This window comes from Schistocerca nitens, chromosome 5, assembly GCF_023898315.1.
Source record: "Schistocerca nitens isolate TAMUIC-IGC-003100 chromosome 5, iqSchNite1.1, whole genome shotgun sequence".
Taxonomy (NCBI): domain Eukaryota; kingdom Metazoa; phylum Arthropoda; class Insecta; order Orthoptera; family Acrididae; genus Schistocerca; species Schistocerca nitens.
The window spans coordinates 717,488,047-717,560,135 of record NC_064618.1 but is presented as its reverse complement, the minus strand read 5'-3'; the positions used below and the strand labels follow the sequence as shown (position 1 = coordinate 717,560,135).

General features: G+C 43.1%; 1 protein-coding gene across 1 annotated transcript; it reads right to left on the bottom strand.

Annotated features, from left to right (window-relative positions):
- Positions 1–18,651: 18,651 nt before the first annotated feature.
- Positions 18,652–41,051, bottom strand: LOC126260680 (uncharacterized). The gene is made up of 5 exons (XM_049958014.1): positions 40,811–41,051; positions 30,771–30,973; positions 24,008–24,152; positions 21,226–21,361; positions 18,652–19,024 (listed from the first exon to the last, which is right to left on the bottom strand). Exons 1-5 carry the CDS (start codon positions 41,049–41,051, stop codon positions 18,922–18,924), a joined length of 828 nt encoding a protein of 275 aa, XP_049813971.1. The 3' UTR covers positions 18,652–18,921.
- Positions 41,052–72,089: the final 31,038 nt, after the last annotated feature.

Here is a 72,089-nt window from a genome sequence, read left to right as displayed (position 1 = left end):
TGATGTTGGGTATCGGAATCCGTTTGAAGAACTTGGCAGATGAAGGGTGCAATAAGAAGTAGTCGTTGTGGCAGCCAATGATCGGACATGATGCTCGGTAATGTGGCTAACACACACAAAAGCTACCAGACGATATTAAGACTAACAAGGGACCCGCGCCTACTTGTCAACACGGATTTCGTCCAAATTTATGATGTATGCAGATCTCACTCAGAAAATAAAGTGATGGAAATCGGAGCTCCTGATGACCGAACGTTTACAAAAAAATAGTGCTTTGGCACGAGTCTGGACATACATGACTCATTTATGTTAGCGCCGATTCCAGGTTGTCGTTGTCACAGCGGAAGTACAGATTAGTAATCCGAATATCGTGGGGTCGAGTCTGTATGTGGAAACTTTAAGTTTCAAGTTTTACGTTACTTTTCCTCCAAATAAGCCGAATCAATGCTCAATATACTCTGTTAACATTTTCACTTAAAAATGTAAGGGAAATGCGAATGAAAAACTGAGGTTTGCAAAAAAACTTGCAAGAAGTGATTGTAAGGCTTAGAGAATTAGATGTTTTTAGTACTTTACAGTTGATGATTAACAAGTGATGGTTTACTAACGTGTCATTACTCTTAAAGGCAGGGTGACGCGCAGCAGCTGGAGGCTGTTCGAAGATCGGAATGATACTAACGGAAGTCCTGTACGCTTTAATAACTCTCTTCTCGGGAAGCTATTTCCAGAATCTTTATAGACCCTGTAACAATAATTCTTTCTTGGAAATTATTAGCAATCGCGTATTTTATTTTGCCTTTCCATATCATGCCTTTTATGAACATAATGATGTGTCGGCAGCTGGGCCAACACCTTGTAGATAGAGGTGGCTTAAAAGGCACGCTAGACTAACGCAGACGGGCGTGAAGTACTGGAACAGGATACGTAATTAATGCTATGAAGAAAAGTACGTAGCTGGTATAATACTTATCTTTAATCAATCATTGTGGTACATCGCACAAAGGAGACTTTAATTACAATCACTGTAAGGCTAATGGCGCCTTGCTAATTCGTAGCTATTAACTTAGCTGAAGGCTATTCTGTCTCTCGGCTAATGAGAGAGAAAGGCTTCGTACGTCTAGTCGCTAGCTCTGTCGTCCGTACAACTGGTCTGAGTTCGAGTCAGTCTCTCGAGACCTGCCTTGTGGTGGCGCTAGGTTTGCGATCACACAGTGGCGACACGCGGGTCCGACATGTACAATAGGACCGCGGCCGATTTAAGCTACCACCTAGCACGTGTGGTGTCTGGCTGTGACACCACATTCCTCCCCCGCAAATCGGCGAACGGTCGTGAGATAAGGCTTCCGCCCGCCGTGGGGAGGACCCCATGTTGACGTATGCGATGAGGAGCGGAGCCTAACAACAGGCGAGGCTGTGCCACCCACACCCGGCCATTCGGTCCGAGGGGAGCTAGGAAACGCCTGAAAACCTAGTCCAGGGTGCACATCAACATGCGGTGTATGCGCCCGTAAAGCGACAGGAGGGGCCGAAGGGTCGACCTCCATGTGGTCGGAGAATCCGACGCGCGATGACGACATCTGGTCCGGAGCGGGCAAGAGTTCCATGGCGGAGGACAGCTGGTCACGGGAAGCGATCGGCGGCGCGTGACCCAGGGAGGCGCGTGGCGGCTGCAGCGAAGCGTCCACTGCGGGCGGCGCCGGAGGCGGCTGCGGCGGCTGCGGCGGCGGCGCGACGCCATGAGGCAAAATGGAAGGCAGCGTCGGTAACACCTGGGGATGAGGCGAGCCAGTAGATGGGTCCCCAGGGTGCTGACCTGACGGCTCCGTCGCTGAAAGCAGACGGGGAGCGGCAGAACCCAGGCGACGACAGAGGCGCAGCTGATTGAGATGCCGACGCACCTCACCAGAGGCCCCCAAAACCAAATACATCGTGCGGCCGAGGCAGCGAAGAATGCGCCCTGCGAGCCAACGCCGTGAACCGCTATAGGTGTGATAGAAGACAACGTCGCCAGGAGCAAAAGCAGGAGTCTGCCGCTGCACAGGAACCTGATGCGGCGGATGCAGCAAAGACATCAAGGTTCGATGAGAACGACCATGGAGCAACTCAGCCAGCGAGCGACCATCGCGGGGCTGAGAGTGATACGAGGACAAAAAGAGCAATAATGCGTCCTCCCGAGAATGCGACTCTTTCAATTTCAACATCTGTGACTTGAAAGTCCGGACCAATCGTTCCACGGCACTGTTTGACTGAGGTGAAAACGGCGCGGACGTCAGATGTTGAATACCATTGGCCTTGCAGAAGGACTGATATTCTGTGGACATGAATTGTGGGCCATTGTCGGAAACAATAGTCTGCGGAAGACCTTCAATGCAAAAGATAGCAGACAAGGCTTGGATTGTGGCAGAAGACGTCGTGGAAGACATCCGGACAACAAAAGGAAAATTACTGAAAGCATTGACCACAACCAACCAACGAGCATTCCAGAATGGACCAGCAAAATCGATGTGCAAGCGTTGCCAAGGGGAAGTGGCTTTCGGCCATGCAAAGAATTTCCGCGGCGGTGCGGATTGTTGTTCGGCACACGCCACGCAAGAGGAGCACATATTCGTAATCGCAGCATCGATTCCGAACCATGTACAGTGCTGACGAGCAAGTTGTTTCGTACGCACTATACCCCAATGTCCGTGGTGAAGAAGCCGTAAGACAGAGGACTGTAACGGACATGGGACCACGACTCGGGACTGATCATTATCAGAACGCAACAACAAAACACCACGTCATACAAAAAGTCTCTCCTTGTGAGCAAAAAATCGGCGAACCAGCGGATCCTCGATCCGTGACTTGGACAAGGGCCATTGCGTAGCAACAAAACGCAAAACGGGAGCAAGGACAGGGTCAGCAGCCGTGGCTGCAGCGACACGACGAAAATCAATCGGAAACGATGCGACCACGTCATCGGTTTCCGCATCAATGAACATGCAAGCAAGTTCGGAAGAATCGAATGCTTTAACCTCAGGAACAGGCAAACGGGACAATGCATCAGCGTTTCCGTGCTGAGCAGTGGACCGATACAAGATATCGTAGCGGTACTGCGAGAGGAAAAGAGACCAGCGAATGAATTTCTGCGCCGTACGCGGAGGTACCGGCTTGTTCGGATGAAAAAGGGATGTCAAAGGATTGTGGTCCGTGATGATGGTAAAGTGACGACCATACAAGAAATCGTGAAACTTAGTAACACCAAACACGAGAGCTAAAGCCTCTTTCTCTATCTGTGAAGAATTTCTTTGCGCAGATGAGAGCAATTTGGACGCAAAGGCAATTGGGGGATCATGCGATCCATCTTTGTGCGCAAGCACAGCACCGATCCCGAAATCCGATGCATCTACCATCAACAAAAGGGGTTTCTGGGGATCGAACGGCGTAAGGCAAGTATGTGAAAGCAACGCCGATTTCAACTGGCGAAAAGCGCGTTCGCATTCCGTCGTCCAGACGAACGGAACACCTTAACGGCGTAAGCGAAGAAGCGGAGCTGAAATGGAAGAGGCATGGGGAACATATTTATGGTAGTAATTAATTTTCCCCACCACACTTTGCAGCTGTTTCAAGTTCTGCGGTGACGGCAAATCCTGAATGGCACGGAGGTGCTCTGGACTCGGATGTATTCCTTGGGCATTGAGGACATGGCCCAGGTAGGGTAAATCCCGAGCAAAAACCACACATTTGTCCTTCCGCAAGCGAAGACCATTTTGTCGCAAGACCTGAAATAATGTTCGGAGATTTTGCAAATGTTCGGCTGCTGTCATTCCGGAGATCACAATATCGTCCAGATAGTTCACAGCAGTAGGGACCGACGCACAAACAGTTTGTAAATATTGCTGAAACAATGCAGGGGCGGATGCACACCCGAAAGGCAGTCTTTTGAAGCGATACAAGCCAAGATGCGTGTTTACCACCAAGACGCGCTGGGATTCTTCGTCCACAGGTATTTGCAAGTACGCATCTGCTAGGTCCAACTTTGAAAAATATTTTCCCGGGCACAGTTTGTCAAAAAGATCTTCCAGGCGGGGCAAAGGTAAAGTAGCAGTTACTAGTTGTGGATTCACAGTTGCCTTGAAGTCCACACAAAGTCTCAATTTTCCGGAAGGTTTTGGCAAAATTACTAAGGGTGAGGCCCAGAGAGAAGCCTGCACACGTTCAATTACACCTTGAGATTCTAAATCGTGTAATGTTCTTGCGACCTCATCACGCAATGCGTGGGGAACATTGCGCGCTCTGAAAAACTTCGGTTGCGCGTTTGCTTTCAGTTCCAAATGTGCTTCATAGTTCTTAGCGCAACCAAGGCCCGGTGCAAAAATGTCCACAAATTCCTCACATAGACTAGAAACACTGGCGGAAGGCACAGTCTGAATCACTGAGAGGACCTGATTTACTATAGACAAATTAAACAACTGAAATAAATCTAAACCAAACAAGTTCACTGCAGTAGAAGAACGAAGAACGTAAAATGACACAAGTTTTGTTTGTCCCTTGTATGTTGCAAGAAGGCTGCACTGTCCTAACACTGGTATTTTCTGGCCTGAGTAAATATTGAGCTGAACATTTGCGGCACGCAACGGAGGTTTGCCCAGTTGGTTGTACGTGTCGTGATTGCGCAATGAAACTGCAGCTCCGGTATCGAGCTGGAATGGTATCACTTTGCCTGCAAAGTCTAAGTCAACAAAAAGTTTATTGTCCTGCTGACGACAAAAGCGACTGTGTTGTGCAACTGGAACAGACACTGGGACAGAATCATGTGCGACGTGACGGGACGTCCGTCGACGTCGACGCACACTTTTCGTGGAATGAACACTGTCACCGGATGGGGTGGAATGAACTACATGAATATCCATGGGCGAAGGTTCACGAGCCTGAGTTTCCTTGGTTCGATTCCGGCGCGAAGCAAAGGGCCTGGAATTGGTGTGAGTGTCTGGTCTGAGCCTTTTCTGGCAAACACTTTGGACATGTCCTTTCTTATGACAGTAAAAGCAAATAGCTTGGCGTGACGGGCAATTTTCACGCGAATGTCGAGTTGCACACCGCGGGCATGATTTCACTGCATTAGCTTGCTTACGCGGCGCACGTGTTTGCGAGCTAGGCTGCCGCTGCGCTGACGGGCGCGAGGGCCGCTGAGCGTCCCGTGCAGCGGGCCCGGCGGGCCGGTTAATGTGACACACTGCCGGCGAAGTCGCAAATGAGTCCTGAGCAAAGTCAAGTGTGTCTTGCCTATCCAATATGTCTATCACTTGTTAAAGGGAGGGATTAACTAGTTTCAAAATCTGTTCCCGTATGCGAACATCAGAAACGTTCTGTGCTATTGCATCACGCACCATAGTATCTGAATAAGGAAGTCCACATTCGCATTCAAACGCACACTCCCTAGTGAGTCCTTGCAATGTCGCAACCCACTCCCTATTAGTCTGACCGGCCGTACGTTTTGTATGAAAGAACGTATACCTTTTTGCAACGACATTTACTGTTTCCTTGAAATAGGCATCTAAAGCAGACAAAAGTTCTTCGTAGGACAGAGTTGCTACGTCGCGCCGGGGAAACAACTTCACTATCACTCGGTAGGTGGACACACCGACACAAGAAAGCAAAAACGGCTGCCGCTCATTACCTTGAATTCTGTAGGCGGCGAGGTGGAAGGCGAATTGACGGGACCACTCTTGCCAGGACTCGTGGGTTGCATCAAAGGGTCTGAATTGAGGTGCAACAGCATGTTGTGGCTGCGGTAGCGATGAAGCGGCGGCGGCCGCATAGGTGTGCAGCGCACGTTGACCCTGGACGAGCTGTCCAAGAGCATCCAATAACGCCTGCGTCTGCTGATTCTGCAAGCGAGAAAATTTGGACAGTACATCTGGAGATTGTGGCGAAGCCATGACACAAAGAAATTAGGGCAAAGTAAAACACAAGATCCTTTGTAGACTCGTCGCCATGTGATGTGTCGGCAGCTGGGCCAACACCTTGTAGATAGAGGTGGCTTAAAAGGCACGCTAGACTAATGCAGACGGGCGTGAAGTACTGGAACAGGATACGTAATTAATGCTATGAAGAAAAGTACGTAGCTGGTATAATACTTATCTTTAATCAATCATTGTGGTACATCGCACAAAGGAGACTTTAATTACAATCACTGTAAGGCTAATGGCGCCTTGCTAGTTCGTAGCCATTAACTTAGCTGAAGGCTATTCTGTCTCTCGGCTAATGAGAGAGAAAGGCTTCGTTCGTCTAGTCGCTAGCTCTGTCGTCCGTACAACTGGTCTGAGTTCGAGTCAGTCTCTCGAGACCTGCCTTGTGGTGGCGCTAGGTTTGCGATCACACAGTGGTGACACGCGGGTCCGACATGTACTACAGGACCGCGGCCGATTTAAGCTACCACCTAGCACGTGTGGTGTCTGGCTGTGACACCACACATAATAATAAATACGATGTATTGAGTATTATTTCGGTCAGTTTTCAGAGTACGTAACGTAAAAACTGAAAATAAAAAGAATTTCTGTACAGGGACTCGACCGCACGACCATTGAATTACCGTTTTGAACTCTTGCCGCTGCCCGAGCGCTGCTCGGAAACTGCACTGACATAAATGGCTCATCCGTTCCGCACAAATATTCCATTTTTTTCTAAATACTTTGCCATCTGGGGCTCTCACTACTGTCCCTTCCATTCCTGGGCAAGCCCTCCGTATATCACAAATTAGGACCAAATCGGTTATGGCGGGTAGGCACGCTCCTCTTGTAAGTAAATTGTGTAGCAGTTCATTAATGTAAGACACTGAGATCTCACGTGAGAAGTATATCATGCAGATCAGACAATAAGCCCAGTAAGCTCTTCTCTGCGTTCTTAGTTTTAACACAGTTCGTCACATTTCTCTAGTTGTACCTGTAGCAATAGCCGTTTCCACCGTTAAGGATCTTGGCCATTCCTCTTTTGCCCAAATGATACTTATTTAGACCTGAGCTTAGCTTAACCTTCTGGACCTGTTCAGTTTCACATTCTCTCTTTTTCTGATACCATCGAAGGTCAGTCACTGCTGTCTGTCACGTGATAACCTTACAAATTACAGTACCTTGCCGCAAGTCACTGCCAAGTGGATAAAGGACAGTCCACCTTTCTGCTGTGTATGATAAACTTGAACTCAATTTGCGGCCTTCAGAGAAGCTGAATTTAATTGCACAATTGCGGCAGTGACTGGGACAGATACGTAGTAGTAGTCACATAATATAAGCGAATGTTAAAGTGAGCGATCTCTGAAGTGTAATTTGTTGGTTTCTGAACGACACGATTCTCCCTCGAACTTTGTAGTATCCTAACAGCGGTATTTGTGAATCAGTACGCAAGAAAATTTACTCCAGCAGCTGCGGTGCTGTCACAACTGTTTTGTTTGCGAAGCTCTTTTCTGAGACTATCCTCTAGTCATGCTTTAGAGATTAGATATCCAGTTGTTACTTCGAAGACGGTAGTTATTTCTTATTGTTTTTCTCCTCTTCTGACGCATTTAATTACTGATGGAACTCGTTATGCTGTACAACTGTCCAATAGTATTATGTGGAGACCTTAAGGATGCACGTGTAATGTAGTACTGCTAACTGGATAATGCTCTCAAACATCAGCACGTTTGCCACCGAGATTTAACACCCTCATCTGACAGGGATACCACAGTTAAATGTCAACTACCGCCGCCTCATGAGATATTCAGAACACGATTTATCCCCAGATATTGGCACACAATACGATGATCACGAGCGGTACGCCAACAAATTCCGTCTTACTGCCAATCAAACTCTGGCTAGGAAAATTTCCAGAATCAGCTGGATTCAACCTGGCCTTCTCCTAATCCAGTTCCACTTCGGTAGCGTACTTTAATAATCTCTGCCGCGAGCGCAGAGGTGTTAATACCGGCTTTTCTGTCAATTTATATTCTTATTTTCATTATAAAAAGCCAACGTTTTAGATAGAAAAAAATTCTATCCGTTCCAAGTCAGCCATACACTACAACTGTTTTGGTTCTCGTCTACCAATAAAACAGTTCGATCTACACACACAAAAACAGATCTTCCTTCTCGTCTGCAAGTGGAATTATTATGTTTTCTTTTATTCTTTTGTGAGTATGAACGCTCCACGTAGACTCCAGTTTTAACAAATGCTAAAAGCGCCTCACGCAATCCTATATTAACATGGTGGTGAGTCACGCGCTGTGGAATAATGAGAGTTCAGAGAATTATTTTGCGAAAGTATAGATTCAGGTCCCACATGTTATCATGCTTTTTTTCCTTGTGTCCGCTTCGCCAAATAAGTGCTGTATTCACGCTCTTGCGGGCGTAAATATCAGTAAAGTTAAGTGGTAAAATCTTGCACTCTTTTCGTCACATTCTTAGAGTACACCGTAAGTATATTTAAGACGGTGTACGGAAGTGAGCGGTAGTGGCACATTGTGACTCCACAAATTAAATAAAATTACATTCTCGTGTTCTAAGAAATCACATATTACATTTGTCCTTCAGATTAGCAATTGCCTTTACACCAAAAGACAAAGTAAGTTCTTGAAATAGTGACCTTTATTTTAACTCTGTGAAGTAACAAATGTAAATTATTCTGTAACATTCGAATATGACATGGACAAATGGTACACATCTACTTTTACTCATGTCTTACCCGGTTGGAACATGTGTTCGGTCGATATTGCTGATACTGAGGTACGACATATCACATTTAATGGCTTATCTGTTTTGGTTTGTTTTAGGGCGCAAAAGCAACTGGGGTCATACGCGGCCAAGTCAGAAATGTAGAAAGCGAAGACAGAGCCGGACGCGGTGGCCGAGCGTTTCTAGGCGCTTCAGTCCAGAACCGCGCGACTGCTATGGTCGCAGGTTCGACCGTGCCTCGGGCATGGATGTGTGTGATGTCCTTAGGTTAGTTAGGTTTAACTAGTTCTAAGTTCTAGGGGACTGATGACCTCAGATGTTAAGTCCCATAGTGCGCAGAACCATTTGAAGCATTTGAAGACAGAGAGGAGTTAAAAAACGACTACACGTCAGTCCCAATCGACGTGAGAGGAGACAGCTAAAAACAGGACGGTGGAGAAAGGGTTATGAAATACACCATAGAGAAACGGAGATCCGGAAGTAAAAGTTGAATGGCCTTCGCCATATTGCTACGACGGATAAATAGTAAAATGTGGTCGACACTCCGCGCGTCGTTCGCTAAAACGGCCGATAACTCAGACGGCAAACCCAAGCGGAAACGTAAACGGTTAAAAATGGGCATTCCTTCAGGAAATGGCGGACAGTTAAAACTTGGGTGTAATTTGCACAAAGTGGTGGGGGAGCGCCATTAACAAATGGCGATGGCTAAAAGGGCATTGCCCTATACGCAACCTAGCTAAAATGACCTCCTCCCGGTGAATCCCTTATCTACGTAATACCCTGTTTTGTGGGAGTTAAACAGCGATGTAACCTTTTGTTTTCTTTAACTTATGCCTCAGTAGCCTCAGTTAGTAAGCAAAGCTGGTGGAGATACATATTTTTGTGATTAAAATTTGGTCCGAAATTAGTTTCTTTTATTCAGTGTCAGGTAATTCTGATTTGAATCCCGACTGTCGTTAACTATACTAAAACATTCACTTAGACATGAACGCATTTCTGAGTCATTGTCCGAAATATACGAACACAGGAGAGCACCGATAATGACTATCAGCCATCTGATCATTCAGATTGCTCCCTCGTCGAAACAAGTCCATGTGTTTAAATATTTTATTTACTGGGGACGTTAAACGAGGTAAGTTCCGCTCTGCCAGCCTAGAAACAGTAACTTCCGGAAATTGTAAAAGCCATAATCTATACGCTGTGAGTTTTATTCTCTAGCATTGCCCAGGAATAATATAAGGATTATTTATAGAATTACTGACACAAGATGTCGCATCCCACCAGCGCTCGCTAACCATGCCATTTTTCAGTTTACTTATCAATTGACAACTCTTATTTTCTGTGGCTTGTCAATAGCGTTTCCTTGCCCGTTCCCAGTGTTCTGCTACAGAAACTAAATTATTATGGTATCAGAGATATTGTTGATACAAAACGAAACAGCTTCTTGAAATGAGGGACAATCTCTACCGGTGTAGCAAAAAAAAAAAAAAAAAAAAAAAAAAAAAAAAAAAAAAAAATTGGCTCTGAGCACTACTCCCTTAGAACTTAGAACTACTTAAACCTAACTAACCTAAGGACATCACACACATCCATGCCCAAGGCAGGATTCGAACCTGCGACCGTAGCAGTCGCGCGGTTCTCGACTGAAGCGCCTAGAACCGCTCGGCCACCACGGCCGGCTGTGGGGCAAAGAAATCGATACCACTCCTGTTTCTGTAATATATGCATGATCTGCCCCATATACCGAATAAGGAGACATAGTTCTCTTTGATGACGATCCAACAAAATGTAGAAGCTTCAAATCTTGTAAATGAAAATAAAACTTGCTGCAGATTTATTAGTTTGTTCTCTGCAAGTGCACTGCCACTGAAATTAAATGAAACGAAATAGGCGCTGTCCTATGCTGCTTAAGGTCTAATAACACCGTTAGAAATACCGTATGAGGGTATATGAATAAATAAAACAGAATTTTCTGAACTCTTTGTTAACGAACTGACGTGCAAGTGACGTATTACAGATTATCTGAAATCTCTTAAGTTCTTAACGTCTGGTTTGCGGCTGACAAGTTAGGAGATAAAAAGTTGAATTTTCCTATTTTGATTCAATGTCTTACTGCAACATGATCTGCAGTAACTCGTCGCCGAGGAGGAGCGTGTTTGCTCCTCAGAAGCGTATGATATTGAGAGTACGTTGTGTGCAATCTAGAACCTCTTGCAGACATATCTGGAAACAGTAGGTCACTCTGATAACAGCCCCACAATACGTTGATTACCTTACATAACATGTCACCCATCCTCTAGTCCATCGACCGAGTTTCCTTTTTCCCTCTGGCGCACTCTATACCTTCTTAAGCTACGTATTGTCATTAACTCATTCTAAGCATCAATTCCATAGCAATCTCTTCCTATCGCCACCTTCCTGTATGTTCCTTTCCACTTCCATAATTTTCCTGATTTCATCTAATCTTCAAAATCAAGGACTTCGTCTCCAGTAATCCATTTCCATGGATAGCAGTTGACTTATTTCTTTATTCCTTATTTCCCAAACGTGTGAACCATATGTGTATTCTATATGTACGCTTTTCTGTGATGTTTAGCTTGCGAGCTTATTACTCCAAGTTATTGTGTGTACTTGTTCAATAATTTTTCCTTCTTCCATCACTTTTTTACTTTAACCTCTTTTTCCATTTCCAGGTTTAGATGCCTCTACATATTTAAAAAAAGAAAGACATTTAATACTAATAATACCATTATCTCAATCATGCAATTCCTATACACGTAGTGTCACATCCATACACACTGTGTGCCTATTTTTAAACCGTACATGTTATATTATTCAAACAAATTAATCACGACACAGCTAAAATCGTCACTATCATCGCCAATTATACCCTACTCAACACAATTTATCGATCCCTGCTGGCATTCCTCTAGGGCTGCATTGACTTTATCGGTAACTGGGGTGAAAGAAAGGGAAAGTACATGGGATGTACAGGCCATAGCGGCAACAAAACGTCGAGAGTTGAAAATCTGTGCCACACTGATACTCGTGCGACGATGTCCCGCTTCCCTGGAACGCTCCCTCAGTAATCCGGACAAAATTTCGGCTCGACCTTTACAAGACTTTCTCGTTGACATCACCACAAAATGATGAAACGAGAAATTTATCTCGCTTACTACATTTTCTCTGTTCATACAGTAACACTGCCGCTTCAGGCATGACCTACATGATTACTTCTCTGTTGCTAACCTTTTGGGACAGATTTTGCACATACTGTAGTATTCAGGTATATCACTAAATGTACCTACAAGAATTTATAACTACGATACATAGTTCAGGAGATGTGATGTCAATCAATGAGTTGCTCAAAAAAGAAAATGTGTAAGTAGGCTGTTTATGTTTTCTTATTGGCAACGTTACGTAGCGCTCTGTATGAAAATCACTGGCTGTGCTGTGTGCAGTCTGTGGCTGGTTTGCATTGTTGTCTGCCATTGTAGTGTTGGGCAGCTGGATGTGAACAGCGCATAGCGTTGCGCAGTTGGAGGTGAGCCGCCAGCAGTGGTGGATGTGGGGAGAGAAATGGCGGAGTTTTGAAATTTGTATGACTGGATGTCATGAACTGATTATATATATATATATTAAGGTAAATACATTGTTTGTTCTCTATTAAAATCTTTCAATTGCTAACTATCCCTTTCAGTAGTTAGTGCTTTCCGTAGTTTGAATCTTTTATTTAGCTGGCAGTAGTGGCGCTCGCTGTATTGCAGTAGTTCGAGTAACCAAGATTTTTGTGAGGTAAGTGATTTGTGAAAGGTATAGGTTAATGTTAGTCAGAGCCATTCTTTTGTAGGGATTATTGAAAGTCAGATTGCGTTGCGCTAAAAAAATATTGTGTGTCAGTTTAAGCACAGTCCTGTAAAATTGTTCAAAATGGTACGTTTCAAATGCAGCGTGAAATGCGCTAGGGGTACTGCTGAAGTACGTCTGAAATATAATGACGTGTGCGATTGCGAGTAAAGCCACTTTTAAAATGATTCTCCTAAACTATGGGCCTTAGTAAACATCACTATCTGGAAAGAAATAGTGTAGGAGTATGGACCACCAACCTCCTATTGGGGTGGGGGTGATGACGTGGAGAGAGATGGAACAAGAGGTAATGGACGGAGAGGAGGAAGGGGGGGGGGGGAGGACGAGATAGACAAAGACGGAAAAGGATGAGATGGACAGAGTTATGACGGAGAGGATGAACTAATAAAAGATTTGAATAAATTCATTCTCTGTCAACCCGAAATACTTAGCTAATATCTCTACTTGAATTTTAATAGACCGACATTCCATTAAGCCATTGTTTCGATGCCCTTTACTATCTTAAAATTTATCTACTGAAACAGTAGCCACTTTCACGTAACTCGTGCGTCCATTATAAAAGAATCTAACCCGCATTAATACAGGGTTTGAAGTTAATCTGGTATCTTAATTGCGTAGGCTTCCGCGGCCAGAGTCAGTCGACATAAAAGTTTTTATGTCCATTAATTTGGTATCAATTATTGTATGAGGAAAAAGGTAATTGGTTAAGTTTCCAGCATCTAAATGATGCCTTTCCTATCCACTTACACGGTCTGTCTTGTACTCTCTACAAAATATTTTCGTAACGAGAACCCACACTCCTCTCTGCGCCACACCGGCTTCTGAAACTGCACAACGTCTGGAAAATATGTGACGCACCCACATGACATGGCCCGATGTCACTTTAGCTTCGTACTCGTGCACGACATCGTCGTGTGTGTACATAATTTGAGCCGCAATTCTGCTTGTTATTGTTCAGCGGTATTACCATATCTCTAGGATAAAATTGGGGGGGGGGGAGTAAATAGCGTTAAATGTTATCACTGAAGGAGACAGATGCCGCGTACTTACGTGAGAGTGTTATCAGCACATGAAAGGGGCCTCCTTTGGGATCTTCGTCTGGCAGGCTCGTCGAATCGTGCAAAGCAGTTTGTGGAGCATTCGGACATGACAGTGGCCCCATACGTTGGACTGTATAGGAACTTCAGGGTAAACATCTCGTCGTGAAGGTCCTGATTGACTACGTCTGAGCACGACAAGTAAGGGTCGCCGCGTTACGGACAAAGCTCATCGTAGCCCCTTTACATCCGCGCCTGCCTTCCGACAAGTAAAGGATCCCCTGCAATATTCCGTTTTATCCCGGATCGTTGCTCCGAGACTAGCAGCAGCCGGTCTAGGAAATTACTCCCATTACCACCACGCCACACACTGCTGTGTTTGCAGTGGTGCTGTGACGGTTAAGAGTACTACTGTTGAGTGACGTCCTACTGAGCTCAGCGATGAGTCTTGGCTGTGCACAGGTGCAGGTACCCATCGCCGGCAACCTGGGGAGAGATAACATTGCTCCGAAGTTTTCGAGAGGCACGGCGGTGTTACACATGACGTTATGGGGTGGTGAGCAATCGGGTATGATAACGTCACTTTCGCTAGGGACCGACTGAACCGACGGCCCAACGGTATGTCTCAGCATTCTGCGGGCTCATTTGTTACCCGTCATGCAACGGTTTAGTGTTACATTGTTCAACAGGACGCTGATCGTCCACAAATGGCACATGTCTGTATTAACTGTATATGTGATGTTGAGACATGCCCGTGGCCTGCAGTGTCACCAGATCTTTCGCCGGCAGAAGACGTGTGAGACCAGCTCGGACGTCTGTTTCGTCCTAGTGCGAGTATCCAGAATATCGCGGACCAGTTAAAATGGCTTGCTTCTGTAGAGGATGTAACGGCTCTGACGTTCTTTCAAACCTAATCTGTGAGTTCATCCAGGCCAGAGAGGTTCGAACGAGTTCGTTGTAAATTTGTCTACGCCGTAATCACTGTGATAACATCAGATACACTTTGGTTTCGGCACTCTGGCCGAGTGATGAGCACTTCTGAGTGCCGCGAAAGGGGCCCGGGTTCGATTCCAGGCTGCGTCGAATATTTTATTTACTCGGGGACTCCTTACGTCGCTGTAATCGTATGATCATCATGACGACGACGACGACGACGACGACGACGACACCCGTTGTGGCGTCAACTTAAAAGATTTGCAACTTGGCGGCCGAACATCTATAGGCGGAACCTCCAAGCCATGAATGCCATACTATTATTTCGTTTCATTGTCAGGCAGCGTACTTAAGAATGTTACTGTTGTCTTCCTACTCTTCATAAACAACGAAATAACTGAGCACTATGGGACTAAACATCTGTGGTCATCAGTCCCCTAGAACTTAGAACTACTTAAACCTAACTAACCTAAGGACATCACACATATCCATGCCCGAGGCAGGATTCGAAGCTGGGACTGTAGCAGTCGCGCGGTTCCGGACTGAGCGCCTAGAACCGCTAGACCACCGCGGCCGGCTCAGAAACAACGGTAACATCTATAAATGTAATACCAGCGTGGCACAGGAAGAAGTGAAGTTTTCAGTCACAAAAATCTGTGTCCATCTCTCTAGTTACAGGAATAATGTAACAAAATAAAATTTATCATTAAACCCAACTGATACGTGACTGGTAACTGCTTCCACTTCATAGAAATTTCTGAATATTGCATAATTCCCCCTTGAACAATAGACCTCGCCGTTGATGGGGAGGCTTGGGTGCCTCAGCGATACAGATAGCCGTACCGTAGGTGCAACCACAACGGAAGGTATCTGTTGTGAGGCCAGACAAACTTTTGATTCCTGAAGACGGGCAGCAGCCTTTTCAGTAGTTACAGGTGCAACAGTCAGGATGATTGACGAATCTGGCCTTTTAACATTAACCAAAACGGCCTTGCTGTGCTGGTACTGCGAACATCTGAAAGCAAGGGGAAGCTACAGCCGCAATTCTTCCCGAAGGCATGCAGCTTTACTGTATGGTTAAAAGATGGTGTCCTCTTGGGCAAAACATTCCGGAGGTAAAATAGTCCCCCTTCGGATCTCCGTGCGAGGAATACTCAGGAGGAAGTCTTCACCAGGAGAATGGAAACAGTCGTTCTACGGATGAGAGCGTGTAATGTCTAATCACTTAATCGGGCAGGTAGGTTAGAAAATTTAAAAAGGGAAATGGATAGGTTACAGTTAGATATAGTGGGTATTGGTGAAGTTTGGTGGCAGGAGGAACAAGACTTCTGGTCAGGTGAAAACAAGATTATAAATACAAAATAAAGTGGGGGTAATGCAGGAGTTTGTTTAATAATGAATTAAAAAAAGGAACGGGGATAAGCTACAATGAACAGCATTGTGAACGCATTATTGTGGCCAAGAGACACACGAAGCCAACACCTACCACCGTAGTACAAGTTTATAACCCAACTAGCTCCGCAGATGAAGAGACTGAAGAAATGTATGACGACAAAAGAAATTATTCAGATATGGAGGGGACACGGGAATTTAATAGTCATGGTGACTGAAATTCGATAGTAGCGAAAGGAAGAGAAGGAAAATAAGTAGGTGAATGTGGAATGGGGGGGGGGGGGGGGGTGTAAGGAATGAAAGACAACGCCGCCTGGTAGAATTTTGCACAGAGCGTAACTTAAAACCAACACTGTTTAGTAATCATGAAGGAAGTTTGTATACATGAAAGAGACCTGGAGACACTGGAAGGTTTCAGATTATATAATGGTAAGATACAGATTTAGGAAGTAGGTTTTATGTTGTAAGACATTTCCAGGGGCAGATGTGGACTGACCATAATCTATTGGTTATGAACTGTAGAAAAACTGAAGAAACTGCAGGAATGTGGGAAATTAAGGAGATGGGACATGGATAAACTGACAGAACCAGAGGTTGTAGAGAGTTTCAGAGAGCATCTGGAAACGATTGACAAGAATGGGGGAAAGAAACAGCAGAAGAATGGGTAGCTTTGAGACGTGAAATAGTGAAGGCAGCAGAGAATCAAGTAGGTAAAAAGACGAGGGCTTTTGGAAATCCTTTGGCAACGGAAGAAATATTGAATTTAATTGATGAAAGGAGAAAATATAAAAACACAATAAATGAAGCAGGCGAAAAGGGATACAAATGCCTCAAGAATGAGATCGACAGGAAGTACAAAAAGGCTAAGCAGGCATGGCTAAAGGACAAATTCAAGAATGTAGGGGCATTTATCACTAGGGTAAGATAGATTCTGCCAACAGAAAAATTAGAGAGACCTTTGGAGAAAAGAGTACCATCTGTACGAATATCTAGAGCTCAGATGGAAAACCAGTCCTAAGCAAAGAAGGGAAGCAGAAAAGTGGAAGGAGAATATAGATGGTCTATACATGGGGGATGTACTCGAGGGAACTATGGAAACTGAAGAGGATGAAGATGAAATGGGAGATACGATAATGCGTCAAGAATGTGACAGCAGTGAAATACTTAAGTCGAAACAAGGTGCCGGAAGTACAGAACATTCCATTAGCACTGCTGATAGCCTCGGGAGAGCCAGCCTATGACAAAACGCTACCATCTGGTGAGCAATATGTACGAGACAGGTGAAACACCCTCAGACTTCAAGAAGGACATATTGATTCCAATCCCAAAGAATGCTAGTGCCGACATTATGAAAATTACTTATTAGTTTAACAAGTCACTGCTGCAAAATACTAACACTAATCCTTCACAGAAGAATGGAAAAAACTGGTAGAAGCTGACCTCGGGGAAAATCAGTTTGGATTCCGTAGAAATTTTGGAATAGGCGAAGCAATACTAACCCTACGAGTCATCTTAGAAGATAGATTAAGGAAAGGCAAACATACGCTTCTGTCATTTGTGTATTTAGAGAAAGCTTTTGACGATGTTGACGGAAAACGCTCTTTCGGAGTGAAACTATTTACAATTTATACCAAAACCAGATGGCACTTACTGTCATTGAGTGGCATGAAAGGGAAGCAGTGGTTGAGGACTGAGACAGGGTTGTAGCCTATCGCTTATGTTATTCAATATGTATATTGAGCATGCAGCAGAGGGAACAAAAAAATTCGGAGTAGGTTTTAAAATCCATGCAGAAGAAATTGAAACTGATTTTTGCTGACGACGTAGGAATTCTGTCAGACAGCAAAGGACCTGGAAGAGCAGCTGAACGGAATGGACAGTGTCTTTAAAGGAGGGAATAAGATTCACATCAACAAGAGCAAAACGAGGATAATGGAATTTAGTCCAATTAAATCAGGCGATGCTGATGCAGTTAGATTAGGAAATGAGACACTTAAAGTAGTAGACAACTTTTGCTGTCTGGGGAGCAAAATAACTGATGACAGTAGAAGTAGACAGGATATAAAATGTAGACTGGCTATTGCAAGGAAAGAATTTCTGAAGGAGAGATTTGTTAACATCGAGTATAGATTTAAATGTCAGGATGTTCTTCCTTAAGGTATTTGTATGGAGTGTAGCTGTATGGAAGTGAGTCATGGACGATAAATGACGATAAATAGTTTACGCGAGAATAGAATCTTTCGAAATGCGAAGGGATTAGATGGGTATAGCTCGTAAATGAGGACGTAGTGAATGGAAAAGATGAATTTGTTGCTCAACTTCACTAGAAGAAACGATCGGCGGACAATGTTCTAAGGCATCAAGGGATCACCAATTTAGTGCTGGAGGGAAGCGTGGAGGGTAAAACCTGTACAGAGGGACCAAGAGATGAATATACAAAGCAGATTCAGAAGGATGTGGGTTGCAGTAGTTACTTGGAGATGAAGCTTCCACACGAAAGAGTAGCATGGAGAGCTGCATCAAACCAGTGTCTGGACTGAATATTAGAAGAACGTGGAGTAATTCTAAAAAATTACTGAGACATTCCGGTAAAAGATCCCGTGATGCAATTTTTCGCTGGGAAAGTATTGTAACTTTAAAACATTCGTTTCATACATTATTCTGAGATATCAATTATGATCGCGTACAACGAAGTAACTAACCCATTCAACACTGGCTGAAAAAGAACATCGTGGACATTTTAGCAATAATGTATTTATTTCAAATAGTAATATTTACAAAAGGAATAAATACATAGAACATTGTGACTTATAAATATACAGTACGACTTAGGAATCAGCACACGTAGACGGTACGTGAATAGTACCGGTGGCTCGCAGCCGCAAGCCCTGAGTATATCGCAGCGTGGCCGGAGATGATTCAGCACGCAGCCCTCTCTGAGCGGAAATGGGTCCCCGCCCTCGACGTGACTGCCATGAACGAGACCGCAGGCTCGGTGCGGCCCGCCGTTACGCCATCGATTGGCCGATGTAGGCGTTGCAGTTGGGGCAGAAGTGGTCGACAGCGTACGCGCACTCTGCACAGTATGGCACGCACACGCACGGCCACAGCCTGCAACACCCAAGTGAGGTCAACTGCTGTCGTACAGGCATTTACACAACAGAACACGGCGCAGGTTTCATTTCACTGTTGTAGACGCTTAAACGGACAGGAGCTACCTGTCTATGATGTTTGTACTGAAGGCAAGGAGACGCACAGTGAATTTGTAGAATCATCTAGTGTTCGATCCAATGAAACCCTGCCCTGCATGTCTTTGTGAATATTAAAATGTTTAAATAGAGAGTGGTTTTGTCGGCATATTGTGTTTCATGCCAAAGTCACTCAAATATTCAATATCTATCTACAGGTAGCGTAAGAAAGAAAATCAATAGCGTATGAGGAAGTAGTGATTGTAGGCTTCTTCGACCAGCATCGGTTTCTCAGTGGCAGAATTGTACATGATAAATACCAATTTTTTGGTACTGAAATTACTGAAAATTTAAGAACTTTCAGCACTGCAGTTCGTCAGCAATTTTAAGTATAAAAGTAACTAAGAAAAATCCGCCTCGATTGCACAAACTACCTGGTGTTTACCTAGGTTTCAGCGTGGGTAACCACGCCTTCAGAACAAATATAAAACAGCTTGCCTAAATAGGCGTAGCCAAAGGCTAAAAACACCTACAGCGGCAAGTCCCCATTGAATTTTTTTTATAAATACATGGTACGTATGTACCAAGTCAATAATATTACTTATCCGAACACTGTGTGTGCTGCCTCGCCCCCCCCCCCCCCCCCCAGCTAATGTACGATGGTCACAGGCTCCCCACCGAACTAGGTAGTTTGTGCAATCGAGGCTGATTTTTCATAATTATTTGACTGAAAATCGTTTCTTTCTTTTCCTGTTACATTGTGGGTGCTACGCAGGAAGAAACTGTCGCTACCCCTACATGTGCCAATGAATTTCTGACTCAATAGTCATGACCGCTATGATAGATCGAAGACAGAGTGAGCAGTATTTCTGTTTGCTTGCAGTGGAAGGAGACTTAACATAAAAAAATTCTCTCGGCAATGTCCAACACTTACTAATGAAAATTTTCTGAGCGTCCTATGACCCTGCCGCGCTAAATGAACAACCCAGTGTCCAAACGTGGAGCTCTTCTGCAATTTCCTCTGGTTCCTCCGTTATACAAACTTTGTGAGGGTCCCTGGCTGAAGATTTGATAGATAGCTGCTTTTGTAAGCATTATCCTCTTTGGGTAAAGTATAATTCCTTCGGATTATTCTGATTAATCTGTCTTCTACGTAATTTCCCCGTGCTCTCTTTACGTTCATACTGGTCAAACTTAACCTGCCGGTTTCAAAAAGGAATCTTCTTACTGTAACAGAAAATGTTCCTGGAGTGCCATATTTAGGTTGATCGTGAGGAAAATTGACTAACTAGAAAAAAAAAGAAAGGTGGCGTAAGTTTCATTTCGCATTAACGTTTAGGTAATCGTAAATTGATGAAATAGAAAACGGGAAGAAACATGTGAAAATAACTATGCATACTGACCTGAGAACTTTTTGACATGACATTGCTCTTCGGATATTGGAGTGAATGTCGTTACGATGGGTATACGCTGACTACAATATGACCCTGCATATTTACAAACAAGTTCCTATGGACACTGTGCACCCCACCATTACTTCGTGAGAGCTTATTCGAGAAGTATAATTACAGGAATAAGTGTTTTGAAAATGAAGGAAATTAAAGAAAAACAAGCTACGCCGGACAGTAAGAAGATAATCATGTTATGGATAGTGAATCTAGTCCTGGTATTAACTTTAAGTAATTTCAGCAAGCGAGGTATAGCAGAAATTTGAGCTCCAGAAATGAATTCAGTATACGGCAAAGAGTGGCTCACCATTAATTACGTACATCCTGTGTAAGGATAATCGTGAGGACTCTTTCGATACTACAGTGTGCGTGAGGATAAATTATTTCGTAACAGGGCAGCTTTTACCAGCTTCGAAACGTTTGAATGTAAGAATAATCCCTTTGTAATAAGACTAAACACAGTTTCATGTCTTATCTTTTACCATATTACACTGCACACATTGGCACGACCTAACAATAAACGTGCAGAGTCCGCAAACAATGTGAATTGTAAGACTGGTATTCACCAATGTACGTGTTTAATCTTATTGGTGAGTCAACATCGCGGACGTGTTACTGATCTAGGTGTGTGCCACAGAACGCTTTAAGATGTCCCAAGATAACCACAATTACTCACCCGAATATGCACAGCAGTAGCGCCAGCAAGTGCGTGTTTGTGGATGGCTTCGACGACGTCCTGGTTACTATGGTAGCTCGACACGCGGGACACTCAGTTGTACACGGGTCCGTGCCCAGCATCAGAGGCGCCACCACTGCAACGGAAAAGACTTCAGTTTCTGCCTTAAACCGAGATTTGAACAAAGAACTAGGTAATGTTTTAGTACTCTATTTAGCTAGGTAACCGTATGTTTACGGTGGTTTTTGCACCTGCTTTGCGTCAGGCAAAGTGTGGTTATACAAATCACAGTTTCATTGCATTTTCTTATCCAAAAAATATTGTCTTTTGCAAGAACAAACATACCTGCATGTTTACGTCAGTCGTTTTGAAGCTAAGTCAATAGAAAAGAATAGCAGTAGCAGTAATTGTCACTTCAGTTAAGGGTTGTTCTTCGTAGTCTGTTTTATAGAGTATAATTTTTAACTTTTCGCTTTTTAACAATGATAAATTTAGCCATGTAATGGGTACATTTAGTCATTTTAACGGATGGCTTACGGTGGGTATTGCTCGCTGCGGAGGTATTGAGAATATTGGTGGCCTTGAGAGTTAATAATCGTAACGTAATTACTTACCGTACATTAAGTAAGTTTTTAGTACGGGCATTGATACCTCGTATTATTCTACGATGCCTTTTGTATTGAGGACCCATGGACGTTTTAAGGTGGATCAAATGTAGCTATGTATGTGTGAAGGATCCCTTGTATGTGAAAATTAAACTACTTCGTGATTGGACTGTATACTATTATAAACAAAGAACCCTGATTAAAAGAACACTACATATTGTCGTTGCCAAAAGGAGGGAAGCGATTCTTGCTGTTTTAGCTCTCAGTGGCACTGGGATTCTGTCTGAGGCACCCTTGTGAAACAGACGCAGTTCAGTTGCATACCTCGGCTCTGAGCTAAATGTCTCTCGTGCTATGGGACTTACATTCTGCCTGCGACTCCTTCACGCCCAAGGAAACGTCCAAAAGAATTTAATTTTCGTGTGTATTTTGTCGATGTACGATACTGTTTTAGGAATACCGCAATGGACATTGTCTTGAAAGTAACTTTAAAATTAGTACAATCGAAGTGAAAAGTGCAATAATCAGGCATGTTATTTCATCGTTTGAAGACCAATGGATCAGAATCAGATGTTACCTTTCATTGCAGGTGACAGCCTATTTCATGATTAGCTAGTTAATGAAGAATTAGTTATGCCAAGTACGATGTGGCTGCAGTTTCGTTTTTTTATGCTATCGTGCATGAAGTAAACTTCTTTCTCCATAATCGGATGCCGACCATTAGGAACACGGTCAGAAAGCTTAAAATTACTGGCCAAGAGCTAACACTGTACTAATTGTGTGTTGTACTTAAAAAGGAGCCAGTTGGCTATGTTTCGTCAATGAATGTTCTTGATTTGTATCATAGCCAGTTTCCGAAAATTATGCCCATATCCAGATCACCGTATTCGTGTTTATTACGGGGAGACACAAACGCGAGTACATGAACAGATGAAATTTATTGACATTGTCAAGAACTGTCACCGTGTGTACAGCAAACTATGAAGCTCGTCGCAAAAAATGGAGATAGGTTAAAAATACTTCACGGTACAGAACGACAGCAGAAGACATGTTTTTCAGGCAGAACATAATGTAGGAATCCTTATTGCACTTATGTGTATTAGCATGGATCATTTAAATCTGTTGTATCATAAACAGACCATATGAAAGAGGCCAGGGAGAGGTAATGCTGTCTCCATCTTGAATGTTGGTTTGACCACTCAGTGCTTTACTACGGATGGTTCTATTAAAGGTGGCATGACGCTTTCCACAAACGTTTGAACGGCCTTACCTAGAAATTTTTAGGCGGATCTACATTCCAGGTTGCAGTCTGAACGACGACCGAAGTTTTAATTTTTCATATTACCAACTTTTTACTACAGCGAAAGAAGCGGTAATTCGCAAAAATCTTACGTTTTACTAAGAATGAGGTTCTTTCACTCATGTGTGACCATTAGCTTCATAAAGTTTTTCTGAAAAGGGAGAAATACGTAATTACACAGTGTAACTATCTGAACTACTTGTTTAATTAATTTGGAATTTGTCCCAAGCACGGACGAAGGCGTGAAAGATTGACGTAGCGCACTATTACTATTTTTATTTTACACGGAGAAATTTCATTGGAACTAATATGTTAGGCGCTTTCACCTTCAACTTCGGCAGAAATTGGACTCAAAAGTGACGATTGCTTTGTTTGTATCTATTCTTTAGTTTCCTTTGCAAGCACGTATTTCTGCTTACTGTTCGAAGGAACTGATCTTTTGTGACCATAAGAAAAGTTTCAGTCACGTATATGCTTTCTGCTTCCGTGCCATTCAGAACTATGCTTAATTATGCACTGTTCGCCCAATGTGTTGAGAGGCATCGAAAGCCTCGAGCATCTGAGAGTGGCAGTTGAGATCAGTCTCTTGCGACATTACGAAAAATACATTACTTCAGTCCCTGCAGTATTCATGCGTCCCTCGTCCACATCTCGAGGAACTCTGCCTGTCAAGGACACGTCAGCATGCGCAGCGCGCTGTCTTACTTTACGTAACCAGAAAAATTACTGCTTCACGGGCTTTTAAGCGATTAGTTGCTCTAAGGACGGAGGAAAATTGCCAGCAGCTTCGTTGTCGTAAACAGCACAGGGGTACACATGGAATATACATCGCCAACCAGTCTCAGACGATGAAAAATGGGTATGTGGTGATACATACCTGTGATGTGTTGTTGGACGTATCCAGGTTGTGGTGGGGGCGGGCCGTAAGGCTGCGCCTGAGGTGTCGGTGTGTACGGTGGTGGCTGCGTGGGCGGCGGCTGGAACCCATATGGGGGTGGCTGGGTCTTGTTTGGCTCCATATTCTGTTCGGAAAACAGCAGGAATTTTGTAATTAACATCTTATGACCGGAGTTCACAACAAAAAAGGCAATGTAAAGTATTGCTTAAGGGAGGAGACTGCACGTCCTCTGGCAGACTATTACATATTTCAGTTGTAACAATTATCTGGCTGTTTCACCCAACACCTCGTTCGATGTCCGCAAAGAATGGTAGTAACAAATGCATCGGCAGAAATGCTTGCACTGTATTTCTCAAATCTAAGCACATTACTAACCTAAAATTTAACCATAAGAACTGGAAACATACAGGATGAACCGTAACTCTACCGACAAACTTGCAGAGATTTCATAAAGAACTAAAATAAGAAAAATGAACATGAGATGTGGGCTCTAAGATGCATACCTTTAGAGACAGGGCACTTTCCCAGTAGAATAAATGTGTTTCTTTAGTTGAAAATGACCAACTGCTCATAGTTCTTTATGTATCCATTTTAGAGAACATGTTTAATAGACTTATCTTGTTGTGGTCAATATTGCCACCTGTGAGCGTTTGGTCGGTTCGTCAGCAGAGTTCTCGTTCACCCTACATACGAACAACGTTCTTAAAGGAAGAATAATCTAAATGTTAACTAGATAATCTTTATCTAAGCGTGTACTCCAGGACATAAGGATTCAAACGAAACAAAATTTCTAGAAAGCATTTGTTAGTATTCTTTGTGCATGCACCTTCTGCATTCTATATGAGCTCAATATTTTCCATGGATTGGGCAAGTGTGTCAGATTCACTCCTAAAATCTGCTGAAACTGTTCTTTTCATAGTCTCTCATGGCTGCGTTGAACCTTTCCAGGTGCCTTCTGAGTTCATCCCACAAGTCATCTGTGAGCTTAATACCTGATGGTAGTACAACAGCAACTAAAAATAGGTGGTTTCTACAGAACCCTTCAGATTGTCTCCTAGTCGGCATGCACTATATCATCGAAAGTAACTGAACACGGAATTACGAGGAACATCCCCAGAACGTAACACCATCTCCTCCGTACTTAATTGTTTGCGCTGCGTTTGACAGAAGTTTAACTGATGAGGAGGCATTGAATAGAATTGGGGAGAAGAGTGTGTGGCACAACTTGACTAGAAGAAGGGATCGGTTGGTAGGACATGTTCTGAGGCATCAAGGGATCACCAATTTAGAACTGGTGGGCAGCGTGGAGGGTAAAAATCTTAGAGGGAGACCAAGAGATGAACACACTAAGCAGATTCAGAAGGATGTAGGCTGCAGTAGGTACTGGGAGATTAAGGTGTTTGTTGCACAGGATAGAGCAGCATGGAGAGCTGCACCAAACCAGTCTCAGGACCGAAGACGACGACAACAACAACAACCACCTTCTTCACACACTGGCAATGCTAAATACTCCCATCGGCCTAACGCAGCGTATTTGCGATATTGATCACTCTAAATCAAGCATTCTCAGTCATCCATTGTCCGGTGGCGTCGCTCTTTACACAACCTTTAGCGTAGCTTACCACTAACTACAGAAGTACATAGCTCGTCATTGCACCAAATTCTAATTCCCTACGCACAGTAACTTAATTGGAATGATGACAGCACTTTGGAACCCTCTACCGTTTCTTTCCGCTGATTTCATGCGGATTTCAGCTGCAGTTGTTTCTTCGTTTTTACACATAATCACACCACCAACCACCAATTTGGGTAGCTTTAGAAGGGTTGTAACATCCCTGATCGATTTATTTCTCAGGTGACCTCCAATGATTAGTCCATGTTTGTTTGGGGGAGGGGAACTAACAGCAAGGTCACCAGTCCCATGATCCAGGGTAGCAGAAATCAAGGGAGGGCAGCAAGCACAGTCCAGTCAAGGGGAAGGGATTAAGCCCAGACAAAGGCGACAAAAATGGACGTTAGGGCATTAGGAAGAGGAAATAACAGGAGGGGTTGGGTGGAAATAGGGAGAGCAGGGGTGTCCTAGAACCGGTACTTCTTGTGGGACACCAAATCGCCAGAGACCTGTCCCGACACCCACACCTTATCATAATCACGATACAACGGGTACACCGGGGAAATAAGACAAGCGAAGGGGAAACAAAACAGCGCAACAGACCAGACAAAATGCAGGGAAAGGCGGGGAGAACCTGGACGGTGCGGAGGCCTACGCTACCTGAAGTATTCCTATTCAGAAGGAAAATTCAATGACATACTGAAAGACGTAACCACGCTACCGTCATCGTCCCGTCGTCCGCTAACACACAAGGAAGGTGGAAAGGCATTTAGTGCCAAGACCTGGAAGTTGGGGGTAGTCCTTGTTCAGTATCACTGAACTCTCCTGATCGACTCATTGTACTGTTACTGCTTCTTTATACTGGCGGTAAGCCTCTCCTGACATCTAAACGTCATTTCCAATTTACATACGAATGTCCGGATACTTTTAACCATACAGTGTACGCCTGAAGTTTCCAGGTCTGCGACACTTTTTAATGTCTCAATATCTTCTAATACTGAAAATTCTTCACTGTATCTACTACGAAGGCACGTGTTCAGTTATTTGCACCTACTTGAGATGCTTCGACGATCACCACCACCACCACCACCACCACCACCACCACCACCACCACCACCACCACCACCACCACCACCACCACCCACAGTTTTTTCCCAACGCACCGCGTATACGAAATGAGCTACTAGACAGGCACAATTTTAAAGCATGCCATAACTCGTCAAACGAGTAGTGTACATAGAATGATCAAGGAAGTACTTTCTGACTGACGGCTACACATGTTTCAAGAGACAGGCTGAGGTAGATGATGCCCGAAAAGAACGTAAAATTAAATAAATATTGTCAGAAACTAATTATTTGATTTCCAAGACCTGTGTCAATTCGAACGAAATCATTTTGGGCATCAGGTCATGTCATTATCAATGTAACAGAACTGTGTGTTCCCACAGACATTGCAGCGGACTCTTCATAGAGTGGAGTACCGCTGCAGAGTCGTTCGAAACTTCGACAGTTTAGTTGTTGTACCGTCTCATAGTGACTTCGCTAAAACTCACGATTATTTCATTAGAATATTGAGAGGTTTTAGTAGAGTCGTAATGGGTGGAGTACAAGCTAACTGGGGAAGTTATGCTCACTGTGAATCGAACCATCCCGGCATTTGCCTTGAGTGATTTAGGGTAACCAAAGGTAACTGAGAACTGTGTCCGGAGCCTCCCTTCTGAGTCCCCAGTAACTTGACCTCGCTCAGCTCCATGAACCGGAGTGATAACGGCAAGAGAATGCAAATTACGATGTTTGACAAAATAGAAGAAAATTAAGGCTTGCTTAATTTATGGCAACGGAAAGAGTGTAAGCGCACCGGATCAGAAGATCGTCACACATTCCTCCCCTGTCCTCCTCCCCAATCACGCTAATACCATGGAACATCACCCATTGCCCGATAATCACGTCAATTTGTATATGAAAAGAATCCACGAGTTTCTTCACGTACGCCACCTTCAGGAGAAGTCACTCATTAATGATTAGGTGCCGCAGAGCTACAAATCGGCTGTGATGCTGACAGTTACGCCTCACCGGCTGTTCTCATTGTTCCAGGTATTTTCTATGGGTTTAAGATCTGATGATCTAGCAGCCCAGTTGTGGTGCCAGATTGTTCAAACCTGGAACGTGAACTCTGCTGTCAGTTATGACCGGAATGTCCAGAGCATATTAATTATGAAGGGCGCCGACAGCGGTCAAATAATCGCCCTACTTAATTTTCACCGTAACCTGAGTAATACGAAAATCATCCACAAAACAGAAACAATGTTTGGCCCTGACCTGTACTACATCCACCACTGAAGAAATCGTCTTATGGAGCGGTAGGCGTAGTCCAAGCTTATCATTTAGAAGGAAGCAAAATCGCGACGCCTCAGACCACATTACAAACCTCCATTGTCTAGTTTCTGTGTTTGTCCCTTTGAAGACATGCTCTTTGATTTGCGGCCGTGAGCAGCGGCCCCTAATGGCAATTTCATGCAGTAACCTTCGCAATGTCCGCTCGGAAACCAGCTGAGAGACAACTGCATTTTCTGAGAACAGCGTTTCCCTTCTGGTTTGAAACAATTTATCACTGACAAGGTGCGGCTTTGGTCAACGGCCCCTGTCGGCTAGGATCATTGTATGACTATTTTTCTTACGTGCTACATGGCTGCGAGTGGTTATAGCGTTGTAAGCATGGTGGATGCTTCGCGTTGATATATCCATGATTAGGGCAGCTTTATCGATGATATAGTCATGGACACCTCGGAACGTAATAGCATTAGGTCTCGTCTCCACATCGACCTACCGTAATGCGCATACACCATACAACTGTCTGGCTAGTACAGAACACTTGACATATGAGCTGTAGAATCACTAACAGTTTTACACCATTTACAGGCCTCCAAATCATCAGGGCGCACTTTCAACAGGGTGATGTTTTGTGCAGTTATGTTACTATTAATGAACATTGCTTGAGGAGTTACGACAGGGACACTTTATCTAAGGAAAATGTTGGCCACTAATATTTCGATACCGCTTCATCCTACAACAACCTAAACTTACTGCTGTTCAATGTAAATGTATCCCCCACGCACTGTAATTCAAAGAATTAGGAAAGTCGGACAGGGACCAGCAGAGTCGTCTCCAGGCTGACTGAAGACATTGTGGAAGGTTCAGGAGAGCGACGCAGTGCGGTGGCGGGCACCGTTCGATACCAACACCGCCCACAGACACTTGTTGCTACACGACACCCGCCAACATCCTTGTGCAAGCGTTCTCACAATTACCGAGATTAAGCTTCAGCGGAAACTGGTATCAGGCTGTTGGACGAGCTAGTCACCCTCTCGTTTTTTCCTGCAGAGACCTTTCCCCGGTTCCTTGATATTTCAATACGACGCAGACGGTCACAGAAGTCATCGGGAAGGTGGGGGAGTGTGGGAATGTAGTTGTGCTATTTCGAAGCCCAGGGATATAGTTGTGTAGCCAACTTACATTGACAAAAAAGGGATGATAAGCAGTTTTTCACTTTAATGCGAGACAATACCTTCCATTCCCTATTTTGCATTTTTAAATGATACCTACACAGACCTTTTTGGAGTTAGGCTTTATAAATTGTAGCCACGGAATCTGATATTCTAGAAGTTGCTGTACTGACTTCCCTAATTCTCTGAGAGTTTTGGGTAAGAAAAATGTTCCTTTTTACATTGGAGCATTCCATCAGCTGACAAAACCTGAAGTTTCGGCAAGTTCCTTAAGGATTGTGGCAATGTAAAGATGTTGGATGAGCATTCTTCGGCTCAGATGTCATTCCACATTGAGTAAGAATAGTTCAATTTTAAGTTTCAGTTGCTGTCTACTTCACCGCACCTCCCTCCCAATCAAAATTTACAATATAATATCGGCATAAAAATTGGTGAGCTAAAAATTAAAAAATGTATTTTATATCTGAGTGTTTGTATCATTTTCAAGCAAATTTCCGTGTGATCCATTCCTGCTCTAGCTTCTTCCGTGTCGACATAGTTAATACCGTTACGGTGCTACAGACTTAGTTGTTGCCGTCACCTCTCAAGAGAGAGTAAGAAGACCCTCTCTTCGAGTAATTCACAGAGCTCTTAAAAAGAACATTATGTTTTTAAATACTACACAAATTCCAAGTGGTTCGTTATATGTTAAGTCCATCATCGTGAAGCCGTTCCGTTGCACGAGTAACTATTATCGAGGTTCTGATCAGAACGCTACAATTTCTTTCTAACTGTTACGCAACTTTTAATAATTTCTTTCTAACAATCAAACTCTCAGATTTAAATAATCTTATGATACGAATTTCACCTCCCCCCCCCCCCCCCCAATGTCCAACAACGCACAAATTTGACGTCAGTATAGCCTGCGTTGTTATTCATGGTTTCACCTTATTTGCGCAACGTGTTTGAGTCAATAAATCAGACACTACGTATGACTTTGCTAGGAGAAAGGTGGGCTTTTTTAAGCCCACATCACGCAAAGACAAGAAGGTAACTAACATTTACAGCTAGTAAGGCCAGCACACATACGTCAGCGAAGCACCCCCTACCCACGGAATGGAAAATTTCGTGCCGTAACGGTAGAGACGGGAAACCTTGTCGCCACAGGCCACAGTTACAAACAAGCTTAACTGTAGGCCTGAGGAAAACAAACGCTACGTCTGTGGCGATCTTAAGAACAGCTGTTTCTCTGCGTGAGCGTTTGGCTGAACAGCGTTGCCAATACGCTGAACATCAATTAACATTATTCGTTGACCTACTTTCACAGTATTAGGAAACCAGCTGACAATTACTTTACACATGACGCTGTGTAGCACAAATTTTTTTTCAGTAACTACTGATAAAGCGCGACTCTTTACCATTTGTGGGCGACGCAGAAAGGTGAAATCGTAAATAAGCAACCGCACTAGACTTTCGTTTCAAAACTGTCAGACACTAAACCGCTGTAACGACGACCTTGAGAGCTGGTAAGCTGGGCAGCAACTAATAGACACGTGGCGTGGGGGCTTGCGAAAGAAACGTCTACTAATACGTGGCCGACTGCGTGGCGGATTCGACCGGGTCCGAGCGGCGCGCAGAGTTCACTCACCTGTTCGCTGGTCCTTAGCGCCGGGAGAACAGCAAACGAAGTGACACGTACGCGGGCGTAGTTGGCAGCGCAGCGGAACTCGCAGTACTGGCCCAGCGTCGCCGGAGGCCCGTGATAAGTACGGCGGCGTGGCGTGGCGCGGCGCGGCGTCACGTTATCGCTGACGTCACGCGGGGCGCCCGCTACTGGGAAGCGAAGCGGCCCTGGCGACGCGCCAGCAGGCACACTCAGCGTCACGTGGTGCGAGGTTTCGCCAGCCGCCGCTTTCGTTGCAGCCGGCGCGACTGTTTTCGCTTGGCTATTGTCCTGCAGCGATTCCCAACTTGTCGAGCGCTACCAACACCGACTCAAATGAAGGCCTCGGCGCTTGTTGGTGACGTCACGTCAGCTAGGCACGGCGAACGCCAGGTCTGTTGCAGGCATACTCATAATGGTGGTTTCTCCCTTTCTGACACAGGAAAATGGGAAACTATAGGCGGTAGTTGACCAACACACATTGTTCTGAGAGATTTCTGCAATCAATTAATTGTGCAATTCATTACACTTCTTAACAAATAGTGTACTGCTGAACTTCAATTTCCCCCTGTTTTAAGGATTGACATACAAAAACAACATCATGGTCCAGCAGCAACAGAAATCGTGCTTCTTTACCTTATTTGTATATCTGAGGCAGTTACGTTTGTACTGGGTTGCTTTTACAAGAAACTGCGAACATATTGGTGCTCTTCTTTAGGTATCTTCGTTGACTATGGGGTGGGGAGCACTGAATGTTAATGAAATATCTTGCGATTGTACACGTTGGGGGAGGGGGTGGGAGACAGAAGAAGAGGCAAAAGAGAGATACTTCTTTCATCAAATAATTTTTTTTTATCTTGTAAAGCTTCTCCTTTCAGTTGCAAGAGGGGAATATTTATCTTTTCTAATGTGCATGTTTAAAAAAGTTTAAGCTCAGCAGTATTTTCGATGTATGAAACTAATTTGTTTCCTGTTTAGAATTCATTTCGTTGAAAACGACTTTAATCTAATGACTGGCAACAGTTGGACGTTTACACATGTAAATTATTTCACATTTCCAAACGAAAATAAATAAATAAAAGAAACGAGTTAATTGTAAGGGGGTTGGAGTAAGTATCGATAGCAAAATGGATCATGTAAATATAGTTACTTGAATGTAAAATTTCCGAAGCTTGAAATGGGGCAAAGCATCTTCTCATATTGATCTACGTTTGTTTCGACAGGATTCAGTAATACAGAACTATGATCTTCATTTGTAGCTTTACAATAGCAAGAAAATCTTTCACCTAAATAAAACTGCAGAATCCAAAACATTACCAAACGTTTTGTCGAAAAATAAGAGATTTATAGTGATAAGCACAACCAGGCGTTTCTGCCTGCAACAGACCTGGCGTTCGCCATGCCTAGCTGACGTGACGTCACCAACAAGCGCCGAGGCCTTCCTTTGAGTCGGTGTTGGCGCTACCCGCCCCCCCCCACCCCTCCTCCGAAGGGGCTATGATAATACTAATTGCGGGAGGGGTGGGGTGGGGGTGCTAGCTTGCTACAACAAAGACATGTGAATTGAAATTTTGATTAATTTACTGCAAGAAAATCAATGTATAATGCAATTTTGTCATAATAACAAATTTTAATTTACCTTTGCACTGGCAATAAAAAATTGTAATCCCCTTTTACACTGCTACTATGCACTTATCAATAGGACTGTGCCACCACCTCAGAATACTCCTAATTGTTACCTTTTCATGTTGTTGTTGTTGTTGTTGTTGTTGTGGTCTTAAGTACAGAGACTGGTTTGATGCAGTTCTCCACGCTACTCTATCCTGTGCAAGCTTATTCGTCTCCCAGTACTTACTGCAACCTACACGTTTCTGAATCTGCTTAGTGTATTCATCATTTGGTTTTCCTCTACGATTTTTACCCTCCACGCTGCCTGCCAATACTAAATTGGTGATCCCTTAATGCCTCAGAACATGTCCTACCAACCGATCCCTTCTTCTGGGCCGGCTGAAGTGGCAGTTATATGATCTACCCATCAAATCTTCAGCATTATTTGTAGCACCATAAATCTGCATGCCTTCGGGAAAAATTGCGGCTGGAGTTTCCCCTTGCTTTCAGCCGTTCACAGTACGAGCACAGCAAGGCTGTTTTGGTTAGTGTTACAAGGCCAGATCAGTCAATCATCCAGACTGTTGCCCCTGCAACTATTGAAAAGGCTGCTGCCCCTCTTCAGGAACTACACATTTGTCTGGCCTCTGAACAGATACCCCTCCGTTGTGGTTGCACCTACGGTACAGCCGGTCGGCGTGGCTGAGAGGCTCTAGGCGCTTCACTCCGCAACCGCGCTGCTCCTACGGTCGCAGGTTCGAATCCTGCCTCGGGCATGGATGTGTGTGATGTCCTTAGGTTAGTTAGGTTTTAGTAGTTCTAAGTTCTAGGGGACTGATGACCTCAGAAGTTAAGTTCCATAGTGCTAAGAGCCATTTGAACCTTTGTTTTTATTTTATTTTATTTTATTTTATTTTATTTTTGGCACCTATGGTACGGCTATCTGTATCGATGAAGCACGCAAGCCTCCCCACCAACGGCGAGGTTCATGGTTCATGGTTCAGTGATAAATGAAAAACAAGTTTTTTACTTACTAGTGGCTCCCAAGGGTCCGGGCTGCAGAGTAACGTTTCCAAAGGAGAATTTAATGAAATAAATGGCTTCTTTTTCTGTGTTAAGCCAACGTCTGTATTTTGTCTTCTACGAAGCCAATACAGAAGACTCGATTTCGCAAAGGTAGGGTGTTGAAAATGATAACAGTATAACAAACGTTCTTCTTTTCAGCGCAGCAAACCCATCGATACAGCCCTGGCCAGAATTCGAAGAGTGTTTTACTACTAAATTGTCTTTTGATTTTGCGGTGAAGTGTAAGAAGACTTCTTCTTCGCAGTTGAGAGAACTGTGGGAATACAGTTTTTGCGCGCCATCTGTAAGACAGAAAGCAATAGATGGCCATTGATTCTGATTTTGTCAGTATAATAGATCGGTGTAGCGAAACCGCAATAAATTTACATACCCTTAGTAATAGATTATGCGGAAGGGGGATAATGGAAGGCAAATTCGGTGTCAGAAGATGAAACGACTTCCCTATATCATTTAGTGAAGCATACGAAGAACGGTAGAAGGACTTTTAATGATGAAATGCGAACAAAACACGGTACGATTCTGAGAACCTAGCAGGGTATCATGGACGAGATTTATCGCTATTATTGCGAGTTATATTCTGTACGTCAAAGTAGTGATGCTTCCTTGGAAGAATTCTTTAACATCCTAGCCCCACAGCTGAAAGAAGATGACAACGATAAAATTCTCGAGGTTGTCAGTGAAGAAGACGCGTATGAGACTCTGTGCGCTTCACCACCAAAAAAATCCCCAGGACCGGATGGACTGCCAGCAGAGTTTTACATCCGTTACTGGCCAGTAGTAGGTGCGAAAATTACGGACATTGTAAATGAGGTTATTCAAGGTAAAATGATTCCGACTGTGTTTAAGGAGAGTAAAATTGATGTGGCGACAAAAAATAATGGAAACAAAGATTTAAATAATTTTCGTCCAATTTCACTGCTGAATTCTGATTATAAAGTAATAGTTAGAATAGTAAACAAGAGAATTTCATGCCTTACAGATAAAATTATTAGTCATCATAAGAACTGCGCGCAAGGCAGAACCATTTCTCAAAATCTAGCAGAATTCAGGGACATCATTGCAATAACTTCTGTAACAAACATAAAGTGTGCTTTATTGTTTTTAGATTTTTATAAAGCGTTCGATGTAGTAAATCATGAATATCTTCTACAGACATTGAAGAAAATAGGTTTCAGCGATAGGGTCAGACAGTTAATTAAGGGCATAGCGACTGGAATAAATGCTAAAATAGCGGTGAATTGTCAACAGTCCAGGCCGATACAAATACAACGAGCTGTTCCTCAAGGAAGTCCTTTGTCCATGTCGCTCTTTGCCATTTCGCTGGAACCTTTCCTCCGACATATCCATGCTAGATTAAAAGACTTAACATGATCAGGAACTAAAACAGTCATAAGAGCCTATGCTGACAATATAGGGGTCATTATAAGGAATAATGACGAGGTAACCACGCTTACAACAGTGGTTGATTCGTACTGTAGAGCATCTGAAGTCAATGCAAAGGAAAGAAAAAGTAAAAACTTAAATCTCAGAGGTTTTGATAAGATCAACGTCGAGTGGGCAAAATTAGCCCGACAACATAAAACACTTGGGATCAGCCTGACAGCATGCCCTATGAAAATGACGGCTTTAAATTGGAAAGTTGTAGCAGATAAAGTGCAAGGAGCCATTATAGAGAATTTAACTCGATATATGAACCAAGTTCAAAGAACACAGTATATCAACTCACGCATCCTTGCTAAAGCTTATTATACTGCCCAGCTGTTTCCAATACCGAGAATGATAGCGAGGAGAATAATATCCAAGACCACCATCTTTTTGTGGAGAGGTGAAGTGCTCAGAGTAACTTCTAAAGTAGCCTCTTTTGATCCTAAAAGTGGTGGACTAGGATTAACTGATATAACAGATAAAGCCTTTGCACTTGTTATCAAAAGGCAAGTTAATTTAATAAGAGACTCACGAGAAAGCATAGCCAGCCAACTTTTCGAGATCATTAAACCTCGAAGGCTGCTTCCCCCGATTGACGTGGAGAATATCAACAGTCGCTTACAGCATGTGGGGATTTTCTATGTTGAGTTTAGTTATGTTAGTGTCGAATTCAGGCAGTCACGCCACTTAACATCGAGAGCCATAATGCGGGAACGAAAGAAAAGCGAAGGAAGGAACAAAATAGAACGACAGATTCCAAACATTCAGTGGACTGACATTTGGAAAAACATTAGTTCTAATGTGCTCACGTCTAATATAAAAACGTCATGGTACAAGACAGTTAGCAACATAGTTAGCATCAATGAAAGACTGCATGCAATCGGGCACTGTCAAACAAATTTATGTCAACAATGCCATCTAGTTGACACAATAATTTATAGATATACTTCCAGTGGTCACGTGAATAGTTGGAAGTGGATCCGGGAGCAAACAGCTCTGATTACAAGAACATCCCCCGAGTATACAGAGTGTTACAAAAAGGTACGGCCAAACTTTCAGGAAACATTCCTCACACACAAATAAAGAAAAGATGTTATGTGGACATGTGTACGGAAACGCTTAATGTCCATGTTAGAGCTCATTTTAGTTTCGTCAGTAAGTACTGTGCTTCCTCGATTCACCGCTATGATTTCATACGGGATACTCTATCGGAGCTGCTAGAACATGTGCCTTTACAAGGACGACACAACATGTGGTTCATGCACGATGGAGCTCCTAAACATTTTAGTCGAAGTGTTCGTATGCTTCTCAACAACAGATTCTGTGACCGATGGATTGGTAGAGGCGGACCAATTCCATGCCTTCCACGCTCTCCTGACCTCAACCCTCTTGACTTTCATTTATGGGGGTATTTGAAAGCTCTTATCTACGTAACCCCAGTACCAAATGTAGAGGCTCTTCGTGCTCGTATTGTGGACGGCTGTGGTACAATACGCCATTCTCTAGGGCTGCATCAGCGCATCAGGGATTCCATGCGACGGAGGGTGTATGCATGTATCCTCGCTAACGGAGGACATTTTGAACATTACCTGTAACAAAGTGTTTGAAATCACGCTGGTACGTTCTGTTGCTGTGTGTTTCCATTCCATGATTAATGTGATTTGAAGAGAAGTAATAAAACGAGCTATAACATGGAAAGTAAGCGTTTCCGGACACATGTCCACATAACATATTTTCTTTATTTGTGTGTGAGGAATGTTTATTGAAAGTTTGGCCGTACCTTTTTGTAACACCCTGTATATGGCTGTCATTGATACATAGGCCTGAAACACGCTATTTCCCAGAAGCAAAAAATAACGCTGTGTACTGGTTGCTGGGAAATTTTGTTAATTACGTCCTTAACAAATTAGGATCCGATAGCATCATAGAGTTCAAGGTACACATGTTGTGTGAATTCCACAAAATTAGAAGGTATTCGAATCACAAGAAAAAGTTTAATAATATGTTAAAAATTGTATTTGAAAGAATGGGCGTTGGTTAATACAAAAAAGAAGACACTGTGTTGACAGTGATGTATTGCAGTTACCTTAAGAATATTATTTAAAATTTTATAGTATATTTTGGTGTGTGCTTTTTCTACCTCAGAGATTAGTTTTTGAAATTTATAAGCTAATGTACAGAACTTATGTGACAGTGAGATTGTGTGTCTAATACTGTCAAAACACAAAACATTGAAGGTACATTATTGACCTACATCAGAAATCTAGATATAGACAGTTTTTATGGAAAGGTCCTTATCGATTGGTTAAAACCATAAGATTCTATTTGATAATGTAATATTCAATGGCTGGCATATTGCCCTGTTCATTTTTGCACTGTAATGTGTAGGACAGTTTGACAGTGAAAGACTTATTATATAGGTCTGATCACTTCAGATACTTAACATTCAATTAATGTCCAGAAAGTGTAGTTGGAAGGCTAGTGAATTTTATTATATATCTCCTTTCCGCCATTCTCAAGTATTTCAAAAATTGTCTAATATGATTATTAAATTGTTTCATATTCAAAATTATCCCACCAACTTGCTGATATCGATCATAAAGAACTATTTATGCTTCTGAAAGATTGGAGCTCATGTAATTAAAATTGCAGAGTTTATTTCTTCATGTTGAAGTTTTAATGTCTTAAAAAAACTTTTCTTGATGTTTAACTTAATTCTTTACGGTAATTTAGTGAGTAACACAATCTTCTGCTGCCTTTTTTAACATCACCATAATTGAAGTGATCAAACTGTTTTTGTTTAAATAACTTTATGTCTAACTAACATGTGTCCATGGTTAGTATATGAACTTAGTATGTATTTGGAATGTATAACATTGTTTTTTTTTAATAAATGTTTTTATTAAAAAAAGAGCTGTTCTAAGCGATACAGTCTGGAACCGCGCGACCGCTGCGGTCGCATGTTCGAATCCTGCCTCGGGCATGGGTGTGTGTGATGTCCTTATGTTAGTTAGGTTTAAGTAGTTCAAGTTATAGGGGACTGATGACTTCAGAAGTTGGGACTGATGACTTCAGAAGTTAAGTTCCATAGTGCTCAGAGCCATTTGAACTTTTGATTTTGATTTTTATTTTATTTTATTATTATTTTTTTTTCACCTACGGTACGACTACCTGTATCGATGAAGCACGCAAGCCTCCCCACCAACGGCGAGGTCCATGGTTCATGGTTCATGGTTCACTGCTAAATGAAAAACAAGTTTTTTTAATTACTAGCGGCTCCCAAGGGTCTGGGCTGCAGAGTAAAGTTTTTCAAGGAGAATTTAATGAAATAAATGGGAACAATGAGTTCTTTTTCTATGTTAAGCCAACGTCTGTATTTTGTCTTCTAAGAAGCCAATGCAGAAAACTCGATTTCGCAAAGGTAGGGTGTTGAAAATGATAACAGTATAACAAATGTTCTTCTTTTCAGCGCAGGAAACCCATCGATACAGCCCTGGCCAGAATTCGAAGAGTGTTTTACTATTAAATTGCCTTTTGATTTTGCTGTGAAGTCTAAGAAGACTTCTTCTTCGCAGTTGAGAGAACTGTGGGAGTACAGTTTTCGCGCACTTTCTGTAAGACAGAATGCAATAGATGGCCATTGATTCTGATTTTGTCCGTATAATAGATCGGTGTAGCGAAACCGCAATAAATTTACATATCCTTAGTAATAGATTATGAGGAAGGGGGAGAGGGCGATGAGAATTATGATTAAAAATTGAGTCGTGAATACTGAAAGGTAGCAAACCCTTGCTCTTGGGGAAGGTTGCCTGCTCTTACGCCAGCTACAATTAGACCAAAGTCCAGAGTCCATTAGTTTATCTGTGACTTAGCAGTTCGTTAGTTGAGAAGGAATTCTGTCTGGGAGCACGACATTTGGCTTTAATTGCTCTAGTGAGGAGATATACAGTATCAGCAACAAAATTCGATCGTTTCTCCATCCGTAGAGAGGTGTGTTTATTCTCGTATATACCACTAACAAACCCAATTTCAGTAAAATAAAATCGTATTCTCCAAAAAATATTATTTAAGACATTTATTTTCCTAAACAACATAACAAAATTACAGTTTATTCACCAATTTTCACATTTAAACATTATTCTGTGTTTAATATTAGCTCACTGCATAACTGAACACAGAAATAATGTTTGACTTCATGAGATATCCCGTCTGCCGTACAACTGCTTTCAAACTCTCTTGTATATTATCATATATTTTTATTTTTGCTTTGAATTCAAACTCAGTTAGACTGCATTCTTCCTTCAGCTTCATTTTCAAATGTTTCTAATTGATTGTAGTTTTCCTGTTATCTTATACCAAGGTCTGTCCCATTAATTCTTTACAGAGTTAAGATGGGACTAATACCCGATTACTTTTAGCACCGTTGTAAACAAGACATTCTTTTGCAAGGTTGTTCTGTCTTTCGGATCATGGTTTACATTGTTGTGGTTTTCAGTTTGATGACTGATTTGACTCAGCCCTCCTGCTAGTCTATCCTGTGGAGGCTCATCATCTCTGGAAAATTACTGAAACCCTCCACCACTTGATGTCTCAGAATGTGTCCTATCAACCCTTTTTGTATCTAGCTATGCCAGAAATTTCGTTTCTCCCCAATTCAGTTAATTACCTTCACATCAGTTGCGCGGTCTACGCATCTAATCTTCATCATTCTTCTGTAGCATCCTATTTCAAAAGCTCATAATCTCTTCTTGTCTGAACGGCTAACCTTCCATGAATCTCATTCGTACAAGACTACACTCCAGACAAACACCTTCAGAAAAGACTTCCTAACACTTAAATCCATATACGAAGTTAACAAATTGCTCTTTTTCTTCCTTACCACAGCCAGCCTGCGTTTTGTATCCTCGCTGCTTCTGCCATCATAAGTTATTCTGATACCCAAATAGCAAACCACATTTGCTACCTTTAGTGCCTTATTTCATAATCTAATTCTACCACCATCACCTGATTTAATTCGACTGTATCCCATAACCCTTCCTTTACTTTTGTTGCTGCTCATCTTACAACATATTTTCAAGACACTATCCATTATGTTTAACTGCTCTTCAAGTCCTTTGCTAACTCTGACAGAATTACTGAGTAATCAGCAAAATTTTAAGTTTTACTCCTTCTGTGGAAATTTGTTTGCTCAAATCTTTCTTTAGTTTCGTTTACTGGTTGCTGAATGAACAGACCGAATAACCGTCTTCAGGTTGAAACTCTCCTTCCGTGTTTGTCTACAAACAGAGGTCCGCCTTGAGCGTAACACAATTTTTATTTTCGAGACATGTTTCGCTGAAGTTTCAGTATCATCAGTGTTTTATTATTATCTAGTTTCTTATGCTGTGGTTCTGGATGTTTATATTATTTCATGCAAATGTTTTGTTTCACACTTTACCCAAAAAATCCACATTAGCCGGCCGCGGTGGCCGAGTCGTTCAGTCCGGAACCGCTCGACTGCTACGGTCGCAGGTTCGAATCCTGCCTCGGCCGTGGATGTGCTTAGGTTAGTTAGGTTTCAGTAGTTCTAAGTTCTAGGGGACTGATTACCTCAGATGTGAAGTCCCATAGTGCTCAGAGCCATTTGCTTAGGTTAGTTAGGTTAGTTAGGTTTCAGTAGTTCTAAGTTCTAGGGGACTGATTACCTCAGATGTGAAGTCCCATAGTGCTCAGAGCCATTTGAACCAAATCTACATTATGCAGCAACAAGAGAGATGATAGAAAACGCACTGATGATGTTGATACTTCAGCGAAACATGTCTGGGAAATAAAAGTAAAAACAAAAACTATGTTTTGCTCAAGGGGGACCTCTCCAAGAACGAATCTAGACTGAATAACATCGATGATAGGCTACAACGCTGTCTCACTTTCAGTCAACACCACAGGCGTCGATAGGTCGACAACCGACACGAGAGGCGGCGTGTAGCACAGCGACTGTTTCACCAAGAAGTTGCAGCGGTGGCGCCGCCGGAGAAATACGCCGGCTTCACAGCCGAGCGTGAAGTTCCAAGTAAGTACGACTACCGAGAAGACCGCCTTCCACTTGTGTACATCGCGCTGATCGTCGGCTTCTAGCGAGTCCCCACCAGCTGATTTTTCAATGAACATTCTAGTGGAACAAGAACTATATACTATCCAGCCTTAGCTTCTGGGATACCAGTTGAACTACAGGATCTGCTGCCTAAGCCTACTTGTGAAAGGTTGAGTATTCCTCAATAATTGTGTGCGTTCTTGTCACTAATCATTATCAGTGTTTGAGGGTTCTCCTCATTCTCCTCTCATAGCATTGTGCTCAGCGCACTATAAATAGTGCATGGTGTTGATCAATAAAAACTGCTTCTGTGGTTGTATCAAAAGTACGACTCAACAGCTCGCGCCAAGGAGAGAGAAGTTTAGAGGCTCGTAGTGAAATTTTTTCCTGACAAACAACCAGAACAGTTAAGAAATTGAAATTTTATTTAATAAGTTAACCACATACTTTGGTGAACAGTCACTCACAGCTGCTGCGAGGTTCAAGTTTTTCCGCCTTAAGCGGGCAACAGGTGAAACTCATAAAGAATAGATCACACAATTACAAGGTTTAACTAGCCACTACAAATATTTGTGTCGCTGTGGGCAATCATACTGTGAAGTAGAGGTGGGTAACGCTATAACTGAAAATGTTTGGGACGATAGAATTCGACCTGCTCTTTTGAAACACCTGATCCTCGTTTAGATACAGTGTTACACTTAATTGAGGCTTAGGACACTTGTGGTTTACCTAAGTGCGAGATGCAAATGTCAATTATTAACGAACTGCTTACAAGGGAACCTCCCCATCGCACCCCCCTCAGATTTAGTTATAAGTTGGCACAGTGGATAGGCCTTGAAAAACTGAACACAGATTAATCGAGAAAACAGGAAGAAATTGTGTGGAACTATGAAAAAAATAAGCAAAATTTACAAACTGAGTAGTCCATGCGCAAGATAGGCAACATTAAGGAGAATGTGAGCTCAGGAGCGCCGTGGTCCCGTGGTTAGCGTGAGCACCTGGGGAACGAGAGGTCCTTGATTCATGTCTTCCTTCGAGTGAAAATTTTAATTTCTTTATTTTCGCAAAGTTATGATCTGTCCGTTCGTTCATTAACGTCTCTGTTCACTGTAATAAGTTCAGTGTCTGTGTTTTGCGACCGCACTGCAAAACCGTGCGATTAGTAGACGAAAGGACGTGCCTCTCCAATGGGAACCGAAAACATTTGATTGCAAGGTCATAGGTCAACCGATTCCTCCACATGAAAACACGTCTGATATATTCTATACGACACTGGTGATGGCATGTGCTTCAACATGACAGGAATATGTTGTCGTCCCACCTAACTTGTACACTTGGCGAACGGATAAAAAGATTCTTCTACCTTGCCCGATTTAGGTTTTCTTGTGGATGTGATAATCACTTCCAAAAAAGTGATGAAAAGATAAGAGTTTGTCACATAACCTGCAACAAATGAATGCAACAGTTTCACAGTCGCACAGTTTTGCCTGTGCTCTATCAAAACATATGTGTCACAGCGCGTGACGTCAAGTACAGAGACAAACAGCGCCATGCAGTGCCGCCGGAACGCTGGTAGACAGAAAAACATAGCAAAGTCTTGCCCAAAGTTCTTTAGTCGCCATAAGCATGCTAGTGACCAAGAAGCGACGCTATTTCATATTTTTGCAACATAAAAGTCATATTCAGCCAGAGTGCATCGAAAAGTTGCGTGAACAGAAAACTTCCCAACAACATGCAACTAAACTAGCTCAGATCATTAATGTTGCCACGGCACAGCCAGTCACGGAACAGTGCGACCCGGTGGTTGTACTAGATGCTGTGGGAGGTCGTCGTAGTACAAAAATTAGCAAACACCGGTCATGTATTTTGCAGACGCAAACACAGGTCCACTACTAAATCTTTGTCCACTTCACCTGTCATACATTGTAGTTGCTCATAGCAACAGCGAGGAAGAGATAGTTCCCTCTTGGATGTGGAAGGCTGCTGGGTCTAGATGCTTGTTACTTTGACAGTAGCTAAGAAAGATGTCAAACTGCAACTGGACACTGGTGTTTCGGTTACATTTCTGGGCAGATTGGATCCATCTACGCATTTGTTGTCCGCTTGAAACGGACAGGAAATTCCAGTTTTGGAAACTTTTAGTATGACAGTTACTTTATCAGCTAACGAAGACGGTTGGCCGGCCGCAGTGGCCGTGCGGTTAAAGGCGCTGCAGTCTGGAACCGCAAGACCGCTACGGTCGCAGGTTCGAATCCTGCCTCGGGCATGGATGTTTGTGACGTCCTTAGGTTAGTTCGGTTTAACTAGTTCTAAGTTCTAGGGGACTAATGACCTCAGCAGTTGAGTCCCATAGTGCTCAGAGCCATTTTTGAAGACGGTTGTATTCACAGTGCTTTCTGCCAAATCTTCCCAGGATATTTTGGCTTAGATTCTTTTGACATTTTCGGATTGACAGTTCACAAGTCAGTGTTGCAAATTTCGAGAGATATGTCTGCCGCCTCAAGATTCAAGCTTTGTGCGACAAATTTAGTGAACTTTCTAGCGACAGTCTCGGATGTGTGAGCAGTTTTTCAGATCATGTGTCACTCAAAGACAATGCACAACCAACGTTTTGTCGAGCTAGGCAAGTGCCCATTACCATTAGCGAACAGGTAGCTGAAAAGTCACGACAATGATAAGCTGATGCAGTCATTAAGCAAACCTTCAAGATGCCTTCGACTATGAAATCTCAGACATTGATATACACTTACACTTTGCCCCGCTTAGAGGAACTGATGGACGGAGTAATCGAGGGTCGTTATTTTTCCAGGATAGACCTTGCAGGTGCTTACGTCTAGTTGCCTTTGGATGACTTCTCAAAGAAATCCTCTCGGGTTATTTGAATTTCAACGCCTTCCCTTCGGTAGTGCATCAGCACCGGCGATCTTTCAGCTTTTTAGTACAAGTGACTGCCATGGAGCCTTTTGGCTCAAATTATCTGGATGACATTGTTCTGTCTGGACGTTCTGCAGAAGTTCTTTCAGCCAATCTCAGGTGCTTTTTTCAATTACTGTTATCGAGAGGCCTCAAGTATGTGCTCTTTTTTCCGACGGAAGTAAAATACGTGGGACACGTTAGTATGCACGGTATTCACCCCAGACAGACTCATTTGCGATCCATCAAAGTTTTTCCGGCTTCCAACAATCTAAAGGAACTGCAAGCAGTATTAAGCAAACTGAATTACTACTTCAAATTCATTCCTCCAGCTTCTCAGATTGTAGCTCCGCTTTACTAGTTGCTGTTTAAGGATGTTCCGTTTGCATGGGGGCCATGCCCCGTCGGGAATCGAACCCAGGACCCCGTGCGCGGGAAGCGAAAACGATACCGCAAGACCACGAGCTGCGGACAAGGTAAAATAAAACAGGCGCTATTTAGTAACGCGTGCCTCATACGTTTTGATCTGGTGTTGATGGTTCTTCTACTGGCCGAGGCGCTATTCTGTCGCATCGGGTCTGATCAACAGATTGTCCAAAAGCATTTGCCTCCAAACTTCTGACTAAGGTTCAGATAATTACAGTCACATAGGAAACGAAGCATCGGCGAAACAAGTTTCATTATTACCTCTGTGGAAGGAAGTTCTACTTGGTCATAGATCATAATCGACTCATTTCACTCTTCCACTCAACCAAGCCTCTTCTGTCATACACGGCTCAGAGATTGTAACAACGGGCTTCATTGTTGTCGAAGTACAGCTATGAAATCCTGTACCGCTCTATGGCTCAACATTCCAATGCCGATATGTTTTCGAGGTTACCGGTGGACAAGGATGATCAGTTCGACTCCTCTGAAGCATTGTGTTGTCAGGCGATGCTCTAGACGCTTCCTCAGTTCACAAATTTTCCATGGACTTTCGTCGCATAGCGCAAGAGAGAGCTGTGATGCAGATTTTAACATTTTGCTTAATTACATGTGCTTAGCGTGGCCAAGGGACTGAAAGACATTGTGCGACCGGAAGTACACCGATACTTCGCTCACCGTCAAGCCTTGTTATTACAGCACAGTGTTTTACTGTTATATACTGTGAATGAACAGGACCGGGTCACTATCCCACGCACCCTTCAGCAGGATGTTTCAAGGTTGTAGCGTGAAGAACACTGGGGTATTGTGAGGACAAAGCATCATCCTCGAGTCCATTGTTCTTGACCAGGGGTGGACACAGAGACTAAAGACATGACATCACACTGCACCGCTTGCATGGAGCAACAGGCGGCTTGCCTTCAACGCTTTTCTGACTGGAAGCGCCCCAGAGGTTAGTGGAAACGCATCCACATTGACTTTGCTGGACCTTTGTGGAACTTACGATGGCTTATTATAGTGGATGCTTTCAATCATTTTTCCGTTGTGGTTCTGATAAACGCTACGACGTGAGCAAGTATTATCAGCACACTTACTTCAATTTTTTCCATCGAGTTCTTGCTGGAAGTGTTAGTGTCTGATAATGGACTGCATGTGATCTCAGCGCCGTTCCACCCGCAATCAAATGATAAAGCTGAAATTTTTGTGCGAACATTCAAGGCGCAGATGAGTAAATTCCACGGAAGTCGAGCACGGGAGCAGGCCTTGCAACCGTTTCTGTCTGCCTTCCATGCGATGCCCCGAGAGGGACGTTACCCAGCCGAATTCCCGCATGTCTGCTGACATCGCACTCTACTTCATCAGCTGCACCCATCAATGAGAAGTACCGGTCAGTACAAAGATTCTCATTTTCGGATCCAGGACGCAGTACTCTTTAGGAAACCCCCCCCCCCCCCCCCCAGCCTGGACAGCGATGGCAACAAGTGCCATTTCGTGTGTCCTTGGACACAACATGTTCTTGGTTTCTTTCCCTCACATGCCACTGCTCAAGACACCGGAACCAGCTTCACCCTCTAGCACCCCGTGATCCTACGACTGGGTTTCGTTTTACAGATTCAACACGCAGCCAGGAGCCAGGGTCGCGGCCGTACATCACGGACCAGGCGGCATCTCAGCCCGTTTCCCATCGAGGTGGACGCGTCCTCATAACCGACACCCTCATCACAGCAGCCCACATCGTTGTGGACGATGCCTCTGTGCCCTCTCCCCTGCCTCTCCGAGGGAGGACCAAAGCGATCGAGAATCTGGCCCTGGATGTAAGTGTGCGTCCTCCCAGCAGTTTGCCTGGAGAACCCGTGGGGACACAGGGCGCATGCTGGGGAGCGGGTTGGTCCGGAACCTGTTGCTGGCTTCAGTCCTGGTTCCCGTCCCATCTGCTGCGTCTGCACCTAGACCTCCCCCTCGCCGTCGGTTCGCACCGCAACCATATGTGACCACAGCCAGGAAATTTCGGGGGTTGGAGTGAGGTGTCATAGGTACAACACGCACCACCAGGCAGCACCACAGGCGTCGGACGGTAGACAACCGACAACAGAGACGGAGCATAGCCAAGCGATTGCCGTACCAAGAAGTCGCAGCTTTTTCGCCGCCAGTCGTAGGGTTAATACACGCCGGCACCTCAGCAGGTCTGGCAGTTCCAAGTCAGCTCGACTACCGGGAATACCGCCTTCTACTTGTGTACTTCGCGCCTCATCGTCTAATGAGTCCACACCAGCCTTTCTTCAACGAACGTTCTAGTAGGAACAGAACTGTTTACTACAGAGCCTTAACTTCTGGCATAGTAGCTGAATTACAGGATCAGCTGCCTAAGCCGATTTGCACAATGTTGAGTGTTCGATAACAAATGTGTGTGTTCTTATCAGTAATCAATATCACCACTTCAGTGTTCTCCTCGTACTCATCTCATAGTGTTTCCCTCAGTGCACTATTAATAGTAAAATCTCCTGCTGTGGTTGTATCAAAGGTATAATACAATACAACTACTGCTTCCTTTTCACGTCCTCAACCCAAATGCAGTTTGGTTTCTCTACAGCCTGTACACCATCTTTCGCTTCCTGTATCTTATCCATTCTATCTTCATAATTTCGAAGGTTATATTCGAATCAGTCCGGAGCTCGTGATCTTCCGATAGCGATCTCGCTTCCCGCGCACGGGGTCCCGGGTTCGATACCCGGCGGGGTCAGGGATTTTCCCTGCCTCCAGATGATTGAGTGTTGTGTCGTCTTCATCATCATCAATCATCCCCATTCAAGTCGGAGGAAGGCAATGGCATACCACCTCCGCTAGGACCTTGCCTAGTCGGCGGAGCGGGTCTCCCGCATCATTCCCTACGCTCCTCGGAATATGGGACCTCATCATCATCATCGTATTCGAGTCAACATTGTCGAAAGCTTTCTGTAAGTCTGCAGATGCTATACATTAGATTTACCTTTCTGTAGCTGTATTGTAATATAAGTAGTAGGGTCACTATTGCTGTGGGTGCAAATATTTCTTCAAAATATGGCGATATCGCTCATTCCTTCCTTCCTTCCTTCCACCCTTCCTGCCCTTACGTGCAGTCAATGGAAGTAATCTCTCTCACACCAGATCATGAAATGGAGCCATATTACCAAAACAGTCTTACCTTCAATTTTTACGGATGACTGCACATACACTACTGGCCATTAAAATTGCTGTACCAAGACGAAATGCAGATGATAAACGGGCATTCATTGGACAAATATATTCTACTAGAACTACCATGAGTTTACATTTTCAAGCAATTTCGGTCCATAGATCCCAAGAAATCAGATACCACAGTTCATCAAGACGTGACTGGCGTATTGTGAGGAGCCAGTTGCTCGGCCACCATTGACGAGACGTTTTCAATTGGTGAGAAATCTGGAGAATGTGCTGGCCAGGGCAGCATTCGAACATTTTCTGTATCGATAAAGGCCTGTACAGGACCTGCAACATGCAGTCGTGCATTATCCTGCTGAAATGTAGGATCGAATGAAGGGTAGAGCCAGAGGTCGTAACACATCTGAAACGTAACGTCCATTGTTCAAAGTGCCGTCAATGCCAAGAAGAGGTGACCGAGAAGTGTAACCAATGGCACCCCATACCATCACGCCGGGTGATCCGCCAGTATGGCGATGACGAATACACACTTCCGATGTGCGTTCACTGCGATGTTCACACGGATGCGACCATCATAATGCTGTAAACAGAACCTGGATTCATCCGAAAAAATTACGTTTTGCAATTCGTGCACCCAGGTTCGTCGTTGAGTACACCATCGTAGGCGCTCCTGTCTGTGATGCACGTCAAGAGTAACCGCAGCCATGGTCTCCGAGCTGACAGTCCATGCTGCTGCAAACGTCGTCGAACTGTTCGTGCAGATGGTTGTTGTCCTGCAAACGTCCCCATCTGTTGACTCAGGGATCGAGACGTGGCTGCACGAACCGTTACAACCATGCGGATAAGATTCCTGTCATCTCGACTGCTAGTGATACGAGGCCGTTGGGATCCAGCACGGCGTTCCGTATTGCCCTTCCGAACCCACGTATTCCATATTCTGCTAACAGTCATTGGATCTCCACCAACGCGAGCAGAAGTGTCGTGATACGATAAACCGCAATCGCGATAGGCTACAATCCGACCTTTTAACCAAGTCGGAAACGTGATGGTAAGCATTTCTCCGCCTTACACGAGGCATCACAACAACGTTTCACCAAGCAACGCCGGTCAATTGCTGTTTGTGTATGAGAAATCGGTTGGAAACATTCCTCATGTCAGCACGTTGTAGGTGTCACCACCAGCGCCAACCTTGTGTGAATGCTCTGAAAAGCTAGTCATTATGTATCACAGCATCTTCTTCCTGTAGGTTAAATTTCGCGTCTGTAGCACGTCATCTTCGTGGTGCTGGAATTTTAATGGCCAATAGTGTAGTTAGCCTGAACATCGTCATTATTCTCTTGTCATTCTGCTGTCTGTTCAACTTACGTTGAATATGTTCTCTCAGCAAATATAGCGTCGTTTACTCGCCCTGGACGTTTGTTAACGTGGTCTTTTGTGAGCTGGAGCCTTATGCCTCAGGACACTTGATTCACTTGCTTGCGTACAATGATCTTGCAGGCGCTAGACTGAAATTTTAGGAGCTTTTAATTGACTTTCCTATGATCCGTCACCCTTCTCTTTCATTCAGTTTCCGTACCTGCCACTTATTAGCGAGTAGTTTTACCCATTCGTCTTCTTCAAATCAGTTTACAACGTCTTCAGTGCTACATCTAGTTAGATCCAGAAAACTGGAAGTATCTCTGTGATTACGACAAATCGAGTGGTGAAAGTTGGCTAGCCTTAGCTGTTCTAACGTCATATTAGTTCCATTGTGCCCAACTTCGACCTTATGGACGTCGCGCCTGGACGGAACAAAAAGTTAGCAGTGAGGGAGAAACAGATCATCTCGTAACACGCACAACGAACACTTTTGTAAGTTATCACAGGTCATGCTTTTACGAGACAGAAAATTAAAGATTCATACCTTCAGCAGCAGTCGAAATTACTTATTTAAACAAATAAATTTATTATGAATGTGCAGTCATTCAGCGACACTTTTATATTTAACAGGTATCTCTCGACAGGTCCGAAGAATTTTCCTATATTTAATCACGAAAATGACATTGAAATTTATTAAGAGCAGTCCTTGATGAATGTTATTGACAGCCTCTGTACATTTAGGAGACAGGTGTAACTACCATGTCTGACAAACACGTCTCACTCGGAGGACTAAGAATAAGAAAAGGCATAAACACAACAGGTAAGAAATGAATAAGGAGCATCAACATGAGCATGGTCTAGAGCACAGAGTTATCACTGTAGTTGACACAAAAGAAGTGGGTAGCTCCTCGACAAGTACCTGCTCAATCACATAATTTGCAGCTCACTGTTCAGTTATAGGCTAGGATATATCCTCCGCCCGGTTCCGATCAGAAACAAAAAGTTCAAAAATGGGTGCAGCGCTAACCAGTAAGATTTTCCTGTATAATTCATAGGTTTGCAATACATCAGTTTCACTTTGCCAATAAAACAAAAGTTTCAAGTAAGAGAAGAGAAAATTACCGGCTCCTACAGCCTAACGCACAGAGCGGTAGCTTGCGAGAGAGGGAAGTGAGGCAGGCCAGGATTGAATCCTCGCTTCAGATTAACGACTATGGACTGGTGCACCAGCCAGTCTGTGTGGTTTATCTGTGGTTTCCCCTACTACACGATTATGAAAATAAAGCTGGGCGATTCGGCAAGTTTCGCCTCGGAGAGTACGATACATAAACTATTAAAATACAGTTATGTAACGCACAAGATTTACACATCTACATCGGCATCTATATCTGTACTCCGCAAGACACCTTGCAGTTTATAGCGGGGAGTAGTTCGTGGACCACTGTTACTCCCCCTCCCCCACCGCCATCACTTTCCTGTTCCAGTGGCGACCGCTTCGCGGGAAGAACGATTGCCGGTAACCTTCGTGCGGGCCCGTATCTCTTATCTTCATGGTCTTTCCGCGAGATATACGTAGAAGGAGCAAAATATTTGCTGACTTTTCTAGGAACGCACACTCTTGCAACATTAACAATGAACCTTACAGTGATGCGGATCTCCTCTTCTGCAGCGTCTGCCACCGGAGCTGATTGGGGATCAACTCTGTGATGCTTTCGTGCTTACTAAATGAAAAGGGCTGCTCTTCTTTGGTTCTTCTGTATGTCCTCTATCGGTACTTAATATTGCTCGTCAGTATGGGATCCGTATCAGAGCTATCTGGTACGGATCCTATACTGGCGAACAATGTTCAAGTATTGATCGAAGGAGTGTTTTGTAAGCTACATTGGAACCTCGCTTTACGAGTAACTCCCACAACGCGCAATTCGCATGACGAACAAAACAAATTGTAAACAAAATGACTCGTTTAACGAGCGATGTTTCGCATAACGAGTGACGACGGTTTACTGTGACGTCACCAGCCGTTCGCTTGCGGCGGAGGAAACATTGAATAACATGAACACCTCTTATTGTTGGCAAGCGCCATATGAACAATGTGTTTAGTACTTCTGCAGTCTGTGTTTAGCGCTCTTTCTACTAGCATCTTATTGCAGCACATTTTTCTAAACTTGTGTTCACACAGTGTTTTCGTGTGTGCATTTTTTAACCTTCGTAGAAATGTCTCCGAAGATAAAACCACAAGAAGACGAATATAAGAGAAAGAGAATGACCTTGGAAATAAAACGTTAAATCCTTGAGAAACGCGAACGTGGTGTGAACGTTGCTGATTTAGGACGCACATACAATCGGTCTACATTAACTATTTGCACAATCCTCAAGAACAAGGACAAGATTAAGGAGATAGATGCTTCAAAGGAGTGGAAAGAGTATCTAAACAGCGGGTTCGTCTTCTGGACGATGTTGAAAGGTTGCTCCTTATATGGATCAATGAAAAGCAATTGCAAGGCAATACTATTAACGGGAACATCATTTGTGAGAAGGCGAGAATGAGTTTCGCCACCCTCGTTAGGAATGCGCCAGGATCATCAGCGGCGGACGAAGCGCTTAAGGGAAGCCGTGGGTTGTTCCTGTAGTTTAAGAGAAGAACCAGCACCCACAGCGTGGTGAGGTACGGCTAAGCAGCCAGCTCCGACACAAAGTCAGCAGAGAACTTTATCAGCAACTTCAAGATGCTCGTAGATTCTGAGTGTTACGTGCCGCATCAGGTTTTTAATTTTGGCGAAACGGGTTTATTTTGGAAAAAAATGGCGAGGCGTATCTTTATAACAGCAGAGGGGAGCGCATTGTCTGATCATAACAATGAAAAACTGTCTCAAACTGCGATTCTGCGCCAATGCAACTGGCGATTTGAAAATTAAACCGCTGCTTGTTTACCACTCCATGAACTTACCAGCAGTGTAAAATCCAGAAGAGCACGTTAGATGTGATGTGGAGCTAGAACAACAAGGCTTGCGGTGACACGTGATCTTTTTTGTGATTGGATCAATGAAGTGTTTGGTCCTTCAGTGGAAAAATATTTGCTTGAGATGAATCTGCCACTCCATGTCTTGCTTGTTCTGGGCAACGCTCCTGCCCATTCTACTGGCCTGCCAAGACCACCTCCTTGAAGAATTTCCAAGCCTCAAGATCCAGTTTCTGCCTCGCAACCACTGCGATACTGCAGCCTATGGACCAGCAGATTATTTCTAACTTTAAGAAGCTCTACACTAAAGCGCTCTTTGAGCATTGCTTTATGCTGACTGAAGCTACTAATCTCACTCTCAGAGAGTTTTGGAAATACCACTTCAACATCGTTGCCTGCGTCGAGATGAACGAAAACGGTAGGGAAAGGGTTATCAGGAGAACTCTCACTTCCGCTAGGAAGCAGTTTTGGCTGGAGTGCGTTGTCGAATGTGACTCTGAGGCGTTTGAGTCAGTACCTGTGGAGCCCGTATTCAATGAGTTTGTGTCTTTGGCCAAGGGGACGGCACTAGAAGTGGATAACAATGATATTGATGAGCTTGTGAAAGATCACAGTCAAAAAATGACCACCGAACAGCTTATGGAGTTGTATTGTGCTTCACAGTAGTAAGTTGTGGAGAGGAGTTCTTCAGAGGAGGAGGAGGAGGTGGAGGCGGTAACAGCAAAGCAGAAATCATCTGGCGGAATAACATAAATGCTGAAAGCATGGGAATCGGTTGCATCGTGCACTGAAAATCATCACCCCAATAAAGCAGTGGCTATATGCGCTACAAATTTATCTGACGTCGCATTTTCGCCAAGTGTTGAAGTGCTGGCAGAAACAAGTGACTATAGTGAGCTTCCTATTAAAAAAGAATTAGTTATGTAAGGTGAATAGTAAAATACACAAAGCTGTATGTACAATTTTCTTTGAATAAGTGGCATGAATAAGATAAAACTTTAAGTACTTTTTCTGCATAGACTGTATGATCGTATTTTACATTAATTTCTGTGGGATAAAATGTTTCACTGAACGAGTGTTTCGATATCACGAGTGAGATTGAGGAACGAATGATAATCGCTATGTGAGGCTCAACTGCACTTCCTTAGATGATTCTTACATTTCCCGTGGATTATTCCAGTGAACCTGCCTGGCATCTGCCTTAACCGCAATTAATTTTTTGTGATCGTTCCACCTGAAATCGCTTCGTATGCATACTCCTAGATTTTTATGGAATTGTGTAATCATACAATGACGTGTCTTTATGTCTATGTATTTGTAATACGTTACATTTGTTTATGTTGAGGGTGAACTGCTACTCTTTGCACCAAGCGCCGAATCTCTGCCAGTTGCGACAGTGCAGGTCTTTTCGTGTGCAGGGTGCAAATTAGAATTCACCTACCTCAATGTCCCTTCACTCGGCAACGTAGATACTTACAACATGATGTAAGAGCAGCTTTGATAAGAAAAACACCATCTAATATCTAGAATTACTGAGGTCACGCAATTCTAGTAATGAAATAAAGTTCTACAGGAAAACGGGGGCGGTAAGATAACGGATTGGCTTCTGGAAAACAATGTCCGAAATTTCCACGAAAAAAAATTTTGTTTGTTCTTATAGCCAAAGAAACGGTACTATTCCGTCCACATTTAAACTATAGGTTATTTTCGTCAAGTTCACATTTCATACACTCATTTGACACGCACAGCAGCCAGTAATCTGTCCTAAGACGACCCGAGTGAAACAACGTTTTCACAGTCATTAATTTCACCACTAATTTGAGTTAATACATTCGTTCCTTCTTACAGATTTCTGAAAAAAGAAAACTGCTCGCCATAAATGCTCAGTGGTTCAAAATACTGAAACATGCCACGTGGATACTATGAACGCCAAATTTCACACACGAATATTTGTCCAATTAAACAGTTCTAGAACTTCCAAACTTCACAAAACTGTCCGTAACTACATCAGCATTAGTCACGACACGTATCAAACACGGGGAACTCAATATTCCTTCATTTTACACATAATGAGAAACATCACATTTAACATGTCCTTCCGCGACCGAAGCTGGCGAGCGACTCCCTTCTTGTTCTTCACTCCCAGTACAACTATCAGGTAATGAGCGGGAACCGTTTCAATTATGATTGGCTAACCATACTCGCTGCCAATCTGAATGCTCGCTCATGGTCATACTCACCCCAAAACTGGCCTGCACCAATCCTTACATACAGACACATCCACGTCATTCTGATATACAAATATGAAAGTAATGTTTAACAAACGAAAACGAAAAGGCAATAAATCTGGAAATATCCTTTAGATACAGATAATACTCCAGCTGAGTTTCTGGCTGCTCTGGTACAATAGCAATTACACCTAGACATACATCATCAGCAAAGTGGGTAAGTCCCTATGAACATTTTCCCACGACAGGCTTGCGTAACTCTCGCAGGTTACTTAAGACGGTATACAATGGAACATTACAATCTGACGAATGTCCCACGTACACACTCTCATTCACTCACTTTTACTCCCACAACAATATTAGACACAAATAATAATTTTGTCTGATTTTTATATTACAGAAAACAAAAAATAATTAAAGTTTTAATATAAAATCTCAATTAATTAATTCTGCACACTGCGAGTTCTGTTTATGTTTTTAGATAATACCAAAAGATAAACTATTATATTTCCTAACTGAATTTAATTTTCTAAGTGTCGGTTTTAGACTTTTGTAGCAATTTTTTCTATCTCTCAACCTACGATAGTTATAAAGCTGAAATTTAGATACAATCTTCTCCTGAATGTCAAAAGGTAGTGTACCGATTTTGAAAATGATTGAATAATATTTAATATTATTTATTTAGGTTCTTATAGATGGTGAATGTGTGGTCACTAAGAAGTGACACAAGAGCCGTTCTCGCGCTGCCGTAGTAGCACGTGTACATGACTGATTGGCTAAGACACAAGTGGCGGTTTCTTTCACAGCCTCCGGCTCCAATATTGCGGGCTGTAGAACAACGACTGTTATCGCGCATTAATTCGCGACGTTGCACGGTCTTCCTGCATCTCGGTTCAACTTTATAGCATCGTGACTTCTCTGCATACTACAGCTTCAACTGCGAAAAGCCTCTGGAACTTCCAACACTACCTTCTAGGTGTCTGAACACTTCTCTCCGTTCCAAATGACATGATGTGTTCTGCTTCCTAGAAACTCTTCAATGCAGTCACACAGTTGGCCCGATATTCCGCATGCTCGTATTCTGTTCATCAAGCGGCACTGCATAACGGTATCGAATGCCTTCCAGAAGTCAAGGACCACAGTATCCACCTGGGCACCTGAATCTGCTGCTTTCTAGGTCTCCTAGACGAACAGAGCGCTGTTTTCGGAAACAATGTTGATTCCTAAAGAGAAGATTTTCGACCTCCAGAAATGTCATAATATATGAGCATAAAACATGTTCCAAAATTGCACAACTGACCAAAGTCTGATACGCAGGCCTATACTTTTTTGCGTCTGTTCGGCAACCCTTCTTGAAAACGGGAATGACGTGAGCTTCAGCCCAATCGTCGGGGCACTTCACTCCTCCAAAGACCTACGGTACACTGCTGCTTTTAGAAGCACAAGTCCTTTTGCGTAGTCTACGTAGAATCGTACTCGAATCCTTTAGATCCCTTGCCTCTATTGAGCGATTTCGGCTCCGTTTCTATCCCATCGTCACTTATTTCGATATCAGTGAGTTTGTTGTTCGTGCGATGAGTTAAATTGAGCACTACAGTGCGATCTTCCTCTCTGAAACAGTTTCGGAAAAAGACGCTTAGTATTTCGGCCTTTTCAATGTCGTCCTCTGTTTCAGTGCCAGTGCCGTCGCAGAGTGTCTGTATAGATTTCTTAGATACGTTTACTGCTTTAACGTAAGACCGAAGCTTCTTAAGATTTTCTGTCAAGTCGGTAGACACAATTTTACTTTCGATTTCGTTGAAACCTTTAGGCAAGGCTCTCCTTATTCTAATTTTGACTTCTTTTAATTTTTGTTTGTGTTTGAGGCTTCGCTACGTTTAAATTTGCGGTGAAACTCATTTTGCTTTCGTAGCAGCTTTCTAACACGGCTGTTGAGTCACGGCGGGTCTTTTCCATCCATCATATTTTTGCTCGGCACATACCTGTCTATAGCGTAATGCACTATGCTCCTGAACTTTGTCCATAGATACTCAACGTTGTTAGTGCTGGAGAGGATACTTTCGTGCTGACCGCTTAGGAAATTTGAAATTTGTTTCTTGTCGCTCTTGCTAAGCAGAAATATCTTCCTGCCTTTCGTTATACTAATATTTACAGCCATCTTCAGTAATGTTGTAACGGCCTAATGGTCACTGATTCCCTGTTCTATAGTACATGAAATGTCTGGATCTGTTTGTCATCAGCCGGTCTAAGATGTTATCTCCAAGATTCGGTGGTCTGATTAACTGATAACGATAATTTTCGGATGAACCACTTAGAACAATTTCACATGTTTCTCTATCCCTACTCCCCGCCCTTATCACTTGAATCTTCCAGTCTGCAGCTAGTACATACCACCACGTAAAACTATAACAGGACCAGGTAATTTATGCAAATATTCTCCAGGTTTCCTCTCAGTTATTCAGACACTACTGCTGCCGAGGCAGGTGGTCTGTAAAAACATCCGATGATCATGTTTAATCCACCTTTAACACTTCTCTCCACTCTGATTATTTCGATCCGTAATCTGTACTAGTTCACTATATATTATCGCATTTTTATGGCTATAAACACGCCTCCACCACCAGCGTTCAACATGTGTTTACGGTATACATTCCATTCTGAATTTAGAGTTTCATTGCTACTGACATCTGGTTTCAGCCAGCTTTCTGTCATTAGTAGTGTGTGGGCATTATTACTGTTAGCAGCCATGTTAAGTCCCTGGACCTTTCCATAGACGCTTCTGCAGTTAATTAATACTACATTAACATTTTTATCTCCGATCTGCTGTGACGAATACTACTTCGTCTGGACTCATCTTATCAGGTCTTCAGGGGGTATCTCCACCCTAAAACACCCACATGTGCACGCCACATGACCTCTGCAACACTAGGCGTCACTTCCTGGGTGTTGTGCATACCTTTCCCATTGAGGGGAACCCTACAATTCTGCACCCAACAATGGAGGTCGAGAAATTTGCATCTGAACCCGTCGCAGAATCACCTGAGTCTCTGGTTTTGATCTGCATCTGAGTCTCTAGTTTAGACCTTCCACTCTGCTCCAAACCAGAGGACATGATCATTTCTGGGATAGATGCTGCAAATGATAGCTCTGCTTCCATCACACGGACCAGGCTAGCTATCTTCACCAACTCAGCTAGCTGCCTGTAGGAACCGAGTATGGCCTCTGAACCCAGGTGTCAGGAGCCATTCTTGCTTACATGTGCCACTATTTGCAGTCAGGTGCACCCACTGTACTCAACTGCTGCAAGCAGAGCCTCCTCCATATCTCGGTTGAGACACCCTGGCCTTCTTTTCCGACCAGCGCGCTGTTTTCCTGAGGTGCTCCATCACCCACCTAACACTGGAGCTCGTAAAGAGAAGCAGTGCTACCCTCTGCACTTGTCCAGACATCTCAGGATGTTCGGTGACGGTCCCAACAGGTGAGTTGTCCAGTGCTGGTTAAGATGCAGTACCTCAAACCTGGTTTTTAAAATGTAGGGGCACAGCCGTACAGTCAATACCCACTTTCGCCTTTCCAGCGAGAGATCTGTGATCGTGACACTGTTTGCAAGTCGCCATCAGGTAAGTGTGCACTTGTTGGGACCTGCGAATCGGAAGATGTGACGGCATCATGGATCCCAGTCGACGATCCAGATGTTCCACAGCATTACTCTCAGATGCCCAAACCCCACCGCAGCCCATAGCAGCAGCATGAAGACTTGGACAGTGGCCAGCAAGCTTCGAGCTACTTACTGGCTGGGGCCTATTCCCCCTGCACCCATATAATATAGGTGCTGTCCACATCCACCTTTAATCAATTAATCTGAACCACAGGAATGTAAGCCCAACTTACGAAAGTGAACTCACTGAGGAACATTGAACGAAAAAATGCACAAACTTTTACCTAAAGTAAATGGCACTACTAAAAGCACTATATAAATAGCTACTGTTCACTTCTACTCGGAATTAAGTAAGAATACCATTAAACTGAACTATTTACACAATCAGTGTACAAACGAGAAGCTGCTGCTGTTGCTGCTCCTGACTCAGCTCTGCTAGGAAGTTGGAGCTCTATTGACACAGGGCAATAACCCTCCTGAACATCCTGTCTTAGTTTACCTTGACGACTGTGGCTTCAGATAGGGTATCTGACCATGAAGCTCATATAAAATTTTCCAATTCCTAAAAAAGCAGACCCAGTACTAGACATAACAAACATTAGAGTAAATAAGAAAGACAGGTCAGAGGAAAGAAAAGAGACATAACATTTTGAGTACCGAAACTGAAACCATTTGGCATTCTTCGCGCTGTATGTTGAAACGTTACGTTAAAATGCCACAAAAGACTGTACATTTTATAATGTTTTGGAATGCAGGCTTTGATCTACATGTAAATCCAAGGAGACATTATACAATCATTCCCCTTGCTCACCACCCATTCCATTTCACACGTGTATAAAATAAGGGTGCACAACAGAGGCAGTGTAATTATGGTCTCGTTCATCATTGACACCACGTGAAGCCAATCCATGTTCCAAAGTTGGCAGCAACCATGTCATAACCACTGCCAATCTGTGGCCACCTCCAAGACACATCCTCATTGTCTGCAAAGCCAGCGCCATGATCAAAACATGTGATAAGCGCCACCAAGCTCCAGCAACCTCTAAGAAAGACATATCTTCATCCGTCCGTAAAACCAGCGTCGTGACTAGAGCCACTTAAGGCACCCACTGACAGACTAACGAGTCACTGCCACTCCCCCACCCTCCCCACCACTGAGAGGGTCACCAAAGCATCAGACTGTGTGTAGGCACACTGTGACTGCGTGGCAGACCTCCCTGTGCCCAGTCACATGGCAATTTTCACAGTGCCAAAACAGAAGGGAAAGTGATGGAGTGTGGGGTGGCAGGTAGAGTTTGCGGCTAGCATGTAGCAGTGTGCCAGTGAAGCCAACATATCCAGACCTTGGACCCAACTGCTATAAAATTATACACCACAAACGTGAATGTGTTGGGTTAGACCAGCTCAGCAGAGGAGTTTGGCCTACTGGCCGACCTGTGAATCATGGCCTTAGGAATGCCTCACATTGCACGTAGCCAGTTTAGCCCATGGTCTAACCATGGTGCCTCAAAAGTCAGATTCTGCTACTGCTCTGTATCTACTGCAGATGGGCAAAACTGGGATCAGATCAGAACCATTCCCTCACTGGAATGAACTAGCTCTTTTTTATGACTCACCACTTACTATGCACATACCAAAAAAAAATAAAAGATACGTAGCTTTGCATTTAATTCGTGGTCATTGAACTTAGCCGGCCGGTGTGGCCGTGCGGTTCTAAGCGCGTCAGTTTGGAACCGCGTGACCGCTACTGTCGCAGGTTCGAATCCTGCCTCGGGCATGGATGTGTGTGATGTCCTTAGGTTAGTTAGGTTTAAGTAGTTCTAAGTTCTAGGGGACTGATGACCTCAGTAGTTAAGTCCCATAGTGCTCAGAGCCATTTGAACCAATTTTGAACTTATATTTCTGATCAAATGACACTATGAGAGCGAAACAAATGAAAATCTTAAAAGTGCTATATTATTTTTAATTGTAACAATGAATGAAATACTTAAATGTCATTTTCAGACTTAATCTCCCTGTTGTTGAATTCACGATTCCACCACTTTGGAATTGCATAGATACCATGATGAAATAATTTTTTTGGTCGGTGTGTAGTCATCGTGCACCATGGTTTTCACCTCTTCATCACTGAAGTGTCACCATTACGTCTTTGAGTGCACCAAAACGATGGAAGTCACTAGGAGCAAGATCTGGTGAATAAGGAGTATGAACCAGTCATTCAAATTCAGTTTCCTGAATAGATGCACTTTCTTATGGGCTGTATGTGGTGGGGCATTGTCATACTGTAACAGTACCCCTGAAATCAGAAGTCCTCGTCATTTACTCCTGATTGCAGGGGAAGTTGATTTTTCAATGTGTCTTAGTAAAAAGTACTGGTTACCCTAACTACCCTATCCATTTAATGCTCCAAAATTACTCCATTTGTATCCCAGAAGAGAATGAGAATGACCTCTCCAGACAACGGTTGGGTGCAGAATATTTGTTTCAGTAATGAGCTCTGGTGAAATTTCTTGCTTGTCCTTTTCATTTCTGGTTGGTGATAGTGGACCAAAGTCTGCAATCATTTTTCCAGAAATGCATAACCTTTGACATGGAAATGACGCAAAACTTCATCACAGGTATCAATGCGACAGTCTTTCGATTCACGAGTCAACTGGCAAGGGACTCATCTTGCGGGCACTCATTGAAGTGCAGCAAATTGTGAACAGTATTCTGCACTGAACCAGTACTAATCTTCAACTTTGTGGCTGTTTCGTTCAGAGTTACATGTCTGTTTTCCTTTACAAGCTCTGTCACTAAAGCAATGCTCCTGTTTGTCACTACACAGTGTGCCCTGCCCTGGTCTTGCGACAACCTCCACAGAAGTTACACTACCTCTAAACTTCCTACACCACTCATACACTTGCTGTAATGACAAACACGAATCACTGTACGGCGCTGTCATTCTGGAATTAATTTAGACTGTTTTGACACTTTCACTACAGAAAAAGCGGATCACAGATCGCCACTCAATAGCAGTGCACGTTGACAGTGGGTGGCCATCTTGTTGTGGACGTTGCTGCCTTCTACTGCGTTGAAGCGTCACTCTGCAACCTGTCGGTCACTTTCTGAACCTCATGGAACACTACTGCCACCTTCCAAAACCACAACATTACTTTTCGAATTTCTATGGAACTTTTAATGTTTTATTTTGAATCACCCTCGTATAATGTTACAATGAACTTTTCCAGTCTCCAATATCTATAATGTCTATATACAGACTGAAGCGATGAACGAAAATTTGTGCTAGTCAGATCATGGCATTGATACAAATTGTCATTCATCACTTCAGTCTGCGTATGTATCTGTACTTTTACCTGATTTTATTGTTTTTTGATAGAATGTAAGTAGATGACTAATAATTTTCCATCCTGTCCCATGTAGTTTGAAGATTTCCAAGAATTTCTACATTTCTTCTTCAGTAAAAACTAAAAAATCATGTTTCTCAGTGAACGTTTGGGCAATTATAAAAATAACTAATCCTCATTACTTTTTCATAATTTTATTAAAAACAAAATGCAATATAAAAACTGAAATAAAATTAAGATTAAGTTTCTACCTCTTGAAATTATTTACACTTGTCATTTATACAAATGTAACAACGTATGTCTAGTTTAACAACTGATGCAATTCCAAGGTTGTGGATTCCTTATAGCTGACTGATGGTACCATCGACAACCTTCCAAACTGAACGGTTCGCAGCCTTTATGGCGGTAAATTGGTTGGTGACTAGGCTTTCTTTTAATTTCCTTGTATTTCAACAAGTTTTCTTATGCTAGAAGGATTCTTACTGAAAAGCACAGCTGCTTTTTTGACCTCGTCAAGAGTTTTAGCTATTGGCTTCTGTATTTTCTACTACACAATACGATGTAAAAAATATGTAAAACATAGGACGTACGGAAGGCTCAAAAGCAGGCCACTGACTCTGCATTTGAAGTATTCTCCTTTATTATGACAATAATTTCAAATTTCAAATTCGTTTTTGGTCGCAACAGCCTTTATCCAATTTGAAACGTGTTCTGGAGAACGTCTTTCTTCAGATTAAATTCACTCTAGAAACTGTGACCTTCTCATTTAAAAAATGTGCTGTGAGCATATATAAACTAATATCATTTATGACTGTACACCTGTCATTGGTCATCAATAATAAAAATACTATAGTCTCTAGTAACAATCAATGACTGTATTACCATCAAATGTTACATAGTGGTATAATAACGTTATTATTAATCTGTTTGTACGAAAAAATATCAAATCTTGTAAGTTTGTGAATGTTAAAAAACTGCAAAAATTCGCTGTACACATTTTTGATCTCATATTTCGCCACGTGGCATTCTGTTACGCTTTGTAGATGCTTGAAAACAGCACATATGCAGAAACTGCAATACTGAAACAAAAATAGTAAGAGGTAAAGTGAATATGACATAATGCAATGAAAAAAAAACTGCAGAAGATTCTGATTGGGTATCAAATGATAATGTCAGACAGGAAACAGATCGGCATTCGCTTTGATTTCCTGGACTGAGGGCTTCATCTGTAGTAGAATCAGACACCGGTGAATTTAACTCGTGAGAAACAATTTCGCCGCGCGGGATTAGCCGAGGGGTCTAGGGCGCTGCAGTCATGGACTGTGTGGCTGATCCTGGCGCAGGTTCGAGTCCTCCCTCGGGCATGGGTGTGTGTGTTTGTCCTTAGGATAATTTAGGTTAACTAGTGTGTAAGCTTAGGGATTGGTGACCTTAGCAGTTAAGTCCCATAAGATTTCACACATATTTGAACATTTGAAGAAACAATTTCTCGAATTTCTACAGAAAAATCTTCGGTTGTTTGCGATCTTGATTGATTTCCAGACCCATGTCGTTCCAAATGTGCTGCTGGATGCTTGAACTAAAGACATAATTTCAGGTCTGATGAGGAGCCACAGAACAGGAAGCTATTGCTGGTAGTAAAGGAGAAAATTTAAAAATGCAACAAGTGAAGGAGGCGAAAGGGTATACAAACATTTAAAAAATGAGATTGCCACGAAGCACTAAACTGCTAAACAGGAATGGCTGGGCGACAAATTTAAGGTCTTAGAAGAATATTTCACTAGGTGAAAGAGAGATGCCACCTACAGCAAAATAAAGAGGCCTCCGGGGTAAATAGGTGTATGAATATCAAGAGCTCAGGTAGACTATATGAGATAGGTGAATTACCCAAGAAGAATGTAGAAATTACAATTCCAAAGAAAGCAGTTGTTGATATGTGTAAACATTACCAAACTATCAGTTTAGTATGTCATGGCTCAAGATACTAAATCGAATTGTGTACAGAGGAATGGAAAAAATCGTAGAAGCAGATCTCAGGCAATACAGCCCCAGCGACTTAAAAGGTAGGCATAGGAAAGGCAAACCTACATTTATGGCATTTAGAGACAGCTTTTGGCAATGTGGACTGGAATTTTCTCTTTGAAATTCTGAACGTAGCAAGGGTAATGTACAGGGAGCGAAAGGCTATTTACGACTTTTACAGATACCAAATAGCAGTGATAAGAGTCGAGGGGCATGAAAGGGAGGCAGTGGTTGAAAAGGAAGTGAGGGTTGTAGTGTATCTCTGAAGTTATTCAATATGTGCATTGAACAAGCAGGAAAGGAAACCACATAAAAATTTGGAGCAGGAATTAAAGTTCAGGGAGAAGAAATAAAAGCTTTGAGATTTGCTGATGACATTGTAATTCTGTTAGAGACAGCAAAGAACTTGGGAGAGCAGTTGAACGGAATGGACAGTGCCTAGAAAGGACTATTTAAGGTGAATGGCAACAAAAAAAAGAAGGATAATGGAATGTAGTCTAATGAAATCAGCCGATGGTAAACGAATCAGATTAGGAAACGAGACACTCAAAATATTATATGAGTTTTGCTACTTGGGCAGCAAAATAACTGATGATGGAGGAAATAGGTAAGGTATAAAATGCAGAGTGGCAATGGCAAGAAAAGCCTTTCTGAAAAAGAGAAACGTTTGGCATCGAATATAGATTTAAGTGTTAATATGTCTTTTCTGAAGGTATTCGTCTGGATTGCCGCCTGTTAGTGAAACAAGGACGATAAACAGTTTAGATAAAAATAAGAATAGAAGCTTTCAAAATGTGATGCTACAGAAGAATGCTGAAGATTCGATCAGGCAAGTGGGGAGGCAAGAACTCTGTGGCACAACTTGAGCAAAAGAAGGGACAATCACATTCTGAGATATCAGAGAATCACCAATCTAGTATTGAAGGGAGGAGAGGAGAGAAAAATCGTAGGGGAGACCAAAAGGTGAATATTGTAAGCAAATTCAGAAAGATGTAGGTTTCAGTAGTTATTCAGAAATGAAGAGGTTCAGACAGGAGAGAGTAACATGGAGAGCTGCATCAAAACAGTCTTTGGACAGAAGATCACAACAACAACGGCATTTACCTTTCTTATGCATTTTGCTAAAAGATACCATATGTCACTTAAAACTCTTCTATGTAAAGGTGAAATGGTTCATTCATACAACGCAACTTTGAAAAATACGTTATATGGAAAAATTTAAATACTTTTTTATGTAGTAAAAACTTAAATGAGAACAAATGTGCACGCAATGTATTCTACTAATTTACTACTATGCAGACGATTTTGTCATCTTGAGACGACGTAATATGTCAACGAATTAAACACGGAAAAATAGGTATCCAGTGTTTCTAAAAACGCAATTCAGTGATCCCAATTTTGAGCCTCCTGCCGCAACCACAGGATGTGGGGCGGGAGACAGCTTTGAAATCGTTAATAGGAACATCGCATTTTATTGAAGAATCAGGTTCTACGAGGAAAAATACGTAATTGTTGTAAGTATTACTCTTGTCATTATGTGAAAGATTGCGGTATCACCTACAAATAAAATAATTGAGTCCCAAAACGATATTACCTCGAGAAAAGTACACTGGATAAAAAACATAAAAGAGATATGTGTGGCTAACAACTCAGTCTTGTGCAGTTTTCTCTGTGTAGCTGTTTGTAAAGACTCGATCATTAGTTATTTTATTTGGTCACACTAAATGCATACCGTCCCACATTTCTTAAATATGTTCCTTATTAAGTATAATGATCAATAAAAACAGGATGTTCTTATTTAAGATTTGAAATTTACCCAGCACGCCATATCCTGGGAATAGGGTAGTGGTTAACATTGGTATCTCCTTACAGCATTCTGGTATCACCAGATAGCATAATGAACACACATTTTTCTGTCTTTGAATCCAATGTGTAAGTTTTAGATATTTCGTTGTCTGAAACAAAAAGCTCCTGCAAAGGCAAAATTTAATAAATATATATACCAATGAACAATATCTATGTCAAGCTGAATTTGAACTTAGATTAGTGAGCCAAACATTGACGTCAAACTCCTAGCTGAATCAGTGAACAAACCAAGATCACTGTGAGCCAAATCTGTAAGTGAGCCAAGAACACAAAGAGCAGGATGACTCTTGAGATGCCTTGTGCTATGCTGCACATGGAGTCAGGAGCCGCGAACGGCTACCAGGAGCCGAATCAGTGAGCCAAGAGCACAGCTCCTTATCATTCAGTTGCGATTCGCTCCATACTGAGTCAGGAGTGCCAAGTGCTTTTGCTTCACAGAGCATCATCTCTTGCAATGAAGTGTCAAAGAGGCTGAAAGGACAGTATTTTACAATTTGTCTCTCCTAATTAAAATTAGAAATAAAAGTTGAGAGTGTTTTCTGTGTTAATGAAGTGTTGTATGGGTACGTACATTTTTGGTTTCTATTCTGCTGATGGCTGACAAAAGCTGTTCATGACAGTAAGGTATATAAACAGTTATGTAACACATTGAATATATCGTTTTTCTTTTTCAGCATAGACTATATCATAGTGACTAATTCACTGTACTGGGAAGGACGCTATTGTGACAGGCGGTCCTGTAATCTTCGTTCTGCAGACTGATGTCACTGTAGAGGCTTTCTGGATCGAAAGAGCTACCGCTTTTTTCTCTGAGTTACCAATGGCTCTCTCAGTCAAATGATTTAGTTCTCTGAGTCAGTTCATTAATAGATCACACGCCTCTAGATCTACATACTTGGCCTGGCCCATTAATCTGTACTGTTTACGATTTGGACATTCTACTGGTAACCCAGCCTACTGAATGAAGTTCAACTCACTTTATTTCTGAGCCTCACTCGTTTGCTCTCTGTTGTGTTAACCACCAACTACTGGGCATCCAACACTAGATGACCAGACACCTGGCAAAAAGAAAAATAGGTGTGTTTGCTGCTGGATTCTACTTGTCTTCAATAAAGAACTTACGCAACATAGCAACATCGTTTTGTTGGTTGTCTCGCTTCCCACCAAGAACATTGTTTTTCTTGTTCTTGACTTCCATGTTTCTACAGGTGCTTGTACCACGTGTATGTTTTGCAGAACTGTCGACATTTGCCTTGATCGCTCGCCTTATGCTTCTGTGTAATAACGGTATTTGGTGTACTTCAGAACATTCGCCGTGCAGTGTTTCTTGCACTATTCTGGAGGTTGGTATATATAGTGATTTTAATTGACACTTTCTTTCAGCACAACTTCTCAGGTGTGCTCTGTTTTTGTACAGGTTCCATTTTTCATGTGTTTGATGATGGCCAATGCCTTCAAGAACTGTTGTTAACCCAGATTATGTAGTTTCAGGCGCAGCACTTGCAACAATTTAAGGAATCCATAAACAGGCTGCAAACAACGTGATTACCTACAGTGGCAGCGGCCCAAGCAACCCCAGTGCTGCTACAGCCAGCAGTGCCAGTTTCAGCGCCGCCGTCCACGCATTTGATCCTCAAGAAGAAGAATGTTTTGAGTACCACACACAACGCGATTCGCACTTCCCCGTGCACCAAGTTGAAGGTACAATTTGTGTTTCAATGCACCAGTTAGCCTGCAAACCTTTCCCATATCACAAATTGAAAGTATTGCCTACAATGAACTAATTGCTCGGCTAGATAATCACTATGTTGAACAGAGATTAATGTCCCAGCTGCAGATTACAAATTGTTTCACTTCCATAGGCTACCCAATCAGATAAATTGATACATTATCAACAATTAGGATATCTGCCCTTCGCAGTTACAGTAAGCTGCCACCTGAGGCCTTTCAGACAATGCAGATTCGAGTGTGACTGCGGACGTTACTACAGTGATGCTATGGTTAGGGACATCATTACTACTCAAAATGTATCAGATCCTCGCAAACGTGAACAGATTCTTAAGTGTCCCGAGCCTAACTTGAAACAGATTTTGGAATTAGTGGAGCATCAGGACTTTTATGATAGTGTAGAGGTGGACTTTGACTGCGCTCCTGTTTGTGCCGTTGAGAGTACTAGTAAATAGGTTGAGGCCTTTGTTTGCGCGCCGCGGCACGCAAAGTCTCAGCCAGGGAAGCGTCGTACAAAACACCAGGTTGCTAGGCAGCAGCCTAGCGGGGTTAAATACTGCCTCGGCGTTTCACGGCCCGTACGCGGTAAGAGTGCCCTTGTCGTGATGCTTAATGTTATCACTGTGGCAAGTACGGACACGTTCAGTCTATCAGTCTATAGAAACGCAAGTCCAGGAAGCACTCTGTGTGTTCTCCAGTTTATCACTCGATAAATGTGAACGCAATATTTTCAGTGACAAGAAATTATTTTTTTATTGCTCAGGGGAAGTGAAATGCAACAGTGAAGATGTCACAAACTTCGCCCACCCAGCTGGACACTGGTGCGTCTATGACTTTGAATAGAACCTCATATGAACTGTTTGGTAGGCCAAGCTACATAAGTCACAGACAACTCTTCCTGCTTACGATGGAATGCAACGAATTTGCAACCAACCTTCCACATTTCATAAAGTTACAAAATCAATCTCTTTCACGTTTTTGTGTTCATATGAAAGTGAACATATTTTTGATACTGACTCTTTTGATCTCTTTTTGGTCTGCACATCCAAGGAAATGTTCGCTCTGTGAACTCCTCTGTACCTGTGGACAGTGTAGCTAAAATTTGTACTGAATTTAGTGACATTTACTAAGATGACCTACACAAAGGTGACGATTTTGAGTCCCCCCTTTGTTTACTATCAAGAAACAACAGCGCAGATTACGAATACATGCAAATTTCGAAGCAGCAGTAAATCCACAGACTGTGCATGACTGCTTTCCTTCTCCACGGCCTGTAGACCTTAGGGGTAAGCTCGATGCACATTGCTTCTTTTACAAGACTGATCTTAGTAGCTCTTATTTGCAGCTTCCGATGAGTTTTTTGGTCAACACCCACATGGCGCTATTTAAGGTTTTGCTGTTTCCCTTTGGCAGTGCATCTGAACCAACTATTTTGCAAAGTTACTTAGAATACTTAACTGCTACTGTTTATTATACTGCAAACTATTTGGACGACATCGTAGTTTAGGGTCTTAGGCGCCAAAAACATCTCAGTAATTTTCTTCAGGTAATCTCAGATGATAAGTTACAGTGTAATAAAGTCAAGTGCTCCTTCTTTCAGGCTGAGATTCAATATTTGAGATACATTATCAACAATCAGGGTATCCACACTTCGCAGTCAAACTGAACTGCCATCTGGGGCCTTCCAGCTCCTCCACAGAATGCCAGTGAATTCCAGGCTGTGTTGGATAAACTGTCTCACTACATTTGGTTCATTCCACATGCCACACAGATTGCAGCTCTACTGCATCGTCTTCGATGAACAAATGTTCCATTTGAGTCGGCAATGAATGTTGCATTTCAGAAACTAAAGGATACTTCATTGAGCGATCGCAGTTTGGTACATTTTGATCCCATTAAGCTGGTCATGCTGGTGATTGATGTATCCTCTTACACGACTGGTGCTGTCCTCTCCCACAGGACTGGATCAATGGACAGGCTAATTGCCTCCGCATCCATACTCTTAAAAAAACTTCATTGCAACTACTTGCAGACTGAGCAGAAAACTCTTGCTATCGTTTGGGACATGACCAAATTCCTCCAATACTTGTAAGGCAGAAGTTCTACTTGGTGTGGACAAGAGGCCTCTTACCCCATTGCTTAGCTCTTGAAAGCCCACCCCTCCATACATGGTGAAGAAGCTGCCTCAGATCCTCTCCAACTATCAGTATGAAATTTTGTATGGGCCAACTGCTAAGCATTCTAATGCAGACATTTCATACTGCTAACTGGAGAGGATCTGAGGCAGCTTCTTCACCATGTATGGAGGGGTGGGCTTTCAAGAGCTAAGCAATGGGGTAAGAGGCCTCTTGTCCACACCAAGTAGAACTTCTGCCTTACAAGTATTGGAGGAATTTGGTCATGTCCCAAACGATAGCAAGAGCTTTCTGCTCAGTCTGCAAGTAGTTGCAATGAAGTTTTTTTAAGAGTATGGATGCGGAGGCAATTAGCCTGTCCAGTGATCCAGTCCTGTGGGAGAGGACAGCACCAGTCGTGTAAGAGGATACATCAATCACTAGCATGACCAGCTTAATGGGATCAAAATGTGCCAAACTGCGATCGCTCAATGAAGTATCCTTTAGTTTCTGAAATGCAACATTCATTGCCGACTGAAATGGAACATTTGTTCATCGAAGACGATGCAGTAGAGCTGCAATCTGTGTGGCATGTAGAATGATCGGATTTCTGTCATCAGTCCTCTTTACAGACAAAGCTATCTTTACCAGAACTAGTATCATCAATCTACGTAATTGTCAACTGTGGGCTACAGACAATCCTTGGGGAATGGTTGAGGCATCCCACCAGCATTGGTTTATTATCAGTGTGAGAGTAGGGATTCTTGGCGACCACATGGTTAGACCGGTTGTTATTACACAATCCCTGGACGAAACATACCCGGATTCCCTGCGGAATACTCTGCTAGGGCTGATTGAGAATGTGCCTTTTGCAATATGACAGGCTATGTGATTTCTGCATGATGGATCACCGCCCCACTTCTGCATTACATTTCGCCAGCACCTCAACAACGTCTTTCCCGAACGTTAGATAGGATGCGGATGCCCTGTAGCATGGCCTGATAGATCACTGGCCTTAATCCCCCTGGATTTTTATCTCTGCGGACACGTGAAAAGTGTGGTACATGCTTAACCAGTTTCCGAAGTGCAGGCCCTTAAACGGCGTGTGCACAAACCTGTAATGCTGTTTGGAGAGAGGAAAGAACATGCAAAAGAGTGCAGAAATCCATGATGAAACATGTGAAATCGTGTACTGCATCCCATGGTGGCTACTTTGAACATCTGTTGTGATGTGGATATGATGCAGATATGATGCAGCTCTGTACTGTGTTCCAGAACGATTGTAGTAGTTGCATGCACACTGTACATTTCTGGGCGCATGTTCATAAGACCTCTTTTTCTCCATTTCCAATCAGTAATCCGTCACTGCAGTTTGTCAGTTCTATTAATGTTCACCTTTTATACAGAGTGTCCCAGATTTTTTGGTAACATTTAAGCAGATGATATTAGTTCCACAACGATTATATTGAGGTAGGAAACCAATGCTTACAAGGGAACCTCCCCATCACACCCCCATCAGATTTAGTTATAAGTTGGCACAGTGGATAGGCCTTGAAAAACTGAACACAGATCAATGAGAAAACAGGAAGAAGTTGTGTGGAACTATGAAAAAATAAGCAAAATTTACAAACTGAGTAGTCCATGTGAAAGATAGCCAACATCAAGGAGAGTGTCAGCCAAGGAGCGCCGTGGTCCCGTGGTTAGCGTGAGCAGCTGCGGAATGATAGCTCCTTGGTTCAAGTCTTCATCGAGTGATAAGTTTAATTCTTCATTTTCAGTTTATGTGACAAACTCTTATGTTTTCATCACTTTTTGGGAGTGATTATCATATCCACAAGAAAACCTAAATCGGACAAGATAGAAGAATCTTTTTACCCATTCGCCAAGTGTACAAGTTAGGTGGGACGACAACATATTCCTGTCATGTGACGCATATGCCGTCACCAGTGTCGTATAGAATGTATCAGACGTGCTTTCCGGCGGGGGAATCGGTTGACATATGACATTGCGATCAAATGTTTTCGATTCCCATTGGAGAGGCACGTCGTTTCGTCTACTAATCGCACGGTCGCACGCTTTTGCAGTGCGGTCGCAAAACACAGGCACTAAACTTATTACAGTGAACAGAGACGTCAGTGAACGAACGGACAGATCATAACTTTGCGAAAATAAGTAAAGTGAAATTTTCACTTGAGGTAGGACTTGAACCAAGGACCTCTCGTTCCGCAGCTGCTCACACTAACCACGGGACCACGGCGCTCCTAATCACACATTATCCTTGATGTTGCCTATCATGCACATGGACTACTGAGTTTGTATATTTTGCTTATTTTTTTCATAGTTCCACACAACGTCTTCCTGTGTTCAGTTATTCAAGGCCTATCCACTGCGCCAACTTATAACTAAATCTGAAGGGGGTGCGATGGGGAGGTTCCCTTGTTAGAAACACGTATTTATGGTGTTATGGACATACACAGCATACATGACACAACAACAACGTAGCTCATAGTAATTGTTCAAAGCGGCGATTTCCACCGTTAGTGCATGTATTGCAACAAGCATGCAGTTCTGCCACACTCTTGGAAAGATCCAGTATCTGTTGTTCACTGTAGCAAGTAGTAGGTGACAAACAGCGTACACCCCTGACCACCAAACAGACATACTCTACTCAACTTACCTAGTAGTCCATGAGTCATGTGACGACCACTTTTTTAGCACTTGCGCATTAACCTGTGCTGCATGCACACCACTATCCTTGGTGTCCAGTTTTTCATTGCATCATACAGCTTGTGATGTTTCCATGGTGAGGTGTGTTACTGTATACAGTGTATGTGCATCGTCAATGATGGAATGTTACTCGTCACAAGAGGTAGCAGACATACACTTGATGTGCAATGCGGGAGGATGTAGTGTCTTTAAAGCAGCATGAATGTACAGAGAATGCTTTCCTAACGAGTATCATCCTAACTGGAAGAACTTTATTTCTGCGGATACCAAATTACGAGAGATGGGGTCATTCATGCCACGGAGCGCCAGCCAGGATTCTTGAACACAAGACTTTAAGGAGATGATGTAGGATCATGTGACCAACGAGACCCAGCAATAAACACCCATCAACTTGCCCTTAAAATGCCCACTTCCAAAAATACGGTGTGGAGAGTACTGGTGGAACAGGTGTGACACCACCATTGTATGGACTGTGTGCAAGCCCTGGGAGCAACGGATTTTGAGACCCACATTAATTTCTGTCTATATGTTATCCAGCGCAGAGCTGTAGTGCCGAACTTCGTACAGTTTATATTATTCGCTGGTGAGGCCTCA

What these genes read in the sequence shown, in the direction of transcription:
- LOC126260680 (XM_049958014.1), bottom strand. Translation starts at nt 41,051, where the DNA reads ATGTTCATTGAAAAATCAGCTGGTGGGGACTCGCTAGAAGCCGACGAT. An exon ending in GCCTGTGGTGTTGACTGAAA is followed by an intron (nt 30,974 to 40,810) that starts GTGAGACAGCGT and finishes GCGCGTCGCCAG; the next exon opens with GGCCGCTTCGCTTCCCAGTA. An exon ending in CGTCCAACAACACATCACAG is followed by an intron (nt 21,362 to 24,007) that starts GTATGTATCACC and finishes TTTCCGTTGCAG; the next exon opens with TGGTGGCGCCTCTGATGCTG.